Source organism: Brachyhypopomus gauderio, chromosome 1 (assembly GCF_052324685.1).
Source record: "Brachyhypopomus gauderio isolate BG-103 chromosome 1, BGAUD_0.2, whole genome shotgun sequence".
NCBI lineage: Eukaryota > Metazoa > Chordata > Actinopteri > Gymnotiformes > Hypopomidae > Brachyhypopomus > Brachyhypopomus gauderio.
This window is the reverse complement of record NC_135211.1, coordinates 44,615,741-44,676,688: the sequence shown is the minus strand read 5'-3', so window position 1 is coordinate 44,676,688 and position 60,948 is coordinate 44,615,741. Positions and strand designations below refer to the sequence as shown.

Below are 60,948 nucleotides of genomic sequence, written 5' to 3'. Positions count from 1 at the left end.
CATGAGAACAATGAAAGTGTTGTTTCATCACATAGAGATGCCATTTAGGGCCATTTATTATGGTTGGTGTATGTGTACTGTATATCTATGTGTATGGGTGTGTGTAAATATATATGGGAGAGAGAGTTGATGGCGTTTTAAATTTTGTTTTGCTATTTGTTTTTGTCCTTATGAATCGAAGGAAGAAGATGCAACAAGAACACAAGGAAAACCATATTAATCAAATCCTCTAGCTGGACACTTTATTCTATTCTATCCACCTTTTTCCTGGAATCCCAATGGGGGTTGCCATGACGTCTCACTATTTCCGTTCCCCGGTTTCTTAGTTCCGGTCTCGCTAGCGTTTCAGCATCGCTAACCAAAACATTGCTAGTGAGACGAATAAAACTGGCTTTGATACCGATTACGTGCTTCAAGTATGAGCTCAGGCTCGACATGTTCCCTTGTCGGGTGCCATAACAACTCAAAAAATTGAAGTTGTTGTTGGAAAGTATATGCTTTGAACACCAGCAGCTTCGTAAACACTGTCCGCGTCCGGCTCCTTTTGTAGTAACTTGGATATTTTTTTCAACATTACTTAATCACATTTAAAATAATTTTATTAGATGCAGCACAATATAACAAAAAAGATGCCTTAATTGTCAAATTTGATCAAGCCAGTCCAAAGATATTCAAATTTAAATCGTCTGTATTTTTTAATGCAATTAACCTACATCTTGTGATCAAGAAATGTGCGCTAGTTTTACCATGTGGCTAGTGCCCGCCGTGATCATGGTTCATCGGACCAACACGTTGTCTTGGGACCCTTAAAAACTACCTTAAACTGTACAGACTGGGATGAAACGTCAGGAAACAAACAAGAATATAATGTAACGGTCCACGTATCTATTAATATCTTTTGAACAGTCCCACAATGTTTTTGAATGGTCCAAATGCGAAGTTAAAATTCAAGCAGGCTCAAAAAGAAACAGGAGCACGAAATGCGAGTTCTTCTAACGGGATGAGAGAAAGTGGACATTCAATTATGTCATATTACCAAAACTCTGGGAAGAACCTCCTACAAACCGATTAAAACAGCGATTTATTTACAGCGCGCTTGCGATCACTGACCTCGCTTATGCCCGGTTCACACTACACGATCTTAGGCTGGTTTTTCAGTCGCTGACTGTTTTTTGTAGATCGCCGACAGAAACTGTGGTCGGAAGCAAATCGGCGATCACTCGTCGCTCGCTCAGTCCTGTAGTGTGAACTGCTGAAAGACGCTCGCCGACTCATCGCAGACGACCGGCAGATATCTAGCATGTTTAATATCTAGCCCGGTCAGCGACTGAGTCTTTGTGAGCCCGCGTCGCCGATCAGTCATGTAGTGTGAAAGCCACAACAACTGAAAGACTCGCGATTACAGCACAACCAGTCACGTAGTGCGAACGGCACAAAAACCTGACGACTGAAAAGTCGTGTAGTGTGAACCTGGCATTAGACAGCGCGACCGGAGAAAAATGTCCGCGGCTCAATCATGATCATGCGGGGATATCCAAGTAACTACGTTTTGCTTTGCATTCCATACCGAAGGGAAGGAGCCTAGCGTGGCTTGCAGTTTTAAAACTGAAATACCATCCGAAGAGGATATATGTTTGCTCGTTTCACTTTGTTGAAAAGAAGCCTACAGAGCTGCATCCTGACCCGGAGCTGTATTTGGGTTACGATAGACCACCCCAAAAGAAGAGACGAATAGTTCGCATGAGCCAAACGGATCTACAAATAGTTATAGTAAAAGTAAAACTACAAACAAACGAGATATTATACATATAATTTATTGTTTTTCAATGTTTCACAACATACGTTCTGCAATGCACGAGTAATCCACTGTCTCCACTACTCCACTCTCCCTCAGCATTACCCACGCCTGATGTTTACCTCGGCTCACGGTCTCACTTGGCTCTACCTCAGCTTTAAAAAAATGAAATCACCATGTTTTTTATACAATACCTTTCCTATTTTGTTGCTATAAAGGTAGTTGTATGCCTCTGTGCTTTTATAATTCCGTAGCTCTTCGCCATCTACGCCTTCGGGAAAGACGAAGTAATTGACTATATCAATATCGCTAACTTCAGGCCACAGCTTCATGTTATCAACCCACTCTGAGAGCGTTGAGGGGTGGGGCACTGGTAAAACACAGTCACCACAACTTCTTTTAACGCTCGTACTGTGCAGCCACCTAGTATTATTGGCCGTGTATTTTTAATAAAGCAGCAACGAACGTCCACTTTCTGACTCGCTCATAATGTAAACACTACAACCGGAAACCAACAACCGGATTCAGCTACGAATCATGGGAAAGGTTAAAGTTCAGGAAAATCGTGGATAGATGGGCTGGTGGGCATTTAACTCTTTGTAAGATAAACTAACTGTATGGGGCAAGTTAGAGCATTTGTACATCACTGTTGTACTTTTAAAGCATAATGAGCAAACCCACCTGCCTCCAGACATAGGAACGTTGCTCTGCAAACAGAACTGCCCATCAGGAAACTGCAGAGATTGCAGGTAAACGATGTCCAGCAAGGATGCTGTGATTGTGGGTTTTCGTATTGAGTAATGGGATCTTTCACATTACACATTGGTCTTCTGGTTGATCCCTCTGAAAGATATTAACTGCTCATAGTTTAGAAAATAGAATTTGTAGTCTAGAGTCTAATATTCAGACTTTCTAGAATTTTATAGTGTATGTGTGAACTAAACAAAATATATTGTTCTAGAATGTTTTATTTTAGTGGCACAACATATATTGACTACATAAATCAATATATCCAATTCTTGAATACAATCTGAATACAACTGCAACACACATTTTTAAGATGCTGTCAGAATCATTCTCCAGATACCAAATATACATTAATTTTCTGTTAAAATGTTTAAAAATAGTGTACACATACACAGGCATGCAGTCATGTACACACTCATACACATCCATGATAGTTCAATTACACTGTCCTGTTTTGTTCATGAGCTATCTACAGTGTAACATTCAATTCAACAGCACAACTGTGCAAGTAGAATTTGTGTTGTATTAAATGAAACCAGTACATATATCAAGCTTATCTGTACACCCAGAAAATAAGCATAAAACAGTCAAATATGTTGTTTGAGTCAAATATAATATGATAGCCTTATAATTATTATTTACAATTTAAAGCTTGTATGCTAATTATTTTATCATATTAATTTTTAGCTCGATCAGACTTGCAAGGTAACACATGTCATAGCTACATCTAAATGTAAACAGTAGTTAGTATTTATCTTGTATTTATTTGTATGTGTGTTTACTTTGTTGGTTTCTTGCTTGTTTGTTTGTACCTTATCATAAAAAAGAGCAATGTATCCATTAAACAACAGCAAAGGCGCTGTTTCAACTTGTAGCCGAGCTTGGTTAGTTTCAGCCTGCTTCATCAGCATCTGGAACTGTAGGGATAGGTGCCTACACAACACAGTGACCTGACGGTGACCTCTCCACACAGCCTCCGGGCCGTCATGTCTCACCGGAGCCCCGAAGCTCAGACTCACCCTGCCGTGCTGTCTCCTCCTGAATGACATTCAGCATTCTCAGCACTACGTGAATTCATTTGAGTGCTAAGACTGAAGGTATATCAGCTCAAATGGACATCAATTAGGCCCCATGGTATCACTTGTAAAAATGTCAAGGACAAACTGGAAAGCTCTGGAATGTGTGAATGTGTTACTAACGTTCAGTGAGATACACTAGCTACTAACTGAAGTAGGATAGAGTTGTTTGCGTGTTTTACGTTTCAACATGTGGCCAAATGGCAGAAATTACATTAACTCACATTAAGAACCTGACTGCTTTCTTCTCATTCTCATTAGTAGACAGAACCATTAATAGAATCTCGTATATTTTTTATGGTGTCCTTCATATTGGTCTGCAGTGGATCTACAATACAAATAAAATGTTGCCTTAGACGTATTGCACATTGGCCTATACACATGCTCTTGAACAGCTGTATCACAGAATAGGTAACTAGGTACAATCACAAATAAAACTTGTCTGGACAATGTCTGGACATGTCTGCAGTTGTCTGGGTGCTCATATTTACAGAACATCAATGGACTCATCTCAACAACAACAAAATCAAGATTAACCAGATTAACAAAATTAATCAGATTACCAAGATTAACCACTAAATGTTACACTTTACACCCCACTCCCCCGACCTAAAAAAAAAAAAAAAAAAAAAAAAAACAGCAATATTTTTTTATAAATCCAGATTACAGTCAAACATTTGAGTGTGGATTATCAGGACTTTGCAAGCAGCCTGCTAAGGCTAAGCAAAATGTGGTTAACTGTGATACGCTGACAGTACAGGATACCTCTAGCTGAAATTAATTCAGGAATAATACATAAAAGATTGCTCATTTTAAACATTATGTAATATAACACATTTTGAAGCATCCTGCATACTGGCAAAGAAGGTATCACAGAAGCCTTGCAGCTCTTTCTAAAATGTGATTTAAAGGTGTTGCCTGCGAATTTGTTGTGCTGACAGGGTAGCACCATGTTTAACTGATACAAAAGATGCATTCATGTTTAATTAGCCAATGTTTTGGCTTCCATGCACTTTGTATACAAACAATGACAAAAACTGGTCCCTATATTTAGAAATATTTAAATAAACCTTGTTGAACTGTAAATTGGACTGGTTCTATATAAATTGACCATAATTTGTACAGTTACACATACATACATACATACATACATACATACATAAATTGTATAGAAAAACAAATACATTTATATATTGTGTTTGTGTTATGTGTTATCTGCAGAGGCCACAGGTGGATGTCTCTCACCTGGAAGAAATCCATCACACTTGGATTTGCTGCACAGTTGAATGAGAAATCTCCAAGGCTCCCAGACAGATTTATTTTCCCCCAGACTGGACCGCAGAGCCCAGCCATGGTTCTGATCTCCTCGGGCTCCACTGCTCAATACCTAAGGCTATGAGGAGGAGTGCCCCATTCTCAGATAGGACTCCCAGCGGTCCTCACCACAATGTATGACTGTAAACATTAGGACCAGTTCACATGGGTTCAGAAACACAGCTGTTGTCATTTAAAATGCAAGTGCTGTATACAGCACCTAGGAATGGGTTCGGAGCTCTGTGTGTGTGTGTGTGTGTGTGTGTGTGTGTGTGTGTGTTTTGGCATGCCAGTAGAGATGTATTCCTAATCGCAACCGACACTACTGCAAAATGAATGAGCTGAAGCTCAGAGCCAGACACACTGCACTCTGGGTAACGTGACATGGCTAGAAAAAGGTATTTGTGCCATTATAATGGATAAGCTAACAAAATGAGATGAGCCCATGTTAATAGTTTTTTCTGACAAACAAAACAACGAGGAACTTGATATTAAGCTGTTGTTTGAAATCTCTCAGAACAATGCAAGTCTTAAGCAGAGGCGATTCAAATGGCAGAAGAACAAACCTCAGTCCTCACCGTGCTCTGAGACCACAGTTTCTCGACTGCGACACAGGGAAATAACGCGACAGAGGGAAATAAACCCTACTCCAGCATGTTTAGACTCCATTTTTGTCACCAATTCAAGGCTCCATCCTGAAATGTTTACAGCTGCGACACTGCGCTACGGGGTAGCAGACAGTCAAGCTGAAAGCTTTCACAGAGTCTTCATGAACCTGTGCCTTCCACATGTACACAAGCCTCAAGTGTCCTCAGGGGCCTGATGGTATGATTATGTTCAATACACTTTGCAGTCTTTGCAAAGCAATTACTGCAGTTATCTCTAGAGAAGACAGAGGCAACCGTGGACATCATTTTTTCACGGATGCTTGAAGACCTATTATGGAGGTGGGGATTGGAAAGTTCTCATTGTATAGGTTTATTGCTACAGGAAATTAAGTAGTTCCTGTAAACATTTTCTCAACCAGGTAGTTTAACCAAAATGATGGCAAATAATGGTTTTCATTTACCATGTAATTTCAATTTTAAGTACAAGGTTTTTTAAAACCCTGACATTGAATCCAGAGATTTTTCATGTAAAGTCATATTTAGCCCATGGGTTACTAAGCTTTTTCTGACTGGCCCAGAAATAAAAGGTCAATATTTTTACACGGGCAAACAAAAATAATAATAAAAACATCTAAAGACTCTTGCTGGGAAAAAAAATTGTTCACACAATATATAGTGACATTTGAATTTTTTCACTATGCCTTCACATATCCGAAGCATTTCCCTCATGATATCATGAAGACCAGCTATAGTTTCATAGTTCCTCTTTGCCCCGTGTGGCAACACCCACGAGAATCGGATAACCTTCATCTCTCAGACTTTATAAAAGCTTAACAAAAGTGCACATTGAAATGAAGTGAAGCATAATATCCTTGTGTGTCCCTCCGAACGCAATGTTGCTGGGAATACCTACTCCGTGGACGTTCTTCTAAAAGTCTCTTAGCAGAACTCCTCTTGAGGGTCGCTGGACGTGGAGGTGACTGCCCTGTTCTTGGTGTTTTGATGACAGCCATTGTGATGGGGGTGGCTCGCAAGGCTTTTCCGGGCTGGCATGGTGGGCGGCTCGCCCTGGTCGCCCACGTTCACCATGGTGGTCTCGACGCGGGATAGTGTGTACATGCTGCTCTGGTGGGTCACGTGCAGGCGCGTGGCCCTCAGCTCCAGCTCCTCATAGCTCGACAAACGCACAAAGGGGCACCAGCGGAACGCCCGCTTGAATCCTGCCCGAAACCTTTAGAGAAGAAGAGCCCGAGTAAGAGGGGAAGGGAGAGGCATGATGGTGGGGTCTTTAATGTAGAAAAACTGCCCATTCAATCATGTCCAAGACCTAGTTTCTATATCCCATAGCAGAGCAACATATATCCCATTACTGATTTCAAATGTACTGATCCTAGGTCGTCTTTCTTCGTTCAGTTCTTCAATTCTTTCAATTTGAAAAGTAGAAATTTCATGGTGGACCAACAAAATGTATACAATTGGTGCAGTAAGGAAAATAATCTTTTGAAAAGAACAACTTGATACTTCAAAGATATTTGCCAGCCTTGTTCCATAATATCTCTTTCTGAATCTCCTTGAACAGGCTTTTGGAGGAACAATAGTTCTCTTGCTATTCTCTTGCCACTTTGAATAACCAGAGACTGAGCAGATGTTCTTTTCTGGCCAGCATGAAGGCCTGTGGTATTCTGCTCATACATCTTTTGGCATAAGGTGATTTATAGCCATAGCGGAAAATGGCACGCAATGCACAAAAGTGCACGTGAGTGTTTTGCATTTTACCTGCTGTTGAGGCAGCAGTAGATGATGGGGTTGTACATGGTGGAGCTCATGGCCAGCCACATGACAGCTAGATAAACTTGCTGGATGGACTTCCTCTTAACCAGCTGCTTGTTTAGGCCAGTGATCAGGAAGTAGACATGGTATGGCAACCAGCAGATGGCAAAGGTCACAACCACGATGATCATCATCTTTACCACCTGTATGTGAGAAAGGCAGATGAGATGAAGGGCTGTCTTTTTTCTAGCCAGTATTCTCAGAAGGAAGCTTTGTAGCCACCTTTAGTGATTTTGGTGTTATTTTTTTCTTTCTTCCTTTCACACAAATAAAAGCCATTAAACAGTAATTAAGTCACGTGGACATTTTTTGTATTCATCTACTGCCAGCTTTGTCACGTTGAGGACCCCGGCCCCTCCCTTTTGGGCGTGTGTTTACGTTGTCCACGTGCATTGTCTGCGTCAGTGGATCTCCGTGGTTATGGCTATGTCGTGTGATAATCTGTCTCACCTGTGACGCGTCTCGTAATCACGTGGCGCGAAGACGGTTTGTCTATTTAATGTGCGCTCGCGCAGTGTCCTGTGCTCGTCGTTGTCTGAGTCTGCACGTTGTGTGTGTGCGCCTGTTGCCTGTTTGTTCGTGCGCTATTGCGCAATATACGTAACTCATTAAACGTAACGTCTGCTGGAAGCAGGGATCCCGTGTCTCGTCCTTTGCCAAGCCCGCGCGTTACCACGTGTTTTAATTTTGTCATTAGTAATTTTATTAGTATTTTAGCATGTTATAGTTGCTGTTTTTTACCATATAATTAATAATCTTGTCTGTTTTTACATTTACTACCTACTCTGTAAAGCACTTTGACCCAGCCGAGGCTGTTCTGTAAAGGGCTATACAAATAAAGTTGAGTTGAGAGTTACAAGCTTTGTATTTGATATTTATATTTACTGTCTTTGATTGTTATGTAGTAGGTAACATTGTATCCTCTCATGTGGGTTACCTCTATAATATACCCGTAAAAGTCCTGGCCAAGACTCCTGACATTACACTGACCCACCTCTGTAACATGACTGAAGTTCTGTAAGTTATTTTGGACTTGTAAGTCACTCTGGACTTGCCAAATGTATAAAACATATTTACATGTAGCAAGTTTTTTCTGCGCCAAAAGGCGTTTCACATTGAATTTTACAGAGCTGTATTTGCAGTTATCATTATTGCGTCTCCATGTATGAGCATGAACAAAGTTTCCATTTTAATGAAGCTGCCAGGAGTCTCTCTGATTAATGGATCCAATCAGTACATGTCGCTTCACATTGTGCACACTGTTCCCACTTGTGGATCACTGACAAAAAAATCAGCACGTGTCAATCATTTTTCAAAGATGGAATGGACACCTTCTAAGGATCTTTTGTCCTAACAGTATGCAACTGAAACAAGTGTGTTTAAAGGTACCAAATATGGTAACAAAAACTCACAAATCCGACATGGCAGCAGTGTCAAACGAGGAATTTTAAAAGCTTTATGAATTTTGTAAATGAATCAATGATTGTAAAATAAGGATGGAAAAAAACATTCAAAAACCCACAAATGCACGTTTTAAGGTAGCTCCTATGAATATAACCGTTTTCTTCCACTCTGTGAATGTTTTAGGCCCATGTGTGCCTTTAATATAGCTCACTGATGCGAAACTGTACCATGCTGTAACATGAAGAGGAAGTGAAATGACATGTTGATTATGCTCTGAAAACGAGGCTGAGTGAATGAATTGGCAGTGACAGTCTTATGTGAAAGTAGAGCTCCCTAATCAAACTGCTACAGAGAGCTCCAAGACAAATAAAACAAATGTGTTGAAATAAAACGCTTCAGTGATTTGTTGAACTGCAAACCATCAAAAATCCAACTAGCTAAGTCAAGGCATTACCTGTTTTATAAAGATAGGGTGAAGATCAAGAAACCATGAAAGGAGTTGGATAAAGTTCTAAAATGCTATACCAACAATCACACAGACACAGCCAGGTGGTTTAAAACAGTAATGAAAATGTGAAGTTAGGAAAGACCATGAAAAGAACAAAAAAAAAAACATGAATTCCTGCTGTCCCATCTCCACATGGTGCTTGATGGTGCGTGAAGTTCACCAGTGAGTGAGACATGTAATCATAGCTTGTTTCTGATTGGATGGACCTCCTGTCTCGCTTCACTAATGAACATGATTACGTTCCTCAGGCTTCGCCAGCCTGTGCCGTGGGCAGAGGTCGGAGGTCACTGTGGCAACACCTCTGCCAGACACGCAACACGCAGCAGACTACCTTAGGAACTACTCATCAACAGATATTGGCAGTGCTCAATAAAATAAGGTCTAGGGGGAGCTCAACATATCTTTATTGTTACAGACAATTTAATGGTCACATTCTGGACAATTTAATGAAATGTGACCACTGTATTCTGGAAAACCGAAAATAAAATGTACGCAAAGGCAGAAATAGATGTGAATCATATATTTTTTTATTTGGCTAAATAAGCAAATTAACAAACAAAAACTACACAGCGCTTAATGTGATGCTGGTCACTCAGTATTTCTTTATACCAGCCACTACTTTGTAACTCTTTGCTCAACTGAGCATTATCTCAGGTCCTAGCTGTAGTGCTAGCGAACCTCCTAGCCATAGACCCTGCCCTAGAGGGAGAGACCCTGCCCTAGGGGGAGAGACCCTGCCCTAGAGGGAGAGACCCTGCCCTAGGGGGAGAGACCCTGCCCTAGAGGGAGAGACCCTGCCCTAGGGGGAGAGACCCTGCCCTAGAGGGAAAGACCCTGCCCTAGAGGGAAAGACCCTGCCCTAGGGGGAGAGACCCTGCCCTAGGGGGAGAGACCCTGCCCTAGAGGGAGAGACCCTGCCCTAGGGGGAGAGACCCTGCCCTAGGGGGAGAGACTCTGAGATGGCAATCTGAAATGGCTAATTTGCTTTGAACAGAAACACCAGACACACTACTGACTGAATGGAAAGTAAATTAAGAAAATGTCTGAATTCCTGTTTTATCAACATGGATCGCCAGATAATATGATCATCTTTAACATGTTTTCATAACATGCCAATTCTGTAAAGTGCCATATTAATATCTGTCATAACTGATATATCTATTCTGGAAGATTTTGTAAGATGAATAACACGTAAGTTTATTGTACAGCATAGCAAAGAAATATCAGATTTGGAGGTAAATGTAAATGCTAGCTAGCTATCTGTCTGTATTAGCTGGTGAGTTTTGATCAGAGCAAGTGGCTTTCTTTATATGTTAGATGTGTAGCTAGCTAATGATTTTTTAATTTGCCTCAGACTTTCCCTGGCTATACCAGAGATTTTCTAATATGTCCCTAGGGAAGGATCTGCCAATATTGAGAGGTAACTATCGTAAAACATTGGAACAGCTTTGTTGACATTATAATGCTGGGTGTGCTGAACAAGAACGAGGATCCATCTGCAGATAAAAGCTCTGGTTTAAAATAAACACCAACTGATAACGATAATGGGAGAGCGATCTGGTAAACCAGGCAGAGGTACAGAGATGTAAGACAGGAATCAGAGTATGTAACAACAGTCTGTGGTCAGTAAGTGTGGCAGTGCAGTAAACCAGGCAGACATGCAAGGGGGTGAGACAGGGGGCAGAGTACTTAACAGCAGTCGTCAATAACAGCAAGGCAATCCACTAAACCAGGCAGAGGTACAAACAAGGGCTAGACAGAGATGAAATCCAAGGGCAGGTAAATGGTACACAAGAAATCAGAACAAAGATAACAATATACAATGCTTGGTATGCTCTCAAGAGTTGGCAAAATGTTGCAAACTCCCGTTGCAACTGGCTGGCTAAATACGGAAAGTAAGGACAGTGATACAGAACAGATGAAGGAAGAACTCTCTAGAATTCCGGAGACGGTGACCTCCGTGGAGATGGGGAAGTGACCTCAGACCTGACTGATATCACGGTCCGTTTTAACTGGTCTAACATTTACATGGTATGGTATGATTGGCTGAATTGGCTGAATCTCAAATGCAAATTAGAAGATCCCTGTGTTATAGCTACACAATGGAACTAATGGATATTGAATGGTGAGTGCTGCAGTATGGGTGTAGTCTCAGAAGGGTGGAGCTCAGAAGGGTGGAGCTCAGACAGGAGGGTAGTCAGTGTGGGCTTCAGCTGCTGGAGCCCATATGCTTCAAGGTTCAACTGGTGGAGTCCATCTGCTTCAAGGTTTGACGTGTTGTGCATTCAGACATCCATGTCTTAATACCTCAGATGTAAGAAGTGGTTCTGAGTTACTGTTGCCTTTCTATCAGCTCAAACCAGACTGGCAGTTCTCTTTTGACCTATGACATCAACAACATTTTCCCCAGATAACTGCCACTCACTGGATTTCTTTCACAAGATGGCTGTGCTTGAAAATCACAGTAGATCAGAAGTTTCTGAAATTCTCAGACCAGCCTGTCTAGCACCAACAACCATGTCAGGTTCAAAGACACTTAAATCACCTTTCTGCTCCACTGTCTTATCAGATCCAGCGATGCACAAAAGGACAAAGCTAGCTTCTCTGAAGCAGGGCCTTCCCTTTGTGTATCTGAGTAGCAGTGATTAAAAAAAAGAATACACAGGCATATCGTTTTCTCATTACCCAAGGCTGCATGTGATCTATGGGCTCAGCACCACACTGTAATCAATGAACAGACATGAGTTCGTTTCTAGAGACAGAGGACAGGTCGAGAGGCCATTTACCGCAGATATGTAGCCAGAGGAATAATAAAAGGAGATTGTTCTGCACCTAAAATGCGATAAGAATGTACCGCAAATGTTGCAAAGAATCATGGGACTTCCTTGTGCGCATAATGAATGCCCACTTAAAGTATCCAACATGAGTTTAAACTGCTTAAAATATCAGCTTCTGCTTGACAGTCCGGAGCATGAATTAGTCTGGATATAAAAATAAAAATACTTTTTATTTCCTTATCAGTGCAGTAAGAAAGTTGCAATCATATGTGTGAAAAAACAAGCCATAAAAGTACCACAGTTGCCACATTTGAATCAGCTCGGGTCTGTTTCGCTTGAGATTGTCAGCAGTGGTGTGAACGGAAGCAAAGGTGATGAGGGAGATGGTGGGGCCTCTGAGCCCGTATCTGAGCCCGTCTCTGAGGTTCTGTCAAAGCTGACAGCTTTCTTATGCTTCCCAAAACAGCGGGAGCTTAAACATACATCTGTATGCAAAACAAAGACCAGTGAGACAGTCGGTCACGGAGGCGCACGGCTGTGAGTCGAACCCGCACGCTGGCGTCTCCGTTGGTGCTTTTCCTAAACCTTACTTTGGGGCGTTCGGCTTCATTTATTCAATTATTTCACATTTGTAAATTATTCAAAGCCAGCTATGAGAAGGAGCGGGCTCTGTGCTGCTGCTTAGATGGAACTGTCCGTGCCTCTTTGTTTCCCCGGGGGCGACTGAACTCGTGCGGTGCGGATATTAACTCAGTGCTTACAGTACTAAACATGACTAATCATTGTTGACACTAGGCATTTGGCACCAGGGTCCAAACTAATCTTTTCAAGACATTACCCAGACTGCAGTGCTCAGCTGATATGATTGGACAAACACTGGTTCTTCTTAGCTAAGGGGATAATGGGGATCTTCGTGTTTTGCTTTTAGAGAAGCAACAGAAAACATGCTAAGGCAGGGATGGGCAACTTCCATGACAAAGGGGGCCAAATTTTTTTCAGCACTATTATTGGAGGGCCACATGACCACGCACTTCAAATATTGGATATGAAAGACACTACAAATTATTCTCAATAAGAACACATTTTAAATGAATTCAGATCTGTATGTTTATTGCACCAACATACATCTATTTTCTGCATATAAATGCATTAACATGTCCTTAATAAGCAACAAAGACAAAACATTTGCTTAATAAAAAAGTGCAAAAAGGAATTTGAACTGAATTTGAACTTCATATCAAAGAACTGTAATGCGTAGCGCGCTGCGGAGCGAGGAGGCGGACACAAAAAACGGTCGAAACACAGAGACACAAGTACACAGGGCTAAACTAGACACAACTGAACACAATGACGACACGTGCGTGGCAGACAGGGGGAAACCAGGACAACAGACACACAGGGCGGGATAACCGGGCAAGGAACAACACCGACACGGGGGAGGGGGGCGTAGCCCTACGTGACAAGAACAAAAACGTCTTGCTCTATCGGTTTTTTTAAATATTAAATTATTATTGATCTATTTGCGGGCCGCCAGTTGCCCATCCCTGTGCTAAGGCCATTTTTCTCACCACTCCTGATGAAAGTAAATTGGCATTTATCTACTGCATTATGCCATGCGCTTATATCCAGTGTGAGAATTTGATTTGATATGATATATATTATATGATATACACTTATATCAATATTTGTTCATGAAGGGGTCATGTTGTGGGTTCATACCTCCTAATAGCCCATGACCTGGATCAGTTATGGAAGGTTTCTGTGGTGGAAAAGTACTTTACAGGCTGCCCAAGGAAACATGTTCAGCCTTCTTTATCATAATCTATATTTGCAGAATTCACTAAACATATCTTTAAATGTTATCGTGCCCTTGCCAGGAACTACAGCTCCCAGAATTCTTAGCCACAAGCCACACCCTCTGTCTCCTTCACCAGATGTAGTTCACCTTCCAATAAATCACTCTCCCCTCTTCCCGTTTTACAGCTATGCACATATATGGACCCTGCACAGGCCTCTGTCTAGGTCTTCATGAAGGTTTGCTCACATTTCAAAAAAGCTTAGTTGTTATTATTGTGTTACTGTATTGACGGTTTTCTCTTGTGTTTATTCGTCTCAGTACTGCCTGGCTGTTTCAATACTCTTCTAATGTTTGACCAGTTTTTGACAGTTTGACTGTCTTTTTGCTCATAGATTTATTTTTATTTTTTACAGTGCGCTCTGTGTTTTATGTACTTTTCCCAATTTTAAAACCTGGATATGACTCTTGTGTATTTGGCCTGTCCAGGGACGGACTGGCCATCGGGCATACCGGGCATTTTCCCGGTGGGCCGACGTGCTATTTGGGCCGACAGTCCTGACACTTTTTTTTATCTATTTATATATTGGTCTGACCGGCCCATAAAACAAGTAGATAAGTGGGCCGATTCAGATGGAGGCTGGCTGATTGACACTTGTCTGGCGAATCACATTAACACACCTTTCGCGATGCTACTGCTGCCTGCATAATGCATTTGGCAAAAAAAAGTCAGCGCGAGAGTTTACCGGTCCTTAAACACGCTGGTATGCAGCCCATTGGTTATTTTCTTTACTGACACAGAGCTGCACCAATCATATCATCAAACACCCCCTCCTCCATGCGCCGGTGCGTAGTGCAATCTAACGTTGATTAACATAACGTATGTGAGTATCTGAGATGGAGAAAAAGCGCAAAGGAGGTGCAGAGAAACTACAACAAAAAGAAGCTTGAACTTCAAGTAAACGCTGCCAAATGTATAAAAATTACTCAAATGTTTGCCACAGCAGGGCCTTCATCAGCTCCCGTGGCTGATGACAGTGGTGGCGGTGGCCAGTGGACAGAAACATGTACTGAACGTGCGGTAAGCCTGACTCCTTTCAGAGCAGCTATAAAATGAGTAGGGTTAAGCAACCAAACCCTTTGCCAAATCTGATAAATTGATAAAACATCAATAAAATCATTTTGGCTAATGTTCTATGGCCGAGTTAGTTTGTATTGTAAATGCAAAAGGTAAAATAAGTGAATAACGTCCTTACCTCTATTATAAGACTTTGTGTACACTGACTGTATGAGAAAATAAGCCTATTTTAGTACTTTTATGTCTTCCATTCTGAACTAAATAGTCTTAAATGTGAGAACACTTTTAAAACCTCCATTCACCAACAAAAACAGTACTAAGTCACTCAGCAGGCAGCATTCTATTTTCATTATTATACTATTAATATTTGTGGGGTGAGTAGTAGGCTAGGCTAAGGCTATGCTTGGTAGGAAGGGGAAATGTTTGGTAGCTTTTATGGAGGTGTTTAGGGACAATGTACAGAAATTAAAGGAAATTACACTTTTTAAAATGGTAATTTTGTTTATTGCCTGTGCCATATGCCAATGCTGCTGTGTGCCTCTTCACAAATCTTCATAAATCCAGTATTTCTAGGTGTATTTTTAAAGCCACCATTCAATTAAACTGAGTTACTGGGCAGTTTTCTGATTTTGTTATTAGGCCATTGATTGTTTAACTTGTAAGCCTAGGTTTAGCTACTTTTTCGCCTGGATGTGTTTGGGGGCATTTAGCCTAGCTGGCTAAAGAAAATGTAGGCTCTAATTAAAGAAAATCTTATTTTTTACAATGACAATTTTTTTTGCCAGTATCATGCCAATGCAGCTGTGTGTCTGTTTTTCTGATAAAACAACAATAATTAATTCCTTATGTTGAGATAAAAAAAAAACATACATTCATTCTTTTGACTGGGTAAGTTCACAATTTATTGAGTACTACTCTTGGAAGAGTTAGCATCTGATCCTTTATTTTTCATCTCTAATCTTTCTTTCTCTTGTCTTCCTCCCTGAAACACATAGGCACACCCAGTTGGATGAATGCTGCATTCATTACTGTGATGGAGTGGTTCAATATGCATTTTCATACTGTTAATAAACAAAACTTTTTGAAAGTATTTAATGATTAAAAAATTATTTAATTTCACTCTCACTAATTCCTGTAAACTCATGGCATGGCTTAGGGTACATGGTTTTAAAGAGTGTAAACTGTTGGTATACACATTCAAAAAACTGAAAAGTGTGAAAAGCGTTATCGAGTGTGAGTGGGCCGGTCTGGTCCAAAAATGCCAGGGCTGATTTTTTGTCCCAGTCCGCCCCTGGGCCTGTCTGACAGCTATATAAAGCCCCTCGGCAAAAAAAAAAAAAACACTGATCATAGCAGCCATATGTGATTTTGTTGTATCTTACTCCATGTTTGGGTTGCCTTTTAAGAGAAAAAAACTCAAATAAATCACTGTGTAAGGGGGAATGTGCTCAGGAAAGGGGGGGGGGGGGGAGATAGAGGATGGGGGAAAAGGAGGGGAGAGGAGGGAAGAGGAGGGGGATTCAGAGGCGATGCATTGTGGTGCAATGATTTGTTCATTTCGCCATATAGCCTCGGAATGGCTTCCACTGTGCTTATTTAGACCGAATGAAACGAACATTGGACCAGCTCAGATGGAGAGATCAGACTCGGCCCTTCCTGCATCCGGCAGGGAGTGACTCTATTATGTATGTTGATTATTCTGAATCTCCTTCTTGAACTGTTCACAGTGATGGACGTTGCACTCTAAAAAAAAGGATTGGCTGGGATGCATTGGCAGTGTGTCGTTATGATCCCAATGTAATGAACTAAGCTAAGATGAATTGCAGATCAGCAATGACTCAAAATGTGAAAAGGGAATGTTTTTGAGGGAACATTTATTTAATGTATTTTAGAGCTTTGACATTGTGCAAAATAAAAGATTAAAAGGTTTTTGATGGCACATGATTTTTCTTTCTACAGATATCTGTTAGAATTGATTTCCCTAAAAATGTAGATATTAGTTTATTTTGATTGCCATGGAAAAGTGGGCATGGCTGGCTTGTGTATTCAAAGTCATTATAAAGTCTTTTAAATTTGCTGTGCAATTATCTTGCTGTAGCACACTGTGGGAAAACTTCCAACCATACATTTTATTTAATGGACTGTGATAGGTGTGACACATTCACTCAGTTGAGTATGAATTCACACACGTGCAGTGTCGTGCTCGTAATTACTAATGCTGTAGTCTTGCCTAAATCACCTCTTAATACCATATTTATATATATTAACAAGATGAAAACATTTGCTCAACAAATTTCAAATGATAACTGTAAAAGTCCAGGGAAAAGAAAATGCTAGTCATTAAGCTTTCAGAGATAAGCACCAAAATCAAATGTGGAGATTAATATTCTTAAAGTATATAATGGATATTGAATTATGCAGTTACAGAAGCCTCCAGCCTTCAGCCAGCAACAAATGGCCAAGAAATAATTTATGCTTTGTATCACTCTCAGAGAAAGACTGAGCATTTCAGACAGAGGACTTGGGCTCATTTCATGAGAGCAGAGCATGAGGCCGACAGGCGGCTTCACGCATGCGCATGCAAATATACATATGCATGAGGCGTATACATATGCATGAAGGGATGCCACTCTGAGGTTGGGGAGGGATGAGAATACGTCACATTGTCACCGAGGCTCACACGGATACTCGTTGGTGTTTCGTTCCACGGCTGTGTGCTGGGCAGAATACAAAAACAGACCAGAATGGAGACTCCCTCCCTTCGGCCTGAACAAGGCAGTGACTTCCCTCCAATCGGGCCAATCAGAGACGCGCAGGTGTCCATTAAATTGCGCCCCAGGTGAGCTGACGTGAAGTCTGCAGATTGACCTGCTGCCTGATCTTTCTAATCCCCTCCCTTTAGAGAAATTGGCCTCACAGTTTGGCCCTCTTGCTGGGTTTTTACTCTTTGGTAATCCTTGAACCAATCACACCACTTAACTACAGCTTTATTACAATGATACTGGAATGACATGAACCGGCTCTAAAGCTTGCGGGTAGCGGAGGGATACGTGCTACGTGCTGTGCCCAAAGGCACCTGCCTCGAATATTGATCAGGGCATTCCAAGTGAATGGAATAATTTTTTTTGTTTGTTTGTTCTTGATGTAAACTATAATATGCTTACTGCTTACTTTATAAGGCAAAGTAGTGCTTGCTAAGCTAAACTATAAACTAGTGAAATAGTCATCTGGGAAAATGTAAGTATGGACATGTTTATTAAAACAAATACCAGTGTCACCGAAAGTGGGGAATCAGTAAACCGAATGACCTAGTACCTAAATACACCTGATAGAAAATACTGATGTCCTTATGCTTCCATTGGATTGGCTACAGCTGTGTTCAGGCATATTTTAATGCAATCTGAAATGACAACAGACACTTTGTAGCTTTCTGGTTCACTTTCCTGTTCATTTTAGGTGCTTTCCACCATTATTATTTTTTACATGTTCAATTAAAGCTCAATGACCTCTGTGCCTAGGGAGCATTTTAAATGTCTGAGTGTATCTCCAAGGATGAGAAAAGTACAGGGAAAAATAACCAAAAGTACCAATGTATCGTCTTCAGGATGCAATGAAGACATTCCCAGCTTGAATGTCCTGTTTTACTCAGATATATGACACAGTTCTTAACCCTTTAAACGCTGGCTATAATTGTGTCTTGGACAAAAGCAGCCTGTCCACTCAATCCCAAGACAGAGGAGGTAGGAGGAGACTCAACACCCACTCCCTCCACTCCATTATCCGTTTTCTGATCTTCACGCACCACAAAGAAGTGTAATCATATTGCAGAGACCCGTCTCCCGCTGCAATTAGGATGGATTTCAAAGGCTGTGGTAGGTGTCCCTCCTACTGAGTCCTCTTAATTATCCCTGATGTAGAAGAGAGAAGGGGCACTTGGGCCTTGCCTCTGTGTCCCCGTTCTCATACACGCGCACACACAAACACGCACAAGCCTGCACACACACACACACACGTGGGCACTCACGGACACACAGAATCCAGACACATGCATTTAAGTTCCCAATTAGCTCTTAATAGAAGGGAGAGATACCGCGTGGAGCGCAGATTGAAGCGAAGAGCTGCAGCAATTCCACCAAGTGTAATGAAAGGCATTTACTTCATCAGCCTGAAAGCTCCGAGTGGCAGCTGGCGTGGACTGGAGCGCTCGCTATGCAGAACGAAGGACAGACCGCAGCCACCGAGGCTTTATTACCTCATCTACACCAACTGCCCTCCCCAGCCCCCCGCCCTCCCAAGCCAGACTGCTCACGCTGGGTGAGGGCGTCCAGCAAACAACCCCGGATGGGACCCACGGACTCGAATCCACCACAGGTACCGGACGCTGACACGCGTACCTGTGAAGGGTCAAGATGCGGGAGACCATGGAGGTTCGACCCCAGAACCGGAGGCAGCAGCATAGTCTCTATGAAGTGTGGGGCTTCAGAATGACTCGGGCGCCTGCTATCAAACCACCCTGCCGCACCGTGATGGATTATAATGCGGCTGTTGAAGTATCTAAAAGCACATCGGTCCGACTTTTAAAGGGCCATCTGGCCATAAGCTCGTGCTTGAAAAAACTGACAGCTATATAGTCAAAAATTACTTGGCAGTTAATGTACCATGAGTGAAATATGGGCTGTGTCTCATATCATAACTCTGGTTTTGGCTCTGCCTTTTTAAAATAGAGTTAGCAGCAGTGGTCCTGGAGATAGAAAGAAGCACGCACGCACGCGCACACACACACACACACACACACACACACACACACACACACACATACACACTTGGCTCAGGAAATGAAACAGAACTAAGATTAGGTAGCAGAGGGACCCATGTGGGTAATAAATGACTGAACTGAAATAATTAATTGGAACTCTAATGACTTCATAAAATTTTAATTACTGTTTGCCTTGTATATGTACCTATTTCTCTCACGTACACATACACTCTCACAATGACTACCTTTTATAGTACTTGCTTATGTAAAATCTGCTTTTAAATAATTTCATTATAAAGCAAATATAGACAAATACATATCCAATCTAATACCAGCAGATCTCTCCCTTTGTCAAATTTACTCCCAAGAACTTCTATTCCTCTTCTTTTTGCTTCTCTGTCAGTCTCTCCATTTGCTTCTGTTTACGTGCTAGCCCCGTCTGTTTGCATACTAGCCCCGCCCATCTATATTTTTGAACTGTTGCGTAGCCTTCAATCTTTTTTATGAACCTGCCCTTCCATCCACCATTATACTTGCAAGCTCAGTAGTGATGAATGTAGCAGAAGTATTTAAACTTTGACAGTCCATCGGTTCATTTCTCATCATCCCTCTTGCGGTCTTAAAGAAACTGTCTGAATAAGGACAACACTTATGGAATGCTTGAAAGGAATCTTTAGACTGAGGTCACAATTCGTTCAGTGATTCTCCCCTGGTTGCTCGGATTCTGATTGGCAGTGTGGAGCAGGTTGTATGAGCGGCCATCTTACGATCTTTATGTCCAAGATATGGGCATCATGGTTAGTTTGAGTAGAAAAAGTAGTGTAATGGCATACACACAGAGCAGAAGAGCATGTGGAGATACTCATCACGACTCGAACTGCAGTCTTCGAGGCCTTACAAGATTCCAGGGTTTTGTTTGCAGAGTTTCAGCAGGAAGTATGCACTTTTGGAAAAGAACAGCACTTATTGCACTGGGAAACGTCAGAAACACAAATCCACCAGCGTTGAAGCTCCACTCAAAGATAAGAGATTTGTAGAGTCGGAGTTAACAAGGTAGCTATAATGGGAAATCAGGCTAGCACCCAGAAAGTAATTCATCAAGAGGTCCTGATGTGTAAGAGTGCTAGCATGCATCCATGTACAGCATGAGGATTGTGGGTCAGCACATATTGTAGATCAGTACATATTTTGGTCAGTACATCCGTGATAATATGTATGTACTGGCAGACTGTGGAATAAAGTCTGTCTCAATGAGGTATATAAGAATGTTGCTTTTTAAGATTACATGAAATCAGATTATTGCTTAAGGCTTGCTACACAGGTCAGTTTTTGACTTTGATATAAGCCGGAATCAAACAATAAGAAACAACAAAGTTTGGAAGTCTGCAAGTTAATCTGAGAAATGAAAAGCAACCGTGTGTACCTTTCTTTTTGCTCGTAGCTGTCCGTGATAGTTGTCAGACGAGTCTCCAGGGATCTCACCTCCCCACAGTGTCACTCCCACTATGGTGTAGGTGATCCCCATCACCACTAGGGGCAGCATGTAGATCAACACCATTACAATGATATGATACCTGCCAGGTGAAACAGGAATAGACAGTGAAAATGTGTGAATGTATGACCGTAATACATTTTTGGATCGTGTGTATGGAGTCTGTCAGCATCTCTAGAGGTGTAGATATGAACTGCAGGTTGCACATGGTTCAAGGACCTGCTTTTATTAGGCAGACAAACAGCAGATTTGACATTTGAACAAGACCATACTAGCTTGTTCGATACTTTTAAAAAGTTTCCACTTTATCTCCATTGTTTTTGGACAGTATCAGGAGATAAATTAGTTTTCCACTAACAAAACTGAACAATTAGATATCAAATAAATTTAGATAATCTCTCCCTAAGTAATAACACAAAGCAAAGGCTAAGATTAAAAATTCAAAGCTTGATGGGTTTCAAGGAGCCTCCATTTTACAGTATGCAAAAAAGATTCAATATAGATGGATATGGGTGACTGGGTGAAGTTGGGAGATGTTGGCCTAACACAACGTGCAAGGTGAAGATGGATATAATGGATATTCTTATTCGGACTCTTTTAGCTCTCTAACTCTCAGCTCTCATGTAGCCATAACTTTGATCTGATCATGCCTGGTTCGGACTTAGAGAAAGATTGATGCTGTCTCGTGTACTCCGAGCAGTTTGAAACGCACAACAACGCACCTAGTCAAATTAACTAATCAATATTTCTATGTGTAGGTAAAATGGGTAAACGAAAGCACAACAATGCACCTAGTTCATAATCTAGTCATACTGTCTAATCAATATTTCAATGTATAGGTAAAATGGGTAAGTGAAAGGAGTGACTCTCTGTATGGAATTTGAATATTCAATATGACATGTGAATATTCAGTGTTACATTTGAATATTTAATACAGCATTTGTAACATTCTCACATGAAATGATCGTCGCTGGATTGAGGCCACGCCACGAAGCACAGCGTCCTCTTGGGTAACTTTTTGATGGTGGAGAACAAACAGAGTGGGAACGCGAGCACCACCGCCAGCACCCAGATACACACGATGACCACTTTAGTAGCCGTGGCCGAGAGGTGAGGCTTCAGCGGGTGAATTATGGCCATGTACCTGCAGGGCAAGAAAGGGGGAGAACACGATTAATTTGCAAAGAAAAACTGCAACACTGCACATGGAAAATAATTCAATACAATGTCAGGTGGCAATATTTGCACACTGCGTTCCATGTTTTGTGGTGCTGGGGGGCATGTCCTGGTGTCATATGTGACACAGGGAGAAGGTCTGGGTGATCCAGCGGGTAATTAAAGTGGGTTGCACTGCTGTGTGCGGTTAAGAGCTTTCAGGGAGGCCTCAGAGAGAGGATGCCAGGATGGGGAGTGACAACGGGAGCGGTGATAGTATGCAAATTCTCCAGTTCAGAAGAATAATAATGTGAGCTCTGTCACCCCTGCCGCCCACATGCTGCTTCTTTACTTAGACCTAGACAATCATGTTGATTTCCCCACTGTAATGCTGAAGATGACAGGGCAGAGGTTCAAGTCTAGAAGTCCAAAGAATCCCACAGTACATGGGACAATATTTGGACCAAATCTTCTTCAGAACTGGAAAAGAAATGTACAACAACTCACTTTAGCATACAGGACAAGGCATTAGGTTCTAGATGTTATTTAAATCTCCTCCAGAAATTCTCCTGAAAACATGCTGAACACTGGTCCCTAAACAAAAAAATATGTTCAAATGATCATCACCAGCAAGATGACCAAAATTACTTGGAATTCAGCTTATCTAGAACACCTGAGCTCAATTTGATCTTAGATAGGTAAAACGGGCCTTTTATTGTCCAATCAAATTTAATCTAGATTAGACATTTTAATGATGACATTTTGGCGTGAACCAATCAGGGCAGCAGAACAGTGTGAAGGAATCCAGGCTGGGGATTCCCTAAAATTAACATTCAATTGTCAAAACAACAGTTTTGGCTTCTAAAACGTACCTAGTCCTTCAGAAGCAGTGAGGACCTCATGTGTGCACATATGCTTGCACAGTTTATGCCATATTTCAATGGACACCAATATTCCAGTGGACACAGCACTGCAAGGAATCATCATATAACACTCACCATCGATGGCTTGAGAGTGTCTCTTCCTCAGGGGATGTATGCACAGTGTGGACAGTCTTTTAGGCAGCCAATAATTTTTCTAGGGCAGACAAGGTTATTTGAAGGTATGTGGCACCAGATCACTTTAGGTGACCTTGTATAGACAGGGAGGGGGTTTATTCTATGCATTCACTTGCAGGGAGACACATATATGCTGCCGTGGCCTCCACATTCAAAATCATACATTGCTTCTTGCCTAATTTTTACTGAAGGTATGTATGACATTTTCTGTTTATTTTTTTTTTTTTTTTGACCCTCCAGTCAATTTGAGCCCATTCTTACATGAAAGTGCTCTGTTGGGTGGATAACGCAATTACATCACATCAAAGTCTTTCAAAAACTCGATCGCATCAAGTATCCATTGAGCTTTCTGCGGAACTTGGTCATCCTTTACAAACACATGACTTCCTAACACTTCCTTTAAGACGTACAGGGTTCAAAGCCTCTGAACAGATGCACCTTATTTGAACGGACAGCAAGACCCACCACCTGACTCGCAGTGCCCCATACAGAATCATGGAAAATGAGTCACATTATTGTGGAAGTGAACCCAGACACCATCTCTGTCAAAAAAGATTAAGTATTAACCGAACAAAACACAGAGTCCGGGTAAGTGGTGTCGCCGCCAATCTGTTTCACGCTCATCCTCTCCCTGTGCCACAGCCGTATCATTACGGGCTGAAGTTAGGCAAACACCAATCTGACCAATCTGATGCCTTTCTCTGCCCAACAACATGCAGCAGATCATTTACATGAAATCTCATGTATTTTGGGGGTGGGGGAAGGGTTGATGCTTGCCATCTCCTTGATGTGGAGGTCAGGTAAAAATAAATCGGCTCCCATATAAACTGGTGTGGTGTGAGTGTGTGTACGCCCAGTGGTGGATGGTGCTCTGTCCTGGGCGTGGTCCTCTCTCCCCTCCCTGTGCCCAGTGCAGTCCCCCAGGGAGTTGTGTTCCTTTGAACTTTGTCTGGAAGTAGCTAATGGCTGATGTTAGTATATTACTTGTAACTTTCTAGAAAATGATTGGCATTACTTTGGTTACTTTCTGCACTTAAATGTCTAAGATGAACTTCATCTTGTCAACAGATAAAAAATAAAGTAAAAGATTCAAGGTTATAGGTGTGTTCCACCCAGGTATTCAGTAGTTAATGACAGGAAAAATAAATGTTTAATTTTTTTACATTTTAGATAAAGTCTATCTTTGTTCATTACTATGTACGGTCATGGAATTGCATGACCCAGACATCAGGTGCAGGGACTGGGTTGTGTACCTTTCTCTTATTCATTCCTGCCATACCCTCTTCTTCTGGGGCTAGGGTGTGAAGATAAGCACCAGGAATATTTTTACATTTTCAAAATGAAATAACTATATATATTATATCTGTATTATCTATCTATATTATCTTACAGAACTAAAGCACATTCTTTACTGAGGACAACAGCATCTAACCTTGAGTTCTTTCCACTTTTTCATTAACTAGATTTACTATTTTGTATTGACAAATCATTTTAGGTTTAAAATCAGGGTTTAGATACACCTAGATGATGCACAGGTCTTAACGTGTTATAACTTAAGCTGATGAGAGCTTGGAACTATTCGTGCAGTGTAGATCAAGAAGATCTCAAGTAGATCCTTTGAGAAGCCAGCCCAGAAATGCCATGTACACACCGGAACATTCACCATGCAGTGCTCTCGTTTATATGACAGATCTTGTGCACCGTAAATTGAGGTTTTATGCAGGAATGTTGCATTTGGATCCATTTGGTAGCTATAGCTAATAGGAGCTAACTTGTTATTGAAGGATAAATCACAGTCACAATGCTTCACTAACTCTGAAAACTGAATACCGTTTCACAAGGAATTTCTGTGTGATATATTCTATATATTCTATATGATCACATATTAATGTGGGGAAAAAAGAGAAAATAAGGGGCGGACTCTCATAAACTCAGAGAGAGAAAGAAAGAGTGAGTGAGAGAGAGAGAGAGAGAGAGAGAGAGAGAGAGAGAGAGAGAGAGAGATAGAGAGAGGCTGTAGCTGCTTAAAACATATTACTAAATCCTAACACTAATACTAAAGATTTCTGATTGTGTGCGGTGAGAGTGGCATTCACAAGTCCTAACTCACACGTATGCAGTGGCTAATGCTGACGAGCTCTAAATCTCTGGAACATTCATTCTGGCCCCTTGTACCTGAATGTCAGGGATTTTGTCCAGTTCACACATGAAAATCAATGAAAAATCGATCAAATGTGTCTCGGCTTAGGAGCCGAACTGGTGCTGTCGACATGGCAGACCCCAAGAACGTCTGCCATCAAAAACCTTTCAGTCTGCTGGCCCTTGTGTGAAATGAGCCCAATCCAGCCAAATACTGGTTGTTAGCTTGGCGCTATTTTTTCCCCTTTATTTTTGTTTGTTTGTGCTTCTGCTCAGCTCGGGACACGTCTGACAGGAATGAGCTTTACCCGCCCTGCTGTGCTTCTGTGAACGAAAGTGCCCATTTCCTTGAAACCCACACTGGTTAAGGCTATTGTTACAGTGAAGTGCTGTTTGCCTGCCCCTGTCACTCATCACAGATATCCACCGTTTTCCGATAATCATCTTTATGCTCATTACATTTGCTATCAATACTCCATTCAGCCACTGCTCAGGTGGGTCTGAATCGTGGCGTCGTGTGCTCGTTTTGATTAAAGTGCTCTGCACCATTCTCAATGTGGTTTACTTAAGTGCCCCTATTGACACGCATTCGCACCAAGAGCCCTTAAAAGGGATTAAAGGACCCATGCCAGTGAAGTTCCATTCATGACTAGGCTATTGATCAAATCTAAAAGGCCACCATTTCATACTGGTATTTATTTCTTTAGCAGACATGAGTAAGCCTGTTAGATATCAAATGCGCCATGGGATGTCAAAATGAAACCTTTGTGTATATATATATATTTGTGTGTGTGTGTGTGTGTGTGTGTGTGTGTGTGTGTGTGTGTGTGTGTGTGTGTGTTTTGTGGAGGGAGAAATAGAAGTATTAGGAAGCATGACCCATTGCAGCCACAGTGGGGAGATTGAGACATTACCCAGACTGTACATCTGCCCCAGTGTGTGCCTGGGGCAAATAAATATCTACGTCATCTCCTGCATGGTTAAGCTTTGGACAGAGCCTGGTACCTGTCCACCTGTAAGTTTAACAGTGGAGCAGATCCATGTGCCTGTAGGTGGAGTGTGAGCTGTAACCAGACCAATTCAGCTCCTGTGTCAGCTGGATGAGTGCAATTGACAGGAGTTGGGCTATTGAGAGAGAGGTACTGGACTCTCTCTCTCTCTCTCTCTCTCTCTCTCTCTCTCTCTCTCTCTCTCTCTCTCTCTCTCTCTCTCTCTCTCTCTCTCTCTCTCGACACCCTTATCTTATTTGTTATATCAGTATATACTGTATAAATACACACACACCAAATAACAATCTTGTGATAATGGAAAAGGTTAACTTCCATGGACTGGTACAGTTCAGCTCCTATAAAACAGCCAACAGCTTTAATAATGATGCTTATCCCTGCCCAAGCCCTGTCATTAATCACACCTCGCAAACAACTTGTTGCAGCTCCTATTGATTAAGTGTGTATGGCAAGAAGAATAAACCAGTATGACATGTGACACGGACCACCCGTGTGCCCAAGGAACAGAGTAGCCAGTTTACAGTTTGCTGAAACGTAGGCTGTATGTCTGAAATGACGGTGAACTTGCGCCAGGGGTTGTGGAGAGGGGAAATGTTGTGGAAAAACCACCACGAGCTGAAACACACCCCCATGTCTGTGAACTATGGGTCATAGAGATGTATAACTACCAGTGGAACTGGCTCGGGTTGTGTTTTTGTTGTGTTTTGTTTTGCTTTGTTACCTAAGGTGTGACGGCAGATGTGGTAAAGGGGTTAACAGATGAGCTCCAGTGTGTAAAGAGGCACACAATCTGCATTTTAACATCTTACCTTATACACCTTTAATTTCAGTACGGGTTGGAAGGTACTGAACGTTCAGGTACTGAGCCAAAAGAACAGAAATTGCGCTACCAATTACTCATGGACTGCACTGGGGTTGGGGGGAGTTCTGCGGTGGAAACGAATGTGTGTGTTTCTCTTGTTTCCTCGCCTGGAGATATTCTAAATAAGTTATTAGAGCCAGCTGACGAGAACGCACAACACTCTGGTGTGTCAACGTTGAGAATCCCTTCATTCCGTCATAAGCGTTCCCACAGTGCACCAGGCGCTAAGGACTTTCTCAATACAGAGAATTTAACTGCAGGCGATATTGAAATAAATACATATTGTAATAGGTGCCTTTAAAAAAAATATGTTTACAGTTTTTGCAAACTTAAATGGTTTGTAAAGTTATATAAGGCATACACAAAATACATTGAAATATATTTTTAAATAGTATGGAGAAATCAGTGATGCAATTAAAGTTCAGTGTTGCAAACATTCTTTTACATACTGCTCACCATCCTAGCCTCTCAGAAAATCATTTGGTACATTGGTGCGCGCGCGAGCACACACACACACACACACATAGATATGCACACATTACTTTACCTGTCAACAGCTATCGCAGTCATGGAATAAATGCTTGCAAACACAGAGGTGACTGGGAAAAAGTTGTGGAATTTGCAGTATGATTCCCCAAAGTACCAATCGCCGTGCGTCGCGTAAACAAAATTAATCAAAGTATTGAAGGCGGCCATGGATGCGTCCGAAAATGCCAAATTGAGTAGAAAGTAATTGGTCACGGTGCGCATTCGTTTGTGCGCCAGAATTATCCACATCACGATCAAATTACCGAAGACCGCCACCGCTAAGATGGAGCTGTAGGCAACTGACCAGAGTGCGACACGCCAGGGAGGCTGGACAAACTGGTTCGTAAAGTTCCCAGTAAGATTAGATCCGTTTTGCGACTGTGCCATTGCAAAAATTATGGAGGTTTGCTCAGTGCGCGAGATGTTGGTTCTTCGTGACTGTCAGTGCACACTGACCACGCGCGTGGACACTTCGATGCAAGACCCCGCTTCAACACGCGCGCGCTTCTCAGCTCAAGCGTAAAAAGTGAATACAATTAAAATCGCTGCACAAGGCTGTGCCTGGCATTACATCAGCAGACAGAGTTCTAATGTCCCTTATCTTGAACGACTCTTAAAATCCCGGTGGTGTAAAGAGTCCATCCACTCCTGTTGAGCGAATCACACATACTACTTCGGATGCAGAGCGACGCACACCGCGACGTGCCGATGTAACTTGTGTTATTGGGAGAAAGCGAGGTCGATTGATTAAAACACTCAATGATAAATGGAGCTGGACATGGTGTAGAAGAGATTTAATCAATAAGTACATGTTTAGAGACTAGATCAAAACTTGGGAAAACCAGTTTAATAACAGAACCATAATATAACAAGTCACAATAATAAACACAACAATCCTCTATCCATTTTCACAGTCATCATGATGTGCGAATGGGCTTAAGACCAAAACGCACTGGAACTTTATTGCAGCGTCCATTAAAATTCACTGGAAGCACCCTTCTGTATTCTGGAATGAGTTCTTTTTATACACATCTTATTAAAGCCATTTATATGCATTGTTCTGCAGCACTGTAGTGGATGGAAACATATACTCCACTACACAGCAGTATCTCCTGGTATCTCCTGATATCTCCTGATATCTCCTGCTATCTCTACTTTTCACCCAGCTCATTCCATAACGCGTTGGGTTCATCAAAAGACACTGCATCACATCCGTCTCCTGTTTGCGCTCATATCTGCTCTGCTGGTATTGTTAATGACTTACAAAGAATTTACATGTCCTTCAAAGGCGATACATCAAAGGTGTGTGTGCATGTGTGTGTGAATCAAAATATATGGGCTGTGCATCAGATAAAATTAAGCAAATTAATCAAAGTTAGGATTCTGCTGGCAACCCATATATTTAGTACAAGCCTGCATTCTTTTATGTTCTTCTGAAATATAATGTTTATCCATAGACACTGAGGCTAATGATTTTAATACATTGTCCTTCTCTGCCACAGAAGCAGAGCGACACAAATACAGAGACTTGAAAAGAAGGCCGTCCTAATGGCATATCCTCCACATGTCTGTAGCTCAGAGTGAGCGGAGCGCTCTCTGATGCTCTAAGCGCACGTCCTTAAATGCAGGCAAGGGGAATTCAAATGACGCCTACATCTGAAGCTCCCATTAGCACGCTCGCGCATGCTGTAGCGTTGGCATGGGCTGTCCCATAGAGACCTAAAAAACAGGAGTGGGATGGGGGGGGACAGTGAGGTGTAGGCTTTCCTCCTCCTACAAGTGTCTTCTACAAGTGTCTTCTACAACAGTGTCTCCTATAAGTGTCTCTTACAAGTGTCGTCTACAACAGTGTCTTTTACAAGTGTCTTCTACAACAGTGTCTCCTACAAGTGTCTTCTACAACAGTGTATCCTATAATTGTCTCTTACAAGTGTCATCTACAACAGTGTCTTTTACAAGTGTCTTCTACAACAGTGTCTCCTATAAGTGTCTCTTACAAGTGTCTTCTACAACAGTGTCTCCTACAAGTGTCTTCTACAACAGTGTCTCCTACAAGTGTCTTCTACAACAGTGTCTAATACAAGTGTCTTCTACAACAGTGTCTCCTATAATTGTCTCTTACAAGTGTCGTTGTAACGTCAGGAAGAGACAGAGAGGGATCCTTATGCAAAAGCACAGTGCTCTTTATTTGGCAGATAGATACAACCAGAGAATGCGAGATGTTAATGCATAAACGGAGTTGATCTAATGCCGTTTGTTGAGAGTGGTCTATCCGGTCCGGGGTCGTAACGGGAAGGCAGAGTCCGTACGGTACCTGAGGGCTAGGCAGAAGACGGGGTCGAGGGAACAGGCAGAGGTCGGTACACAGGAGAAACAGCAGGGTATGATAACGCTCGGTATGCAACATGGTTGGCAATACTTCGCGACGAGGTGTTGTGATGACGGTGTATATGAATGCCTGGAATGTGGGCGTGGTGATGAGGAACAGCTGAGTCCTTAATGGCTATCAGGTGACATTCCTGACATTACCCCCCCTCAACGGAGCGTCTCCTGACGCTCCACGACGCAAAGGCGGACGGCCACGGCCCCGGGGGGCAGGAAAATGTGGATGGGCAGCGTGGAAGTCGGCGATGAGCGAGGGACAGAGTACGTCCCGCGCGGCCACCTAGGTCCTCTCCTCAGGACCGAAGCCCTCCCAATCGACGAGGTATTGGAGACCACCACGCCGACGTCGGGATTCCAGCAGCTCCCTGACGATATACGCCGGCCGACCGTCGATGTCCAGCGGCTCCGGGGGACGGGCAGGAACAGATGAGACAGACATGGGGCTGTAATGGACAGGCTTAAGGAGAGACACATGAAAGGTGGGATTAATGCGATAATGAGGGGGCAATTGAAGTTTGTAGGTTACGGCGTTAACCCTCTTCAGCACTTTAAACGGTCCGATGTAACGTCGACTGAGTTTACGGCAGGGCTGACGCAGGTTGAGATTCTTAGTGGAGAGCCATACTCGCTGACCCGGATGATAGATCAGGGCCGGGAGACGACGGCGATCAGCATTCATGCGGCGGGTATGGAGGGCACGTCTCAACTGAACGTGAGCTTGTTCCCAGGTCCGAGCACTGCGCGTCAGCCACTCGTCTAGTGTAGGGATATCAGAGGGCGTCTCATCCCATGGGAAAAACGGGGGTTGATAGCCGTAGACGATTTGGAAAGGAGTGAGTTTGGTTGAGGAGTGTATTATGGAGTTGCGTGCATACTCAGCCCAGGGGAGATATTTATGCCAGTCTTTCTGAGATGCGCAGTACTGGCGTAGAAACCGGCCCAGTTCTTGGTTGTACCGCTCCACCTCACCATTGGACTGGGGATGATATCCTGACGTCAGGCTGGCTGTCACTCCGAGCAGTTTGCAGAACTGGGTCCAGACGCGCAAGGTGAACTGAACCCCTCGATCGGACAGGATGTCTTCTGGGAGCCCATAGATCCGGAAGACGTAGTGGAAGATGTCCGATGCTGTTTCCATGGCTGTAGGTAACTTGGAGCGAGGAATCATACGACACATTTTCGAAAACCTGTCCACTACAACAAAGATTACGGTATTGCCTCCTGAGACAGGCAGATCGGTAACAAAGTCGACCGCTATGTGTGACCATGGCCGACGTGGGATAGGTAACGGGAGGAGTTTACCCGTGGGTAAGGTGCGTGGAGTCCGCGACTGAGCGCATATTTCGCAGGCGAGTACGTAGTCGCGAATGTCGTCCTCCCACAATGGCCACCAATACTTCCGAGCGATGAGGTGGCGAGTGCGAGTGATGCCCGGGTGTCCAGTCCCTGCCGTGTCATGGGCGAGCTGGAGGATTCGCCCTCGCAACGACACCGGGACATATTGCTTACCCTCGGGACAGTCTTCGGGACTGGGGTCAGTGAGTAAAGCCGCATCCAAGTCGTCCTGCACATCCCATCGTATGAGGTCGAGGAAGCAGGAGTCCTTGAGAATATGCACCGGCGCCTCATCGCTCGGTGATCTGTTGTGGATCCGAGACAGAGCATCCGCCTTGGTATTCTTGGAACCGGGCCTGTAACACACTGAGAATTTAAACCGGGAGAAAAACAGAGCCCACCTTGCCTGACGCGGGTTCAATCGTCTGGCGGACTTCACATACTCTAGGTTCTTATGGTCAGTATATACTATAAACGGATGTTCGGAGCCCTCCAGCCAATGACGCCACTGTTCTAGTGCTAGTTTCATAGCCAGGAGTTCTCTATCTCCCACGTCGTAGTTTACTTCGGCCGGTTTCAACTTCTTTGAGAAGTAAGCGCAGGGAAACAGTTTAGGGGGGTCTCCTTGTCGTTGGGATAGAACAGCGCCCACACCCACCTCCGATGCGTCAACCTCGACGATAAACTAGAGTTTAGGATCCGGGAGGTGCAATATGGGTGCACTGGTGAACGCAGTTTTCAACGTGTTGAACGCTTGATGCTCTTTGGAGGACCACACGAAGCGCGTCTTCTTCCCCCCTTTCAGGAGGTCGGTGAGAGGGGCCGCTATCGAACCGAAGCTCCTAATGAAACGACGGCAGAAGTTCGCGAATCCCAGGAACCGTTGCAGTTCTTTCGTCGAACGAGGTACCGGCCAGTTAGTCACTGCATCCACCTTATCCGCATCCATGTGCATTTGGCCCGGCGAGAGGGTACATCCTAGGAACGAGACGGTAGAAACGTGGAACTCGCACTTCTCAGCTTTCACATACAGTTTATTCTCTTGGAGACGTTGCAGGACAGCGGAGACATGTTGGACGTGTTCGGTGATTGAGGGAGAATAAATTAGGATGTCGTCAATGTAAACAAAGACAAAACGATCTATCATCTCACGGAAGATATCGTCCATAAAGGCTTGGAATACTGACGGACTGTTTGACAGCCCATAGGGCATCACCAGGTATTCATAGTGACCTCGAGCAGTAACGAAGGCAGTTTTCCACTCATCCCCCTCCCGTATGCGTATCAGATTGTAAGCGCTCCTCAGGTCCAGTTTCGTGAATACAGTCGCTCCCATCAAACGCTCTTGCGAAGCAGAGATAAAAGGAAGGGGGTAAGCGAACTTCGAGGTGACAGCATTAAGCGCACGATAATCAATACAGGGACGTAGTCCACCCCCCTTCTTCTCCACGAAGAAGAACCCGGCTGCTACTGGGGACGTCGATGGGCGGATGAACCCCTTCTGCAGTGCTTCACTGATGTAAGATTCCATCGCGGCATCTTCGGGACGGGAGAGAGGGTATGGCTTGGATCTCCTGGGCAAAGACGACCCGGGGAGAAAGTCGATGGCGCAATCCCTAGGTCTGTGAGGGGGTAATAGACTGGCCTGAGTCTTGTTAAAGACGTCCTTATACTCCTGGTACTGTTCAGGTACGACTCCAGAGAGGGGCGTGTCGGGACTCTCCACCGTAGTGGAACGGAGAGGTAGGTGTATACAGGATTCTAAACACTGTGGTCGCCACTTGGTGAGTTCTCCAGTCCTCCATGAAATTTCTGGATCATGTGTCTTTAGCCAAGGAAAACCGAGTATAACTGGATCTCGGGGAGAGGACACCAGGTAGAACTGTCTCAGCTCTGTGTGGAACATACCAACTCGGAGAACGACAGGCTTGGTACGTACGGTCACCATGCCGTCACCGATAGGTTGACCATTGACAGCATTTATGTGTAGCGGGGGTTTCACTGGTTCGGTGGGAATGTTTAGCGATTTGGCTAAGTCCGTGTCTAGGAAATCACCTCCGGCACCAGAGTCCACTAAAGCCGAATAGTGATTGGTGATACCACCGCAGGTGAGTAGTATGGGAAGGCTAAGCTGGGACCTACCACTAATGAAAAACAACGGTGTTTTTATTCTTTCTTGCGAGGGCGATCTGTCTCTGGAGTGGATTGGACGTGTAGGACAGCCAACCCGGAAGTGACCTTCCTCACCGCAGTAAACACACAGGCCCTCGCGGACACGACGAGCCCGTTCCTTCGGCGTGAGGGGAGATCTGCTCAATCGTACGGGGTCTGGGAAGACATGGGGTGTCTCGCCGAGGGGTTTGGGAAACTGAACACGGGGAGTTAACACAGGAGATCTCTCACGGTTGGGACGGTGAGAGGCTAATATATTATCCACGTTTACAGCAGCTTGCATGTACTCCGTAAGGGACAGGTCGTCACTCTGACAGGCTAATTCCACCTGGAGGTCGATGCTAAGGCCGCGTCGGAACACGGTCTTCAGTTCTGAGTCCCCCCAGCCACTCCCTGCAGCCAACGTGCGGAACTCCCGGGCGTAATCGGCTGCGCTGCGCCCTTCTTGTTGCATTTCACACAGCCGTGTGCCGATGTCCAGCCCTGCTGCGGGATGATCGAAGACCAACCGAATGAGGGCTGTGAACTGATCTTCCGACTCCAGAACAGGATCTTCACAGTTCCACAGGGCTGTTCCCCAGGCACCTGCCTCTCCAGTAAGGAAGGAGACGATGAAATGAACCTTTTGGCGTTCGGTCTGGAACTGGGTAGGATGGTACATGAAGTACAACGCACATTGCATCAGGAAGTGTCTACAGCGTTCAGGGGATCCATCGTATCGCTCCGGAACAGCGACAGGAATACCGGAGGGTAACACGGAGGCTATTACGGGACTAGGAGTACCGAGGTTCTGCGCGGTGGTGGCTTGATGGAGGGTCTCCGAGAGAGCCAGGATGGTAATCCCTTGGTTACGAGTCGTCTCGGTAAGTAGTGTGATTTCCTCCTTCAACGCCGCGATGCTGGCTGCTATACACTCCGGATAGGTTTGAGCTTCTGCAGGATCCATGTTAGGGGCGAAGTATTTTGTAACGTCAGGAAGAGACAGAGAGGGATCCTTATGCAAAAGCACAGTGCTCTTTATTTGGCAGATAGATACAACCAGAGAATGCGAGATGTTAATGCATAAACGGAGTTGATCTAATGCCGTTTGTTGAGAGTGGTCTATCCGGTCCGGGGTCGTAACGGGAAGGCAGAGTCCGTACGGTACCTGAGGGCTAGGCAGAAGACGGGGTCGAGGGAACAGGCAGAGGTCGGTACACAGGAGAAACAGCAGGGTATGATAACGCTCGGTATGCAACATGGTTGGCAATACTTCGCGATGAGGTGTTGTGATGACGGTGTATATGAATGCCTGGAATGTGGGCGTGGTGATGAGGAACAGCTGAGTCCTTAATGGCTATCAGGTGACATTCCTGACAGTCGTCTACAACAGTGTCTTTTACAAGTGTCCTCTACAACAGTGTCTCCTACAAGTGTCTTCTACAACAGTGTCTCCTATAATTGTCTCTTACAAGTGTCGTCTACAACAGTGTCTTTTACAAGTGTCTTCTACAACAGTGTCTCCTATAAGTGTCTCTTACAAGTGTCTTCTACAACAGTGTCTCCTACAAGTGTCTTCTACAACAGTGTCTAATACAAGTGTCTTCTACAACAGTGTCTTCTACAACAGAAGACACTGTAGAAGACTGTCTTCTATAACAGTGGTGCTGGTCTGGTCTTGACTTCTATGACAGGACAGGTTTGTGTTCTCCTCTGGCTGAAGTCTTGTTGTGAATAACTACATGAACGACGGTGTTCTTCAAAGGTCGCAAATGGTGAGTTGGGGCACAAGAAGTTGCCTTCCATTTGGAATAGTATACTAGGGAGGGAGGGAGCAGATTGGGGTTGGAGGAGGAATGCATTACGAATTTTACAGTGCATCTGAATTCATTACGCAGGCTGGAATGTAAATATGCGTTTACAGTGAGGTTGAGGCGGAGGAAACCGCTTGTGCTCAAGGTGCTGGTAGCTGCATTAATCCCGTTACTAGCATATTATGTGCACACTAAAAGGGTTTGTCAGCATAACCCTCTGCTCTCGTGACCCCTGAGGACCAGTAATAGTGAACCTATGAAGACCCATCCAGAGCGTGGTACTGTGGGCACTGTGAAAGGAAGAACTCTGCTCTAAGATGGTGAAATGCTGTATTATAGAATCACACATTATCAAAGCTGTCATGTTTCAAGTCGAAATGTAAGCGATGGTTCCTTCCTACCACGGGTTAGTATAAATATAGTTGCTGTTTCCTTTTGAGCTTGGGAATTAAATTACCGACCACATCATTTATTTATTAATTTATTTTCAGTACATCCTTTAAGAACTGGAAGTTTATGGAATCCAGAACAAACATCTTGCATTAAGGACTGCACAATATTACTGCCCTTAAATGTTAACGCACAATTGTAAATGTCTGCAAATTATATGTGGGTATTATGCACAGCCTAACGGGTAAATTAGTGTCCCATTAACTTTAAGACAGACTAACAGAACTCTCTGAACTTCACAGGTGAAAGTGTGACATGAAGGGCACATGTACTGGGCCTCCAGTCACCAGTGTGACTCATCCTGTTCTGCATTGCAGATGAAGGGTGTTACACTCTCTTTCAGGCAAGACTGAGGCTGTCTCATGCAACTGATTAGACTTGCTAATTAGCCGGATAAGGGGATATATTTGTTATTTTGATTAATATATAATGCAAAACCTACACTGAGACAGATGTTATGGAGGTTCGGCAAGGTGTGCAAATAAATCACAAAGACTAAAATGGACAAGGATTAAATATGGCAATAAAGTGCTTTGAAATTAACAGTGACATTTAATGTGTTTTGAAGTCTAAACATTTTACTTGTGCTTTGCAAAAATGTAACATAATACATTTTGAAAGGGTCCTAATGAGCAATTACATCTAAAGTGCATGATCTGAAGATTTTTCTTACTAATCGGAGCTTTCCTATTTAAAAAAGTAAGATTCAGACTGATGTCTTGTCTCGAAACTTATCAGATAATTCTGTGGGCTTCATTTACAGAAACCAAAAAATGAAAGTAATTGCTTAGAACTACAGCTGAGAGCACATATTTTTGATTTAAAGGTATGATAAATGAGTTAGAAAAGACACACAGGGACACACACACACATTCAGCAAATGCTTTCATGTATCATTCCATTCCTACATTTCCATGTAGTGATTGCAGGTCGATTGCAGTGGGCCACTGCTGAGGTATGTGTATAACTCCCTAATTCACTGATGAGACACGGCACAAGGCAGCAGACATTAACCAGATGCTGGCAGACGGGAACGAACAAGCTTGATTTATTATGAGGGATAATCCAAAGCCAAGAATGGGTTGATAACCACAGCAGGCATAACATATGGGATAACAGTTAGATATTAGATAACAGTTGGAGACCAAATACCAGGAGAAGCATTCCAGACAACCAACCAAACACAAAGGGACAAAGGCAGACGGTAACCAGTAAACAAAACGGTACAGAGAAGCCCAGACAGGACAAGACAATTGGTATGCATGCACAAGACATGGCAATACGCCAGGAAGAGACACGAGACACTGTCCGACTAAATAGGTAAGTGTAATGAAGAGCAGTGGAGGATAGTTGATAAAAAGAGAAGCTGTAGGGAGATGAGGTCCATAATTGGTGGATCGGGGAAGTTGACAGGTGGAGGCTGGGAAACGTAGTCCAAAGCGGTGGGAGCCATGAGGAGCATGACACATGACGGGTCTTCAGGTGTGCTGTGGTATTTTGGTACCTACCAACAGTGGTCCAAGGAAGGACATGCAGGGAACTGTCAGCATGAACATGGACACTGAAGGTTCACAGATCCACATGGGGGAGCCAACGATGGCCTATCTCATCCGATCCTGCAGAAGAGCCCCTCTAACCTGAGATATGCCGGCAATCTTAGATAGGTGTTAGTACACACAGTGTATTGTGGATTGCTGCATGTGGGGTTGCACAACCACAGATTGGGCAGAGTGCCAGTGCTGACCCCTGTCCACTGCCAAAGTGTCTACAAAGATGCATGGGAGCATCAGACATGGACCGCAGAGCAACGAGAAGAAGGTGGCATGCTCTGATTAATTTTGTTTTCTTTTACATCATGCGGATCACTTGAGGGAGAGGTGACATCAGGGTGGACTATTGGGAGAAGCCATGGTAATGTGGTCCAGGTAATGTTCCTCTGGGAAACTGGTCCTGGGATTATGAAAAGGCATAGAAAAAGAATGCACAGAAAATGCACAGAAAAATGCATATGTATGTAAATATACATACATATATATATATATATATATATATATATATATATATATATATATATATATATATATATATATATATATATATATATATATTAGCAATCACCAGGATTTTGCTCAGGCTTCCTGGATTGTGTTGATTGCACAAATTTTACCTGGATTGCTAATTAGAAAATCTAGCAAGCTTGAGCAAAATCCTGGTGAGGACTTTTAATCGCGGCACCTGGAATTGACAGCACTAAAATATATATATATATATATATATATATATATATATATATATATATATATATATATATATATATAATCATTATATTATTATTATTATTATATAATCATATTATAATCATTATTATAATTTTATATATAATCATTATTATATATATATATATATATATATATATATATATATATATATATATATATATATATATATATATATAATCATTCAGTGTCAGAATCACCGTTGTGGCCTTCTGAGGCACCTAAAGAAGTTCATCCTCCACCCACTCCATCCTTCATGTGTATGTAGCCCTGATACACAGTGTGGTCAAGGCTCCATGCAGTCTGACACACTGAAAACTATATGTCTCATGAAAAAATGAAAGGTACAAGTGCCAAGATGTATTAATATCCAGCAGTGTGTGTGTGTGTGTGTGTGTGTGTGTGTGTGTGTGTGTGTGTGTGTGTGTGTGTGTGTGTTATTAAGGTTAATATTCCAACCACAATATTAATGTAATGAAGGCCATTGTTAGTTCTCAGCGTTAAACGTGCAGAGTTGGTTTGCTACTCCACTGATTAAATAGGGCTTTGATTACATTCTGGGAGTGAAAGCGTGGGTGTAAACAGTGGTGCTCGCCATCAATACTTCCTTACCAACACTTTTCATTTAGCTGTGCCTTCATGCCTTCACTCTTTCAAAGCTGACAGGCACCTCTGTCTTCCTCTCATCGTAACTTATATGAGTTGTTCTTTGATAGATGCTATACCAACTTTATACATTTATGGACAAGATTTAAGATGTAGTCAGCTTGTCTTCCTCGGTCAGTTCCTGAATGGATGAAGCACTATAAACTATGGTATTATGGTATTTTCTCTAAGGGCCATTTCAGGTGATTTCAGCACTGGGGTGGCAATACATGGAGGTGGAGGTCCACAGTGGGAGATGGGAGGCTTCAATTATAATGTGGCAGGTCCCTACTAATGAACGCCAGGAGGCCATTTTCCTGGGTGCTCATCAGATGAGTCAACAGGGAGGGAGAAAATGAAATCCAACTTGTATGCATGTGTGTGTGCGTGTGTGTGTGTGTGTGTGTGTGTGTGTGTGTGTGCATGCGCGCCTGAGTACACAAGGTCCTTAGAAAATCTATATTGGTGTGTTTTGCCGAAGTTCTTTGACACTGGCAGCCTTGTAAGTTATTGAGACACAGCAGAAGCACTCTGCCTGCATGATGATCACACCTGCTCTGAATGAAGGTGAGGGTAATGATAAGGGACTCATGTATAGACAGCTATGCATTAATTATGCACAGGGTAGCACCTTGGCCTCATTCAGTAAGCACTAGTGTCCATTAGCATTTTGTAAGGTAAACCTAGGCCATTTTGTATTCCGTTTGGCAAAGTGACCTGTCAGTCTCACTGTTACTTGTGGATTTATTGCCTTCAAACCAGCATAAGAAGAAATCTCCAAAAATCAGAATTCACATTGTCTTGTGTCACCACACTTTCAGAGGGAGTGGCTCATGGACCCATAAAGCATAACACCACACCAACACTGTCAACACTTCAGCACCACGGACAGCAGCCAGCACAGATTCAGCAACGTATGGACTGTGCCGCGGTAGGACGAAAGACACACGGTAGGATGAAAGATACACGGTAGGACGAAAGACACACGAAGCACGCCTCCTGGGCACATCATGGTTGCAGAGTAATAAGAAAGCACACTCATGATATGATAAACATATAATGATTTCATGTTATGATAAACATGGATCATAACTTAATGGATGTGTGGAACCACTGTTTGGAATCCAGTTATCAACATAGTGTAAACACATCATTGGCACTATCCCACCACAGTCTGGAAAGTTAAGTATTTAAACTGCAGGTTTACAATTATTCATCTTAAGATGTATTATTAATTAATTACTGTGAATCATTCAGTAACTACTCTGAAACTAATATGAAAGTTAAAAAAAAAATGAAATATGGTCAGAATATACTTAAAAATGAATCTGATTATTCTAATGGACTTGATGCATTATCTCACCAGGAGGTCATTGAGCCATTAGTGATTTGATAGCTATATACAGATTTATGTCTGCAGAGAGAGAAATTCCTCTGTGATCTCTTTTGACTCATTTCAGCATGAAATGCATTTTTGAGCATTTCAACCTTCCAGTCAAAGTTGAGCAGTGGCACATGCGACACTGGCACTCGCATCATCGTCCTGCGACCTTTTGGAAACATGCTTTGTGTTCAGCGTCCTGGGGAACGTGGGTGTGGAGAAGCTTCGTGATAGTTGTCTGAACGCTGGGAGGTGGTGAAGTTTGTCGTGTTTTGGCGTTAATCATTCGTCAGTGAGGGTTCTCCTTGGTCTTGTTCTTCATCCAGGAAAACCCCTGCATTTGAAATTCGAGTTGAGTCTGTTGAGTCAGTTCTTAACACCCTGCCAAGAGTCCCTCCCCCCACCTCCCAACAGAGGGGTTGAAATGATCCCAGTGTATCATCACCTCATCACTCACTCCCATGTCTGATGTCTATCAAAAATGTGTTTAGAGGAAAGTGTGTGGCTTCATCAGGGACCACACACGCATGGACTGATATGCCATCACACTTCCATCTAGCAAAAGCCAGCAAAACATCTGGTGCAATGGTCACCTGGTGACCTACCATATTGTACCGCACTTTTCCACTACATATTAATTTTGGATTGGGTCTTCTGTACTGTATGTTGTTACGTGTTATTTATTGTTGGTCTGTTATAGCAATGTAACCTGGGAAACACGCTTCCTGACAAACACAAAACAGGAAAATAAGAATAAAGATTACTTTCAATAAAAGAATCCAGTTGTGACAGTGATGTGTTCGTGTCCAAGTAAGTCATGTGGTCCGACCCCAGGAACTCCATTCCCCAGCATGCTCAGTGTCGATGATCCTCCCATAATCCCCAGTTTTGATCCCTGGACTGTTTCGAGGATAAGATCTGTACAGTAAATCTCTCTCATTCAAGGACTGCGAGCATCTGTTTTCAGACATGCTTCCAACATTACAAAATGTTTCTCTTCCAACCCCGTATAGAAGTCCCTGTCATTCATTAATAAGAATATTTTCATTGGAGAGCCTTATAGGAATGAATCAAAAACCTGCAGCCACTGAGCCCTAAACTGAACAGCCAGCCCTGCAGCCGAACAGCCTGCTCTCGAGATGACATAAACTCACCAAACTACACCAAACAAATACGCTGACCATGGGAAAACTTTACCTGATGGGAGGAATCAATCATTCTTTGCCTGAAGTGGCTTAATTAAGCATGTTAGGATGTAATAGAGCAATTACACGAGTGTATTTTGTGCAGAGGTGAATAATTAACCCTCTCAGGGGGCCTCGTACAGGAGAAGAGAGAACGAACATTGCGCTCACTTGCAGTTCTGCTGGAAGCATGTCATGTTCTTGATGCATCCCCCTCAGCAGCTTTAACTGGAGTCCAACGCCCCAGAACGTCCTGAGAGCCTGAGGCATGGTCCTTCAGGAGTGGGGCAGACCCATTCACCAGGATGCAGTAAACCTCATCAAACCCTGCGTGTGATTGCAGTGATCATTAGACACAGGCCACCTTTTGTTACTTCACTGCCGGCAGTGCCCGTCGTGTCGTGCGTGTCTTTTTCATCCGTGCACCTGCTGCACTGTAAAATAGTGGCAGCAAGCGCATCCCCCATTTAACAACAAAACCGACGTCCTGCGTCTTGACGTCCTGCGTCTTGACGTCGTCCCATAGTCACGTCGCACATCAGTGACCAGAGCATGCTGTCAGGATCCAAAAGCGTCGTTCGCACAATGAGGCAGAGAGATAGATGCAAGTTTATTTTAGTGTGGAAATGCAACAAGTGAACCTTTAATTTCCCGTTCATTAAAAAAAGCCACATGGTGTTGACGAGCTCCTGCTTTGAACACCAACCCTTTGCTTGTGTATAAAGGGCCTGTTAGAGCCCTGAAGCTAAAAGCAGAATCAAGCAACAATGCAAAATAGTAGAGAATAGTAATGATGTTTTGTATAAAAGTAATGATATTTTAAATTATCCTGGTGAATTAAATTTAAATGAAGGTGCAGAGTTGGAAAAGCTGTAGGCCTTCATGAACATTTGACTTGTTTTCTTGCAGAACAGAGACACCATAGGCATAGCACTTTGTCCACTCCAGAAAGGTAGTATCAACGTGCACACCTTAGCATGTTTAAGAAGATGACTGTTACCATATTGTTCTGTGAACTTGACAGCAGTGAGGTTTTCAATGTGAAGTGTCCAGCCAGCGTCAGATAATGATGCAGGTGACAGAAATGTCAGCAGCAGGTCGAAGCCACACACTCGTGTTTCCTGCTCAGGAGACCTTCGCCTCACGTGTCTTAGCCTCACGTATCTTTGCCTCACATGTCTTAGCCTCATGGGTCTTTGCCTCACGGGTCTTAGCTTCACGGGTCTTAGCTTCACGGCAAGTACCCATTGTCCCAGGTAGCTCAGTACCAAACATACACTAAACAATGAGCACTCCTAATGGAAGCTAGTGGAATGACGCCATCTATATTATTGGCATGAATACAAAATGCAGAAAAATATGTTGTTTGGTTTTCCTCTTGTTTATCTTACTCAAATCAGTAGCTGCTGTGACTTGTTTTTGGTGAAATGTATGTTCTGTAACATGTATTCTGGTTACATTTTTTCCCCAGTCTCTGAATCATGTAATATGTTACTTAGCTGTTTTCTGAGTCAGCAAATTGAGGAAGTTCTAGAATGATTTTTAGCTTTGCTAATAATCAATAAACCATTTCCATTATCGAGCAGGGCTTTGTCAGTACTTCAATACTGCTCCACAGTGCTCTGTTAATTGTAAATCTATTAATGCATTTCACTGATGGAAATATATATCGACTATTATGTATGAGGGCCTTGTACCTAGACTGACTTTTGCGTGTTGCAGCTGACTCAAAGGTACATTTTGCATTCTGTAACCTATTTGTTAGAATGGACAGTTTGTCAGCCATCTTCTATCCCATTCATAACTTGTCAAAACAGGAGTGACTCTGACATGGCCTGGTGGTAGGGAACTGGTCTTGTGACCGGAGGGTCGTGGGTTCAATTCCCAGACCTGAGGCCATGACTGAAGTGCCCTTGAGCAAGGCACCTAACCCCAACTGCTCCCCAGGCACCGGGCTAGGGCTACCCACCGCTCTGGGCATGTGTGATCACTAGTAATCACTAGTGTGTGTGTGTGTGTTCTAACTGCACAGATGGGTTAAAAGCGGAGGACAAATTTCGATTGCGGTGTAAAAATCACAATTGACAAAAAATACGGCACATGGTGATGTCATTGTAGTGGATGTTACTCTGGTACAATGACATGGCCTCTGAGAGGCACTTACAAGCTAGACATTTCTAATAATGCGCATGGTAAGTGCGTAAGTGCAGGTGTTTATTCCTGTGTACACACAGTCAATATTATAATCATGAAACCATACGTCCATTCTCCTATCTCCTGTGAGTAAATACCTGTCATACGGTGCCTTGCTGAAATGTCAGCTTTGTTAGCAAAGATGGCTTCTGGCCATAAAATCCCTGCTGCTCCTTCTGAAGACTGTGACACCCCATAAATCATATAAAGTGTTTTTATTCTACCCTGTGGGGAATATAGAAAGATCCTGTGAGAAAATAGGAAAGATCTGAGAGCTCCTTAAGCCTCTTGTGGTTTTTGAAGTCAGCGTGGCGTTTCTGAAGAACCTTGGGCTTTAGAATCTTAGATGCAGTATTGATCAAAAGCTGAACTGGTTCGACCTTTTTAACATGCAATATTCGTGTGTATAAATATCTGCGCTTTCAACAATTAAGGTGGCAAGCACATGATGTTAAAAGCATATTAAATAACAGAGAGAGGTGCTCCTCTGGTTTCAGCTGCTGGTGCCATATTCATCAGAAATATCTTCATGCACAGTTCTGGTGCATGAAGATGAAGGTACAAGTTAACATTGCTGTACGTTTCCTACCCTCTCCAGCTCTGCTCCTGCCCTCCTGTTGCTGCCACCAGTATTGTGCCTCCCAGTGTGGAAGGTGTATGTGTAGTTTACGTTGTATTTGTCCAACTTAATTCCAGGTCCAGGTCAGCCTGTGTTGGAATTCCGGTACGGCTTTTCCATGCATCCTTTGTGTCTGTGCATCATGTCATTGGCACCTATTTAACCCATTCCAGCTCGGCAAAGAACGGACACTTTTCATTCTATCCAGTGCAGTCCAGGTGGTTCCTCTGAGAACAGACTTTCTGTCAGCTTCATCCAGATGATTTGATGGAGAGCAGTCATAATTCTGTACTGTACATAACTCTGTACTAACTCTGTACTATAGTGATTCTAGGGAACTCAGAATCTCTGGCGATGAGTAAAATCTTAGTCAGAGATTTGTATGCATGTTCTCCTACTTATCCAATAACCAAAAACCTGTGAGTGATACTTTAGAAATAATCACATTGTGGGAAAGACCCTTGTGAAACTCCAAAAGTACCTTCTGGTTATGCCGAAAAGTGACCATTTATGCTGACGATCTTGTAATGACAACCTAAGTCAGATCTAACCCAGCAAAATGACTAATCCCAACAGCATTTTTGAGTTTACCAGTAAAACATTGTAATCTGTAGTATCACATTCTGCACTGAGATCAGGAAATATAAGCAAATAAATCAGCCCTGTTTGGAGGTCTGACATCCAGCAGGCTATGAGAAGATACAGAACTGATAAATGTGTGGGGATCTGCAATAATGGTACTTACAGTAGTGTTGAGGTAAGATAGAGTGTTTATAAACTAAGTCAATTTTGGAATTTTGGGAAGGGAGGGTTTTTTAATTTATTTTGGCCTTGGGGTTTTCTGAAGTCAAACTGGTATATATCACATTGTTTCAAAATATATCTCAGCCTGTTTTCCCTTATTCATCCTCTTCTTCTTGGATGAATCTGTTCTCATACAGATGAGACTGGGCAGAGATGAATGCTTCACAAAGCTGCTCCTTGACAATCCTCAAAATGGGCCGTGGTTTGCAATAGCTCCACAAAAATGGGTGAGTGTCAAGAGAGAGAACTGTGGGTGAGAGAGAGCTGGCCTGACAACAGGGAAAGACTTTATAGTAATCTCTATAAGCCTTCTGTGTTTATGCTTATATTTATAGACCTTCTGCACAAGCTGGACTGAAGCCACCACCATCACCACAACAACAACAACAATAACAACAACAACAACAAAAATAATTGTATAGCACTTTCTTATAGTTCACAAAGTATTTTGCAAATATTAAAGAATATATAGAAAGGTAATAAAGCTTTTTACCATTGCCAGAAAACAACATGTTACAAAAACAATTTATCACAATTAAATATGATTGGTTTAATTATGAAACAAAAACAATTTAAACCAATTATTAATTGAATTAAAAAACGAAATTGGCAAATCAAGAGGACAAATATTGCACAATCCAATTAAAAAATCTCCCTTCAAGGAAATCAACCACAGCATGTACAACACAACGCAGAATGAGCTGCCCAATGTAGGATGGGTTCCCTGTTGAGTCTGGGTCCTCCCAAGGTTTCTTCCTAATCCCCACTGTCATAGGGAGTTTTTTCTTGCCACTGTCGCCTCTGGCTTGCTCATTAGGGATCTGGACTCCTACGATTGTAAACCTGCTTTGTGACAACATGTGTTGACTTCACTTGTATCAACTGATCTCTGGATCTCTGGTTTTGGTATTATTAACAAACATTATGTTAGTCTGTTTTCCATCTCCCTGGTTCTGCAGAGTACAGAAGTTGCAATGTAAGAATAAAAAGGTAATGACCACAACATGGATCAAGCCTTATGCGCAGAAATGCAGAATGCAACACCTACATTCCTTCTCTCTCTCTCTCTCTCTCTCTCTCTTTCCATGCTGACCCCAACATGTGGCCACAACGTCCACCGCTTTCTTCTCAGAAATGCTCAGCTGAACACAAGTGACAGCAGCATCGCTGAGATTTCATGCCTGCCACTCACTGATGGAGGGCTGCAGGCTGCAGCCGTATTACGGGGGCCCTTGGGTGCCACTTGGGGAACAGAATGCAATTAACTGAACACATGCAGATGTATTTTTAGACTGATTTTTTTTTCCATTTCATTGTGATGAGCGTTAAGGTCAGAGGTATAAGGTTACAATGCACTGGAAACCAGGGAAAAATGCTGTTTATTCTTTACAAAAGAAACAAAAAATCTATTGAAGCTTTTTTTGGTTACGTTGTCCTTGCTGTATTAATAGACATACTGTTTGGTCAGGACAGAACCTTATTTTCTGGTGGTAGAAAAATTCAGACCCAAGTAGAGTAAAACAATAAATCCAAGTTTAACCTCCAGATGATGGTCATCTAAGTGATGATGGTCATATATGATGGTGTTGCTGGTCATCTATGTGACGATGGTCATATATGATGATGGTGATGGTCATATATGATGATGGTCATATATGATGATGGTCATCTATGTGACGATGGTGGTGGTCATCTACATTTACGGCATTTGGCAGACGCCCTTATCCAGAGCGACTTATATTTTTTTAAATACAAGTGAGCAATTGAGGGTTAAGGGCCTTGCTTAGGGGCATCTCAGTCATGGCCTCAGGTCTGGGAATCGAACCCACGACCCTCCGGTCACAAGACCAGTTCCCTAACCACCAGGCCATGACTGCTCTACGTGGTGATGGTCATATATGATGATGATGATAATGATGATGATGGTCATCTACGTAATGATGGTCATATATGATGATGATGATGGTCATCTACGTAATGATGGTCATATATGATGATGATGATGGTCATCTATGTGATGATGGTCATATATGATGATGATGATGGTCATCTACGTGATGATGGTCATCTACATGATGATGGTCATCTACGTGATGATGGTCATATATGATGATGATGATGGTCATCTATGTGATGATGGTCATATAAGATGATGATGATGGTCATCTACATGATGATGGTCATATATGATGATGATGATGATGATGGTCATCTATGTGACGGTGGTCATATATGATGATGATGATGATGGTCATCTACGTGATGATGGTCATATATGATGATGATGATGATGGTCATCTACGTGATGATGGTCATATATGATGATGATGATGATGATGATGATGATGGTCATCTACGTGATGATGGTCATATATGATGATGATGATGGCCATCTATGTGATGATGGTCATATATGATGATGATGATGGTCATCTCCGTGATGATGGTCAGATATGATGATGATGATGATGATGATGATGATGATGGTCATCTAAGTGACGATGGTCATATATGATGATGATGATGATGATGGTCATCTACGTGATGATGGTCATATATGATGATGATGATGATGATGATGATGATGGTCATCTACGTGATGATGGTCATATATGATGATGATGATGGTCATCTATGTGATGATGGTCATATATGATGATGATGATGATGGTCATCTACGTGATGATGGTCAGATATGATGATGATGATGATGATGATGATGATGATGATGGTCATCTAAGTGACGATGGTCATATATGATGATAATGATGATGGTCATCTAAGTGACAATGGTCATATATGATGGTGGTGATGGTCATCTAAGTGACGATGGTCATATATGATGGTGGTGATGGTCATCTATGTGACGATGGTCATATATGATGGTGGTGATGGTCATCTAAGTGACGATGGTCATATATGATGGTGGTGATGGTCATCTATGTGACAATGGTCATATATGATGGTGGTGATGGTCATCTAAGTGACGATGGTCATATATGATGATGGTGATGGTCATCTAAGTGACGATGGTCATATATGATGGTGGTGATGGTCATCTAAGTGACGATGGTCATATATGATGGTGGTGATGGTCATCTAAGTGACGATGGTCATATATGATGGTGGTGATGGTCATCTATGTGATGATGGTCATATATGATGGTGGTGATGGTCATCCAAGGTGATGCTGGAGCAAAAAATGCCAAACACCAAAGTTTCTATTGGGAATGTGTGTAACTACCAGCTTGTACAAAGAAATCATACCAAATATGAATAGACTGGAATCAAATGGAGGTTTTCTGACGCAAATTATAGGTTTAACCTAAACATTCAAACGAAAGGGTTTTTTGAGCTTTACAGCTTGAAGCAGCTGAGTGATCATTTGGATAAGACTAGTTAATCTGTTCGATCTGTTTCACTAGTAGATATGTTTGATCTGTTTCAATATTGGATCTGTTTGATTTCTGGAGTGTGGTAGATCCTGTGGAGAGATAGCTGCTGTCAGGAATAATGAATAACTGAGCTGTTATTCAATAGACAATATGCAAACTTAGATTACTGATTACTACAGTTGATCACTGATATATATATAATAATATATATATATAATATATATATATATTATATATAATATATATATAATAATATATATATATATATATTATATATATTATTATTATATAATCATATTATAATCATATTATATATATATAATCATTCAGTGTCAGAATCACCGTTGTGGCCTTCTGAGGCACCTAAAGAAGTTCATCCTCCACCCACTCCATCCTTCATGTGTATGTAGCCCTGGTACACAGTGTGGTCAAGGCTCCATGCAGTCTGACACACTGAAAACTATATGTCACATGAAAAAATGAAAGGTACAAGTGCCAAGATGTATTAATATCCAGCTCAAAACGTCCCAGCATCAATCCATTCTCCTTTGGACGTTTAGCTCCTTAATCCTAATAGCCCTGTTCTGCCTGAATCTCAAATCCTTATTGGTCAGACATGGTCTTGCCACTATGACCTGCAGAGACCATGTCACCGATCCAGCGATGTCATTAGACGTGCAGACAATAAAGCAAAAATGTCTCCGGTTCCCTGAGCAGAGGCAGGCCCGGTTCTTAATTTAGCAGCAGCGTTATAAGGGGGACCGCTCTGCTCAGGAGAAGTACAGGGGTATAGCACAACCTGCCATTGCGCAGGATAATTATCTGTCACACTGTGTGTATTGAAATCAGTCTTGTGTAACTGAAGTCTAATGAGCATTGACAGAGATTCCGAAATAAAAACAATTATGAATATTTAAATGACATCCCAATGTGCAGGGTGTTGATTATCATAGGAGGTTAGTTAATGCTAAGGAGAATAATCCTCGTGTGCAACTGATAGTATCAGCCATACGGAACTTTAATTATACGCTGGGTGAAAAGTAGGAGACCCTGATTTTGTAAACAAAACAATAGCACTGCAGCTAAACCTTATTGAATATAAAAATGGCATTTATTTTGGTAAGGTTGTCTAAAGCACTTTTGCCATATCAATAATTCACTCTTCATAAAAGAGCTTTAGGGACAAGCATGTTTCAGGGTCAAAAAGCTGAAATCTGGGACAACATAAAGACGTGTGAACAATTGTCTGGAGTGTTCTGAACACTTTTTGAGTCATTGATGCTTCTATAGACAGTAAATGTGATCACAAAGGGCTGAGGGACTCATCACTGGGGCTGTTCCAGTATGTAAGAGACGATCATACCACTGATAAAGTTGGTTGTTACAATTTCCTACTATTGAACTGCACTCCACTGATCCACTGAACAAGGAATAGAGTTCCTGGCTCCAACCCTCAAGAAAAAACTACAGTGGTAAACAATAAGGCTGTAATTAGTAATTAATTAGTAAGTACTAAGAGTAATTAGTGTTTTGAAGGCAAAACGGAACTTCCAAGCCATCTTTTTTTATCACGTTTTGGCTTAGGTCTTTATATATATACATTTTCAGAGATCCTTTTGAGTTTTTCACATTTTGGCATGTTTTAAAATGATCCGGCAATAGGATCCTTTACTCCCCTTCCTTGGTCCACCTCATCAGCATTCCAGTCCCACTAGGAGGGTCCCCTTGTGCAGCCCCGAGGCCATGGCCCCTGATCACCCTCCCACCCATTACAAAAATAGCTAGCAAAGCATCAAAATGGACTCAGCAGCACAATGCAAATTGGTATTATCTGAATAAATATGCACTTTGTAGTCTAATACCTAAGCAGCAGTGTGATATAAATATTAAATACAATTGGCCCAAAGATTAAACCTTGAGACACACACTTTGTTACTGACAACATCAGATTTAACTTGTCGCATAGCCACATGTTATGGTCTGTCTGAGAATGTTCTGGACCCATTTGATTGATTTGATTGATTTATCGATTTAACTTTATTGTCCCTGAAGGACATTTTGGTTTGCAGACCACATACAAGGGGAGGAAAATGTCACACACACACACATATATATATACACATACATAGTGGATAACCATAATAGTTTTGCTGAAACATATTTAATAGCCCAATGACTGATGGGATGAATGACCTCAGATATGTTTGTTTTGGCACCCCTAGCCCCTAGGGGAAGTGTACATGTGTCCTGATGGCAGGAGACAATGTAATGTGTCTGCGTAATACCAATTTAATGATGACACTTTTGTTGTGGACACATGGTAATTAGAATGTAGCCTGCACAAAGGCTGTTAATTGTAACTGTGTCTTGACTGATGTGTTTATGCCTGTTTCTGTAATGTTTACATCTAATTGAGCTGTTGGTAACCATGGACTACTATGTTGACTACTTAAGGAGCAGCCATGCATTTATCATTCATTATTTATCATAATAATGAATATGCATTATCAATCAAATTTCACATATTCATCAGTTGATACGTTATGGTATTCATCAAAAACTCTGACTTTTTCTCTCTCATACATATATATATTTATACTGTATAACTTGACATTTGTATACTAACTGCCAAAAAATCTCATGTCAAATTAACAAATTTATTTTACTTTGCTACTAATTAGATACCTCAGGCCTTTGAAGGAAAGCAAAATATTATTTCTGATTCCACTAAAACGTTGCAGGATAAGTGAATGCAGACCACTCTCTCAACCTAATTAACAGCGTTGTAAGTTTACGGCTGCATCCCAAGCCAGACAGAACCCAGGACAACATGTTTCACGCTTGATACTGGCCGCATTAAGTTGTTATTATCTCTTGTCCACCTTCTACGGTAGCCACCCTCCCCCCCCCCCCTTTTATCCGCTCCCATCTCCACACATACACAGTAGTGGCCCACATGTGGCTTAAGGAGCCAGTGACGCAAACACTCGCTGGACCAAAACACAAGGGATCATAAGATCAGAACTTGGAGCTGCAATGAACCACAGCCTGAGTGCAGCAGGGCGACCTCCAAAACCCCTCATGATGTTTTCCACATGAGAAATGCCGCTCCTACATTATATGAGAGTGCTATCAGCCCTGAGGAAGGAGGCAGGAAGGGGGCGTGGCCCCTGGTGGCTTGCCTTTTGCAACCTGCTTAGGAGTCAAATAAATGGACAAACGCAGAGAGTGGCACGACCATTGTTGAGACCTGAGAGATCTGTGATAAACTCGTCTTCGATGATGAAGGGCTTGGACGAGGCAGAGGAACACACAGTTCTCACCGTGCGTGGCTGCAGATGCCGTGCATCTCGGGCACATCATTAGACGGTGCTGGAGGGAGTTCTCACAAATGCCAAAGGTCTGTCTCCTTAAAAGGTTCAAAGAAGCACACGGCAGCATAAATGGCCTTTCACTCTGGGGGTCTTTTGCCTAAAGGACAACCAGACTGCATCTTAAAAGCTAAATATATAATTTCACAAATGCAATGAAATCTGTTAAGAAAAAATCTAACCAAAAAAATATCTTTAATGTTTCCAACAGTTAAGACTGGAATTGTTGACACAAGTTTGATCGGCTTGTAGGTGTGTATGTTTCACAGGTGTAAATCTGTGCTGCTTCACAGACATGAGATCTATATAAGACTAATCTTGCTATCTCTCTTGCTTGCTTGCTCTCTCTTTCTGTATCTAAAAAGAGGTTAACAATGCTAACAATTTATAATAATGATTTATACAGAAATGATCCTAACAGCAATATTTATAGAGACATTGTGATTGGGTCCACAGGATAAACACAGTCACAGCCAGGAAATGTAAAGCTTCTTTCCAAATGCACAATACAGCTGCAGCCAGGAGCTGATGCTCCTCCCTCACACATTTGCATAATACATGTTGGCTGATAGCCATCCAATGGCTGGCAAGAGGGAGGAGTTGGGAAATTTCCTAAGGATTGGGAAATTTCAGTTATGTTGATGTTACATTTTAAAATCCTATTTTCTAGGAAAATGGACCAAGCCAGCTGCATCTCTCATGAATACACCTGTGAATGAGTATATACAGAGTGGGGTGCAGGATGAAGGGGAGAGTAGAAATTACTTTAGAGGAGGCAAAGGGACACAGAGGCATTTAATTTCATTGTCCTTGATGCCTTTTAATTAGATATCTGTAGACACTGATCAAGCAGAATGTCCAAGATCTAATTCCACTCTTCATTTCAGTGACATAACATGGACCAGAGTTATTAAAGTTATTAAAGATCATACATGCAAGTGGTGAAGTAATATAAAGAATATTTAGAGGCAGAAACGTTTAAGCACTGAATTAGAAACATTAACAAGGTGAAACTGAATTGGTAAAGGCCCGTAATTGAGATGAAGTAGTGCAAATCTCTGGGTACACAATGAGACTTCGGTGAGCTGCGTGGAAGAGTCATCAGGGCCACTGGGTAATGCAGAAGTGTATCGTTCTGGATAATTCTGGCCTTAGGCATAAAGAATACAACTTTATTAGTAGTGGAGGTAAGAACATCTTTGTTTTTAAGACCTTGAGGCTCCTTTCATGAGTTTCTGCAGGTCTTTGTTCATCAAGGATCAAAAATGCAGAAAAACAACGTTTATCTTACAGGTGTCACCTGTTCTGGCATGAGCGCTGATATGTAATGTTGTCAAACTTCAAGTTGCATAATGAAGAAGTTCAATTAGCATATTTTGAACAATGCATGGTTTGGATTTAATTGTGGGATTTAAATACAAGTATGTAAAGTGGGGCAGTTAGAAACCCTTAGTGTACTTGTCAGTCATTCTCCAGTGTCTCATGTCTCCACCTGTAGTAAAGAAAGGAACCCAGAACCTTCAGCTAATGCTTCAGTCTACATCTTTTATTCTTAGATAGTTATGATGAGTTCATAACTTTGATAGCGGAAAATTGAGGGATTTAGCCACCACAGTGAATAGGTTCAAAGACACATGTAGACAGTGATGTCAGTAACGCGTTACTTAGTAACGCGTTACTCTAATCTTACCCCTTTTTTCGGTAACGAGTAATATAACGCGCTACTATTTCCAGTCCAGTAATCAGATTAAAGTTACTTATCCAAATAACTGTGCGTTACTATTTTTATTTTCCCTAGTAAAAATATATATTTTTGCTTTCTTCTTGGTCAGTTCTACTTTTGCGTCTGACCGTAGCGCTCGACTCCGCACGCTGCGCGCGACCCTGTGAGAGCGCGAGCGCGTTTTACAAGTCATTTTTTGCAGAGTCCTCCCGTAACGATATGTGGTAGGTAGTATAAAGAAACACCCCTCAAAAACAGGGGAAGGAACATTTACCTGAATAATTTAAATGTTGCACTGTGTTCCACGTTTGAAAAGTGTTGGAATTTTGACTAACGTCGCCTACTTTAAAATGCTTGAAATTGTAATGGTATTTCGTTTCACAAGCTGTCTGACTGAACAGGGGTGGGTTTCCCGAAACGTTCGTAGCGCCAAGTACTACGAACCTTACGAAGCTACGAACGTTTCGGGAAACCCACCCCAGTTCGCTTGTATTACTTTTACAAATAAATTTACAAATAATACAGCGCTGCTACACAAACGTAATGTCAGGAGAGTCTTGCCCTTTAAGTGACACTGGGGGGGGGGGGGGGGGGGGGGGTTTGCGTTATCAATAAAGTTTCCCTCCTCGGGATTTTTGGATTAAGCAGTTTCTGCCTCGGTTACCGAACCTGCTTCAATACATTGTTACTGTTAAAAATGGACTTCCAATAAAGTGAGTATTGGAAAATGTTATTTTGCTGCTGAATGTAACTACTAAAGTAACTTGTAATCTAACGTAGTTACTTTTAAAATCAAGTAATATGTAACGTAACTAAGTTACTTTTAAAAGGAGTAATCAGTAATCGGATTACTTTCTCAAGGTAACTTAGCCATCACTGCATGTAGATATATTACAACATCTACAGGGTTTCCAGAGATTTCAACTAGAAAATCACATTCCGGTCTTGAGGGAATTCCAAGACTGTTTTTAGGATTGAAGCTGCCTAAAATGCACACATATATCTGCAAATTATTGGATGAAAGGACACAGCTTTGGCCATTTTTGCACATGCTCAGTGGGGTTTTGTTCAGGTGGCTTAGCATCTTCAGAGTGAGAATATTGAGTAGGAAAATGTTGTATGTAGTACTTTTGTATGTGTAGCAAGATGCAGTGACACTCTGTCCTAGCAGCCTGCCTTTAGTAGCTCTCTAGTGTGTAGGTATGTATTTATCGGGCCATGTGCTTTTTAGCTAGAAATGTGAGTTTATCCAGCATCACATTTGACTGACTACATTAGAATAAGGGCAGTTTTCTCAGCTGATTATTTTCAAACTGATGAAAATGGGAATTACTCAGCAATTACTTGGCAATTACAGCTCTGACCAAGATTTCATTAACGAAGAGGCTCTGAACACGGGGTTAAATGAACATCCTAATGATGGCCAGTTTTCACGGCTTTCTGCATTAGACTGGGTTCTCCTCACAACAACTGGTGTATACTGCCTAAAACACATTTACAGAACATTCTGAGAAGCCTGTATTAACTCCTCAGTCTGCTTGTGTTTCCCTACCCAGCTTCCTTGTTAATATACATAATGACATTAGGCTAATGACTTTTTTCCTGGATATAAAACCAGTTCAAAATCTTTAATGAGTTTATTTACTAAGCATGAAATAAATCCACATAAATTGGATTTCGTTCCAATTTCTACCGTTATCTGGAGTTAATGACTTGACAATAGCAATTAAACTAATGAATAATGTATATTTCTGAATGTGTATTCAGAATACAATTCAATTTAAAGTTCGATTCTCCAATTCTGAGTTATACAATTAAAATGCCTGTTAACTTGTGTTTATCACATTCAGCTCCACTGAATTGAGTGTAATGCTTTTTATCTGTCACAAAGCAAAATGTAAAATCTCTGTAGAAAAGAAATGAACAGTACGGTATTGTGCAAAAAGTCTTAGACCACAATCTAGTTCTTATTGTCCAAGAGGTATTGTTACTTCCCAAATAGGGGTGGAAAAATGTTTAGGAATTTTTCAACTGTCCATGAGCTAGTGAGTAAAATGGGTTGCCTCAATTTCCTGCCTTATTTCACAGCTTATAAACATTTTATAAAAGCAGATTTAGAAGCGCAGAGTTCTCAGTCATCACAGACTCTCTGCTGCAGTCTTGTGGCCATTTGAATATAATGCTATAAAAGCCAACACATAGAGACTCAGTCACTATAGGTCTCAGCATGCTTAACTTGACTGCAGTATGTTTGAGAGCCGTGTCTCTTTGTCCCTTGGACTTGGTCTTACTGTCTCTTGTCTTTGTAGAAATCTGCTTAATTCTTCATTTTCTTTATTATTGCACAGTCTTAGAGATCTTGAATGTACATTACTTCATTCTTTATCTGGCTTCTCCTCTGACTCTGTCATTTCCATAATTTCTTTCTTGTCTTCTTCGGCATCCTCTTTCATTTCCTGCTCCGGTGCGACTTCCTCTTCCTTGTCCCTCCCCTCCTCCTCATACCCATCGTCGTCGTCGTCCTCCTCCTCCTCCTCCCCAACGTAGCGCTCCATCTCAGCAATGCGCCACTTAAGTCCTTTCTCGTTTCTTTCGTAGTCCGAGAGCAGCCTCTTCACCTTGGCCTGCATCAGCTCCATTGTGCTATAAATGCGGTTCACGCGGTCCTCCAGGTCCTTCTGGTCAGGCTTCATGCTGGCTGGGTCCAGGTCGATCAAGCCATCTTTCATGAGGATCTCCCTCCCTTTCTCCTCCAGCATCATTTTAGCCTCGGGGTACTCCGTCAGAGCTTCCATTAAATCGTCCTTCGACAAGCAAAAGAGGTCCGAGTACCCGATGCTGCGGATATTCGCCGTCCGGCGGTTCCCCGCTTTGCTGCCCTTGATGTTCAGGATGCTGATCTCACCAAAGTAGCTCCCATCGCCTAGGACGCAGAACTGCGTGACGCCGTCGTCCGCCACCACGGCCAACTTCCCCTCCTTGATGATGTACATTTCTCTCCCAATGTCGCCTTTGCGACAGATGTAGTCACCGGGGCTGAACACCTGCGGCTGTAACTTAAGCACAAGCTCAATCAGCAGGCCCGCCTCACAGTCTGCGAAGATCCTCACCTTCTTCAGCGTGTCCAGGTGCACGTTCATGCCGAGCTCAGCCCGCAGCTTGTCGGGGAGGTAGCGGAGAACCTCCCTTTCGTTCTGCGCCTTCTTATTGGTCCACAAATAGTCGAACCACTTGATGACGCGGACCTCCAGGTCCTTGCTGACGTGACGCACCTGCATGTATTGTTTGATGTTGTCGATGCGGGCTTGGAACTGGGCCTGCGCCGCGTTCATGTTGGAGATCATGGTGGCGATGTTGCCGACGATGGTGGCGAAGATCAGAACGCCTACAAGGAAGTCCATCACGTGAAACAAAAACTCGGAGTCCAGCTCGGGCGATGGCGTCTCTCCAATGGTGGTGAGCGTGAGGGTGGACCAGTAGAGGCTGAAGGAGTACTTCCTCATCAGCTTGTCGAATTCGGGCTCCGTAAGCGCTGGGTACACCCAGGCATCCGAGCCAAAGCCAATGGACTTGGAGAAAGAGAAATAGAAGCACGCGTTCCAATGAATGATGATGAGTATATACATGACGAGGGTGCAGATGCGGAAGATGTTGGGGTAGTTGGTCATTGTCTGGGAGCGCTCAAAGAACTCAAACATGCGGCCGATGCGCAAGAGCTTGTTGATGCGAATCTCGGGGTAGTCCAGCCCCAACGCAAAATACAGCACATCAGTGGGGATCATGGAGATGGCGTCGAGTCGGAACTGAATGCTGTCCGTGTAGTGCTTACGAAGGAGCTCCTCGTCTTTGACCAGCAAGCCTTGCTCGAGATACCCTGTTTGAAAGAGATGAAATCTAAAATGCTGAAGCATGAAGGATCCAGCAAGGATCCAGCAAAAAAGATTGACTATTCCCTTTGAGCTAAGATGTAAGACTTTTTAATTTTCAACTTTCTGATTTCATCCAAGAGGCTCGTCTTTACCAGTCCTGGTCCTGAAGGCCATGTCTGCCACATAAAGGAGATCACAGGTGCAGTCAAGGATGAACCATGTTATCAGGTATTCATGCTGCAGTTCTTCAAAGCAGGCTCTGCACAAAAGAATGACTGATTACTGCTCCGTAATGCCCTCCACCGTATGTGTACTCTGAAAACACTGCAACTCATATTGCTTTAAATTCAACATCAAATAAGAAATGTGCATCTTACACACTACAACACTGCTGGATACTGTCAAGCAATCTACTCTTCTTATTCAAACAAACGATAATTTAACTATTTTCTCTGATAGCAACTGACAAAAAAACTAAACAAAACAATCCTCAAGACTTTAACATGCCTTGCAATCTATCACGAAGATTTATTTTATTTAAATTATTTATTTATTTAAATTGAGCCAACAAATGATATAAAAATGCATGTAGAGTGTGAACAGATGCCATGATTTTTATAGCATTGACTGCTTGCTACACAGCACTTCAGTTTGAATGTCTCGCTGAACGAGATCGTGAGCAGAAGAAGTTCTGAAAACATATGGAAAGCTCACCTGGCAATGATCACTGTCCAATTATACATGACAGGAATGGTGATTAGAACCAGCCAATAGTAATAAAGGCTGCTTGCTGGATTAATCACAAACACCTCTTTTGGTCTTGAAGGAGGAAACGAACAAGACACGCTGATGAGTAGATGCTGACACACACTGAAGGATTCATGAAAACCACTAACTGAAATGTTCATGACTTGCACCTACCCTTCGGGTTTGTCCTTCTTCTCTTTCTCTTTTTCCTTCTCTTTCTCTTTTTCATTCTCTTTCTCTTGTGCCTTCACAGTTTCTTGTTCCCCCTCCTTTACTTCTTTTCCCAATTCTTTTTTCTCCTCTTTCTCTCCTTCCTGTTTGCACTTTTCCCCTCCTTCCTGTTCCTGTTCTTTCTCTCCTTCCTGGTCCTGTTCTTTTGCTACTTCCAGTTCCTGTTCTTTCTCTTGCTCCTTTTTCTTCTCGTTCTCCTGTTCCTTCTCTCTCTTCTTCTTTTCTCTCCTTTGCTTTTTTCTGGTGGACAACTTTTTCTCTTTATTCACTTCTTCCTTTTCTTCCCTGAAAAATATGAATTTGCATGCTAATTCACACCACAGAAGCAGCAAATATACATTTTGCATGTGGCATTAAAACCTTGAGAATGTCAACATGACTTGTGATGACTTACTGGTCCTTGATGGAGTCATCACGCCGGCGTCCAGGACTGGATTGAGGGTCTTTGTTGTCTTTCTTAGGGTCTTCCATGACTGAAGTCCTTCTATAAGAGGGTCTCTTCTATAACCCCTTCATGAAAACAATAACCGTTATGATTATTATTAAAACTGACATACAGAATGCTTTACACAATTATTACAGGTTTTCAATAAATTCCACAAGTCCAGAGGAAGGACACTGTGTCAGGTAATAAAGATCTAAAATTTTCTTTCCAAAATGTTCTTTCTGTTTTTCAAATTATGTTTGAATATACTTGAATTTAATAAATGTGAACATCTTGCTTCTAGGAGAAGCAAGCAGGCTACCTGATTGAGTACTGACTCCTGAATCATGAATCATCAAAAATGCATATTGTAATGTCTGACATAATTTCAAGACAATAGAATCGTATGTTACAATAAATAGGTTAAGAGCACAGTTTGAAGATATTGGGATGGATGTCATTTCTATTATGGAGAGAACATGGAGAGATTAACAAATCTTTCGCATTACAGCATTAAGACTACTGCATTCCTGTTCTGTCTTCTCACACTACCTAATTATTTAATGTTAATTAAATAAAATGACACACGAAAACAATTCATGAATAATGAGAAATCTCAAGGATTAGACAGAATCAAATGGTTATTTCATTTTAATTCAGTTCAAACTCACCACGTTTATCCTCTCAGTCTTTTCATAACACTCTTTTAATGTTCAGAGTTGTAGTTCACAAAAAGAGCTTCAGGCTTTATAGATTTACCGTCAAGTGACCGTTTTGAATAAGACAGTAGTAATATGTTAACAGGCATGTTACTTTGCCTTCGAAGTGACTTCACTCATTTTGTCAAGCCCTAGGATGCTGACCCTGAGAAGGATTTGGGTGATTATTAAGAGGCTAAACTAGCTGAGACACAGTCTGTTATCCCTCTCGGCCTCTGCATGGCTAAAGATGTTACTGTGCTCTCTCAATAATAATAATAATAATAATAGCAATAATAATAATAATTGTATTGGGTTTTTTTTTCAAATTGTGATGAGATCAGCAGGATGCATTAGATCTAGGTCATTGAGGACTAGATTAAGGAGTCTGTAGTAAATGTGAAACTAATCAGGCAGTCAGTGCAAAGTAAATGACAGCAGAGTAACGTCCAATTCTCCTTTTCTGGGTTTCAATACAGGTCGTTGCATTCTTAACAGTCTACTGAACAAGATGGAATGAGATGAATGATGCAATGAGGGATAGTCTGGAGCAGGCCTGTAGATGTGTTGAAGCATGAAATAATTATAATACAGCCTTTAATAGATTTACAAATGCAAAGTACTGGAATGTACAAGTGTGTGGTGCTAAAGTGGAATGAGAGGCTGCTGATTTGTGAATCTGGTAGCAGTTATAGCAGTGTTTGATCACAAAATCAGCAGTTGTAAATGTAGATGTCAAAGTATTGTAGCAAAAATCCTCTACATACACTCAGGAATAATAAATAAATGTTAATAACTGAGGAATGATTGCACTTAAGAGAAAACGGTGACTTGCACATTTTACCCTTGGTGTGATTTAATATTGCACAAAAGCATATCAGACAGTGATATCATGGAGAGAGGTTGTGCGACCTTTATTTCTTGCAAATAAGCTGTTGTTCTTATGAACTGTACTTGTTTCTCAGTGCAGGGTTTACATACATCTGTCTCATCTTGGTTAGGTTTCTCAAATGTTGTTCAATTTTAGAAACATATGGGACATACATGATAAACCAGCATCAGTGGTTACACGGAGGGACTTAACTATAGGTTTAGGCTTAACGGGAGTAAGAATGAGACCAACCATGATTGAATGTGTTCTGCCTGTGTTGTAGATCACAAAGATGAGTGGAGGATTTACTCATAGCAAAGAGCCACTTGCCCAGTCAGCACTCAGCCCGAGGTCTCTCCCTTATCCTATTAAAGCAAGCCGTCCCTGTTTCTCCGCACACGTCCATCTACTTTACTGCTTCATTCAAAGCTGGATGGAGGTTTAATGTGGCTG

General features: G+C 42.3%; 2 protein-coding genes and 1 long non-coding RNA gene across 4 annotated transcripts; 1 reads left to right on the top strand and 2 right to left on the bottom strand.

The window, feature by feature from the left end:
- Positions 1 to 2,379: 2,379 nt before the first annotated feature.
- LOC143521930 (uncharacterized) lies at positions 2,380 to 5,587 on the top strand. Of its 2 annotated transcripts, XR_013132871.1 has the most exons (3): positions 2,380 to 2,544; positions 3,516 to 3,639; positions 4,840 to 5,587. It is a non-coding gene; the product is annotated as an uncharacterized LOC143521930 (long non-coding RNA). The 2 variants fall into 2 exon arrangements; XR_013132870.1 differs by lacking the exon at positions 4,840 to 5,587 and having other exon boundaries at positions 3,516 to 4,220.
- On the bottom strand, positions 4,230 to 28,558 carry tacr3a (tachykinin receptor 3a). Its single transcript, XM_077015449.1, has 5 exons — positions 27,949 to 28,558; positions 22,136 to 22,324; positions 21,112 to 21,262; positions 7,317 to 7,513; positions 4,230 to 6,771 (listed from the first exon to the last, which is right to left on the bottom strand). Exons 1-5 carry the CDS (start codon positions 28,314 to 28,316, stop codon positions 6,480 to 6,482), a joined length of 1,197 nt encoding a protein of 398 aa, XP_076871564.1. The 5' UTR covers positions 28,317 to 28,558; the 3' UTR covers positions 4,230 to 6,479.
- A 26,747-nt stretch (positions 28,559 to 55,305) lies between these two features.
- Positions 55,306 to 59,076, bottom strand: cnga1a (cyclic nucleotide gated channel subunit alpha 1a). The gene is made up of 5 exons (XM_077015396.1): positions 58,897 to 59,076; positions 58,446 to 58,787; positions 58,239 to 58,343; positions 57,677 to 57,783; positions 55,306 to 57,529 (listed from the first exon to the last, which is right to left on the bottom strand). The coding sequence occupies exons 1-5, from the start codon at positions 58,971 to 58,973 to the stop codon at positions 56,031 to 56,033; spliced, it is 2,130 nt and encodes a 709-aa protein (XP_076871511.1). The 5' UTR covers positions 58,974 to 59,076; the 3' UTR covers positions 55,306 to 56,030.
- Positions 59,077 to 60,948: the final 1,872 nt, after the last annotated feature.

Coding starts and splice junctions, on each gene's coding strand:
- tacr3a (XM_077015449.1), bottom strand. CDS start 28,316: ATGGCACAGTCGCAAAACGGATCTAATCTTACTGGGAACTTTACGAAC. Junction 21,263..22,135: donor TCCAGCGACGATCATTTCAT/GTGAGAATGTTA, acceptor TTCACCTGGCAG/GTATCATATCATTGTAATGG. Junction 6,772..7,316: donor TACTGCTGCCTCAACAGCAG/GTAAAATGCAAA, acceptor TCTTCTCTAAAG/GTTTCGGGCAGGATTCAAGC.
- cnga1a (XM_077015396.1), bottom strand. CDS start 58,973: ATGGAAGACCCTAAGAAAGACAACAAAGACCCTCAATCCAGTCCTGGA. Junction 58,788..58,896: donor GATGACTCCATCAAGGACCA/GTAAGTCATCAC, acceptor CATATTTTTCAG/GGAAGAAAAGGAAGAAGTGA. Junction 57,530..57,676: donor GGCCTTCAGGACCAGGACTG/GTAAAGACGAGC, acceptor TCTTTCAAACAG/GGTATCTCGAGCAAGGCTTG.